This window comes from Styela clava, chromosome 7, assembly GCF_964204865.1.
Source record: "Styela clava chromosome 7, kaStyClav1.hap1.2, whole genome shotgun sequence".
Classification (NCBI taxonomy): domain Eukaryota; kingdom Metazoa; phylum Chordata; class Ascidiacea; order Stolidobranchia; family Styelidae; genus Styela; species Styela clava.
Window position 1 is genome coordinate 19,111,878 of NC_135256.1, and position 72,089 is coordinate 19,183,966.

The 72,089-nt window shown below is 35.0% G+C and overlaps 2 long non-coding RNA genes across 2 annotated transcripts; one reads left to right on the forward strand and one right to left on the reverse strand.

Moving 5' to 3' along the window:
• Window positions 1-5,556: 5,556 nt before the first annotated feature.
• Window positions 5,557-31,512, forward strand: LOC144425249 (uncharacterized). Its single transcript, XR_013477402.1, has 7 exons — window positions 5,557-5,713; window positions 6,705-6,766; window positions 7,838-7,956; window positions 11,668-11,705; window positions 12,333-12,453; window positions 23,246-23,349; window positions 30,525-31,512. It is a non-coding gene; the product is annotated as an uncharacterized LOC144425249 (long non-coding RNA).
• A 39,490-nt stretch (window positions 31,513-71,002) lies between these two features.
• Window positions 71,003-71,749, reverse strand: LOC144425203 (uncharacterized). The gene is made up of 3 exons (XR_013477379.1): window positions 71,634-71,749; window positions 71,256-71,326; window positions 71,003-71,103 (listed from the first exon to the last, which is right to left on the reverse strand). It is a non-coding gene; the product is annotated as an uncharacterized LOC144425203 (long non-coding RNA).
• Between the last annotated feature and the right edge of the window lie 340 nt (window positions 71,750-72,089).

Consider the following 72,089-nt stretch of genomic DNA (forward strand, 5'->3'; position numbering starts at 1 on the left):
CGAATTCTAAACCTTTGTTTACCGAATATGAGATATAATCTTCACAGCGGTTTGCAAGTTCACTAAATGTTTAGTTTCTGCACTTGTTTCAGTCCTATACATCATTCAAAAGAATATGAGACAAAATAAGCATATGGTTTGCCTTGAAGTGGTGGGAGTGACGGTGTCGTAGCAATTGTGTTCATTAGACAGTGGGTAAAAATTTATAATTGAGTACGCTGTGAACAATCAAATGGCGATAAACAAGAGAGTTATGCTCAAATTTATGAGCACATAGCGCAACATAGTGGCAAAATTGTGATGACGTCATATCACACGAAGAAACGAATCCCATACAGCACACCGGGATACTTGAAATAAATAAAAGTAATAGCGTTCTAGCGAAAAGTTTAGTTTCAAATTGATTAGTCCAGTAATCAAAGAGTTTTTTTCTGCTACAAAGAACAAGTACAACAACAACATAAAAACAAAACGATCGTTATGTCCACTAACGTGTCCAATAACGCAGAATGCAGCCAGCCTTGCACAATGGATATGACGGCAAAATAAATGACATGAAAGAGGAAACACTTAAAAGTTAGATATCAACCCTAGCGGTCTAGATTCACGTTGGATGGATCGTTTACAACGTAACGATTTGTATATGTGACGAATAAGAATGTAGTTATGATAAGTCTCCGCGGTCATTTTCTCACGGCGTTTCGTATTTCCACTCAGAACGAGGCTTCACGGAAACTGTAACTCTTACGTAAAACTCTGAAACTTGCGGCTTGGTAGGAATATACTGCTAGACCAAGCAGGTTTCGAACCTAAAATACTTAATTCACAACAGCCGTGTATAGAGGCAGGGTGTGTGGTAACTACATATGCGTGTTATTTGGGTTTTTAAAAAACTTCGAAGTCTTCTCAAGATCAACTGCATATTTTAATCCGTCTCCTGTTCATTTTAATCGGTTCATATATTACTCGATTCCACACTTTTACGCTTTAAATTGAGCAACTTGACATTCGAAATGTCTATCTTCATTATCTCCACGTTTTAGCAACGGATAAAATTACTTATCTAGAATTTAAAAAAAAGTCGGTGATTTGACAACTATTTTCATTTATAAGTTTACCGCAATACTTCCCACTGAAGTTAAACTTTAATTACTTATTGTATTTGAGATGTTTTTAACAACTGATTAATTTCAGCATTTCAACCAATTTTTCTTAAATGTGTGATAATTATGATAAAAATACATTTGGTTATTATCGATTGTTCGAGCAAATATTCATTTCATCTTAAAAGTATTTCGAGATATTGGGAGGAAGTAAAAATCTACCACGAAGGGTTAATTTATACTTTAAAAAGGATACCTAAGTTCATAATATGCACCATTTCTTACGGCGATGAACGAGATCCGTCAAAGATTTTAGGCTAGAGCGAAATGTTAACAGGAAAACATGTTTCTCACTTTGGAAGGACCGTTTGCAAACGCGATGACCACTACACTACGGAAAGACATCAGGGTCGGTTTCAAGCCGATTTCACGAACCACGGGTGTATATGTTTCCCTATATAAAAGTCTCCCAAGAGTATTGTTCATTTTAATATGACCCACCGGCGTATGCGTTTCTGTAGTGTAGTGGTCATCACGTTCGCTTTACACGCAAACGGTCCGCATCGTTTAAAAATTGGTATTTATCTAGTTAGTGTTAGGAATGAATTGAAAATTGGAATTTCTTGCGCAATCTTCTTTTTTTTTTAATTTTGAGTGGTAGCGAGTGTGTTTATTTTTTGCCCTAAGATCCGAAATTTTAAAACAAACGATTTCATGGCATTTAAAGTTAGACACAAAGTGGTAAGAACGTCTTTTTCAATACTATTTTGCTCTATTCTAGAGCTATTCACTGATATTTGGCCGTTTTGGGGCTTACTATCAGTTCATCCTCCAAAGACTTACGCTCAGCGGCACCTAGTCGCTACCCCTGCGCTACGGTGACTGACGAGGACACCACCGTCAAAATATTACTTATAGGCAGATTTTCCTCGAGGCAAATTCGGTAATTAACATGCTGCGTTTGTTCGTGCGGTTATATATGTTTATTGTATATTATTACTAAAAGTTTGTAAGAAAGGGATAGGATTTACATATTGGTCCGGTGTATGTATGTGTGTTTATTCGTCTCGTAAAAGCAATATAAAAGAATTAGTAATTATAAATACTGAATACGGTATGTATGCACAAGATCATACTGGCCTAAAACACGAATATGCGTCATACATCCCTTTTGATATGTATAAATTATATTACGGTACATCAAATACGTATAATATGGTCCTTTATACAGACAGTTGTGCAAAGAGGGTGGGTGGGTTTGGTAACAGAGGTAAGAGTGGAGTATCCAAAACTGTGTGTACAAAGGAGTTTGTATAACAAAACAACATCTATATATATAAATACAGACACAACACAACATGAAACACACTGCATGTAAATATAGTAATAGGATTAAGAATTTGGATGTAAGTACAATACCATTGAGTGATGATACCACATATATACTATAAAACGGGGAAATGGTCAAGTTTAAAGGGTGTGTACATATATGGTATGCACCACACAAGGGTGATAGTGTTGTGAGTGGTCTATGGCTGTTCTGGCAAAAATGTGACCCTACAAGTTTTGGTGCAATGTGATAATGTTATGTATCAAATAACTCACTCTTCTAAGGTATTTTCGATTTTTGGATTCTGCCAAAAGCGATGAAGTTTCAAAAAAAAAATATGAAATTTAATAAGAAGCATTTCCACACACAATCCGGTGGGGGTGATGAAAGCCGAAATGACTGCGTAATCAAACCTGAGTACCACGCCCTTTTGCCAGGTTACCAGTCCGTGTGGGTTATGCGATTAAAAATCGGTTATGCTGTCTAGTTAGTCAAGTTATCAAACATGGAATCATTTATTGATGCAACCCAGTGGTTTTGAAATTTTTTTTTTTTTGGTGAAGCATAATTCCAGTAGAACATTCAAGGGGCCCGAGGAATCCAATAGTGCGATAGTTCAGTTGTTTGAATAGTAGGCTACATATAGAAAATCTAATACTGGAGACACAAAATTATATTTATGCAAGTGTCGTAAGTTTTATAATATTGGCGAATCTAAATGGATTACGAGTTGGATTGCGCGAGACCAACCTACTGTACTTCCAACATGTGGTCGAGTATATCATGTATTTTTATAGTCTTTCTTGGCAGTTTAGTGTGTTGGCTTGTAACTTTGCTCAGATATCGGTATCCTGTATTTCAAATGATCAATGAAATTGTGCAAGATGATTAATGAAATCCATCAGTCGATGTTATGGTTGACACGAATCATCCAACTGAGCGAAGTCGGGCCAATTTTGCCAACCAGTAAAATTTAGGCTAGCCCTACTCGCGGCCAAAGTTAAGAAGTTGAGACGTTGAGCCCTAGTTTCGTGGAGCTGATGACTTTATGTAAATGTTTAATCTATGGCTGCAAAAATTATACATAATGAAATTTTTTCCTCCGGTAGTGGGAAAGCCTACAAGAAAACATCTTTTTTATATGGCGTTCGCTTAGGGCTAAATTGGTCGCCATGTCAATCACGTCATCGTAAAGTTGTCGCCCAACTAACGACTGTTGAATATCGCGTCACCGTCGGCCTAAAGCTGACAAACTTTTTGCGGGTGGTGGCATTTTCGTTAACCGTCGGCCTAGCTTTTTGATTGTCAAGTTCAATATCAAGTTTACAGCTTTTGGTTTTGCTCTAGGTAAACATGTATGCCTAAAGGATAATGGCAAAAGGTCAACTTTTCTTCCTCCACCTCTGCCTGGTTACACTTTAAAATGCGGAAAAAATTACTTATGTTTGCTAAACTCGATTTAGTGGATAAATAATAATAGATTGAGCAGATAAATAAAAGTACTTCATTGTTACGTAACATTAAAGGCACACACTACGTAATTAAAGTAATCGACATAGAAAGGTGAAAATAATTTATTAATCCATATACCCAGCATTTAAATTAAAAAACAAAACAAAAATATCCAATCATATTTTAGGTATTCGCGGCGCATTTAGCAACTCGCAGCATTGCATCATTTTTCTTTATCAATTTCATTTTTGGTGTTCCGCGAAGCGACCTAAAAAGTGCAAGTGTTCTGTGGCTTGGGGTAGGGGTGGCGGGAGGAAGCCGCCAGCAATCCTCTGGTACTAAATTATCCCCTACGGGATTTGAACCCGCGAATCTAAGCGGGGTAGTCTTAGGTTAGAAATGAAGCGCATTCCTAGGGCTTAGCACGATGCGCCACTCAACGCAAACGTAGTCAGCTGCAGTGCACTGGCTGACATAGATACTAAATACATTAAAATACGTGTATACCCTTCCCCTGGGTGTTGAAATCTCAGGAATGTTCTTTACGGCCTTATATACCTGTATCATGATCGTTCTTTACCAAGAGGTCTAATCTAGAGACAGACTCAAAGTGCTCCAAACGGACCTAAGGTCTCCGCGATCTATTCGTCTACTCAAAATGGCATTAATAAAATTTAAGCAGCAGCAAATACATCTGAGGTATTAAATAGAGTAATTTCAATTCACCCATCAATATTGATCGCTAAGTAACAAATTGTTTTTGTTACGTTCTTATTGTGGGGCTACGTCAACGTCAATAACAGTCCACCTCTTCACGAGCTCCATAACACCAAATATTTGAATGGTCTCGGATAGTTGATCTATAGATCATCAGTTGTTGTCGTCGGTATGCTCTTGTCTTGAGCAGTCAATTATTTACTTCACATAGAACCGTGATTCATCTCGTTGCTGATGTTATGTCTCCGCCGTTTGGTTTGGGCGAAGAAATTACTATATAGTAGGCATCGAACAACGTCACAATATGACCTCTCTTTTAACGACATCGCCCGCACGTTATAGTGAGAAAACTTAAAAGTATTCTTGGCTATGCGCCAGTTAATGAGCTAAGATTTGTACGCCAATGCAGAGAATGCATTGATATAACGCTGAACCTGTACACGCCGTTATTCTTTCATTGAGTTGTAGGATGGTTACATTTTTGATGGCATTCACGTGCGCGTTTACTCGACAAATGTAAACAGACAAATATAATGGAATTGCTGGATTCTTTGTACCAAGCTCTCGTCACTGATGCAAAAATGTGTGATCTGAGCTAAACACCCCTGTCAAGTTTTAAAATAAAAAATGAGTAATTATGCAGTTAGGGTTTTGGGTTAGAACGATTCGAAAATTTGAATTTCCGGCTGAATCTGCATCCCTCACCTTAACTGAATAAGTACTATTTTTATTTAATTCGAGCGTTGGCGGGGTGTTGTTTTGGGGCGGGGCTTGTTACAAAAGATCCTGAGAATATTACTGTGAACTAGGTATTATACTATGAATAAAGCAAATCCAACCGCCATTTGCATTCTGCAACTTTGAGATCACGCGTCAGAAGCATGATCGACTCGTAACGACAGCCTGGAGTAATTAAAGTAATCAGGTAAAAACATTTGATTACCAACAATCAGATAGCTTTTTTCGTCAGATATTTTTGCGCGGGAAGCCACAAGCGACATCGCTTTCAGTCAGTCACAAATGTTCGTGATAGGATAAGATTTGATTTTGTGTAGGATGTATGGATAGGCTGCCTGTTGGGTTAGGACAGCGAGTTCGAAACAATATTCAGGTGAGTTAAATGTTCTTTATACCCATTGTTTTCATTGCTATTATATTGCTTTCATTTTACTATTGTATAAGTGGTAAATTAGAGGTTTTCGGGCCTATACGACTTGGACTTATTAACTAATACAGAAGTCTAGATTGATGGATGATTCTCTTTTGCACCCAACTCACTAACAGCGGGTTCTATCGTTTTCTCACAAATAGGCCAAACTTAAAACCTATATGACAATAGATGAGCTTATCATGAAGAAACTTAAACGTAATACACTTACTTTCAAAACTTTCGCAAATGTAGCGTAAAATCCATGGTTTAATAGAGATTCGCCATAGCCTTTTTACTTTAATATATTATTGTGTATGGATTGGATCTTTGTACAAAGACCCTACCAACGTTCAAAACGAGAATATCGGTTGGAAACCGAAGACTTATCGATCGATAGTTAGGGGATCCCCAAAACAGAAACTGCAGTTTCGATTCATCCGCTCTTGTAACTTGCGCACTGCGCATCGCACACACACACTCGGGTTTCAAAATTCTCTCGCTTTACAAAAATCTAGATCACTATATCAATAATTGATTGATAACTCGCTAATTATACGACATAATTCGCCCAAAATCAATAGGCTTCTGGTCCGAGATAAGTTGCATGCACATGCAAAATCTGGAGCAGATTCAATCTCGCTTTCGTGAGATATCGCGTGCATCTAACAGACACACAGACAGACAAATACCTATCAATATACTTACCGATCTTAAGATCGATAAGTAATAAGAGAATTAGTAATTATCCAGTTTAAGTTAGGAATGCAGATTGCACTGGAAATTCAAATTTTTAAATCATTCCTAACCCCAAATGGATAATTACTAATATGTCATTTTAAAACGTGGCGGGAGCTTTGTGCAAAAGATCCGATAAATTCAGTCCCACTGTCCATTGATTATGCTAGCTACAGTTCTGCGACAATTTATTTATCAATATCTTAACTTTTTTCAGATGAAGAAATATTGAAGGTTAAAGATTCAAACACACGAACTAACGAACGAGGAATATTACGAGTGAATATTATTTGAACATTTTATTTGACGCCTATTGATTCCTGTATACCACTGTTTTTGTTTAAAATGCTAAAAAATTCGATGCGAGCGCACCGCGTCTCTGGTCTTGCGATCAGAGTCAGCATTGTTATGTCACTTATCTGATCATGTGTTTTCTCCCGAAATTGTAAGATTTATATAAAAAAGTCAGACCCACGTTCACGTTTAAAATGCTAAATAGTTCGATGCAAGCCAACATTGGGTGCTCCTGATGTATGCGCACCAAATGTTGCATAACCTGAATCCTAACCAGGTACACAACCCGAGTTCAGGTTGTGCGCCATTTTGGTGCGCATACTTCGGGAGGTCCGAACATTGTTATGCCGCTTTTTTGATCCTGTGCATTCTATCGAAATTGTAAGATTTAGATTTTGCACAAGCTTTCGAAGCAGAAGTCCAAAAAAGTACTATAAATATAGTATCTTATAGAACAATGTGATAATGCTACAAATTACTGATCAGAGGTAATTAATTAGTCATATACTCCATGAAAGAGTTAAATAAATTCATTGAGTATTTTATTGTTATTGTAATATTTGCAATTTGTGCAGTTTGAAGACTACACCTGATATGTTATAGAGTTTATATTTGAAATTTAATGTCAATCGCTGAATAAATTTTATTCGTCTATTCGTCTAAACTTTCTAAATTTTAAATTTTATGAAATTAAATATCGAAATTTACCCGTTACGTATTTTATTAAAACTTACGTATATTTTTATAAGAAAATATTCAGAAAAGAGTCTCACTTTAACAATACAAAATGAGGTACAATATGATACACTAACATATCATTTTAACTAAAGGATGTAAATTTGGTGAAATCAGCGACATAGTTGAAAATGACCTCAATTGAATTACATAGTTGGTTTTTTGTATCTTTAGCATAAGCATAGCTTTGTAGTGTCTCTGTCAAATAACATTTGTGTGAATCAACTACCAGAAAATGGCATAGTTGGCTCCATGAAATTTAGTTTAATTCAAATTTAGAATTGACTTACACAAAATCACGATTTATATATTGATTTTCAGCGTTTTAAAACACTGCTTGAAAGTCGACAGAGCAATTCATCATTGCGCCAAAAGAAATTCGTCAAGTGTCAGATTTTCATCACTGAGTGAGATGGAGGCCTATCAAGTCTGAAGAGCAAGTATGTAATCATATCATTTGAAATCTTTCAATTTACATGTCTATAAATAAATAATATGTTGTATTTTTTTTCGGGAAATCGACAGACAAATTATTGCTTTCAATATTTTGAGTATAATCGCGAAATTAACTATTCTGTACTACAAATTAACTGTAGCAATATCCGGTGAATAATGGCGTAGTCAGTATAGCGCTGCACGTTCAGGGGCTAACTGCTGTGTTGTCCCATCTGCTGTTGTTTCGTTTAATCGTCCAAACCGAAAGACCAATTACTATCTTGTAATGTCAGTTTAGGTAAAGTTCATTGGGTCAGCATAAATAAAAGGCGTTTCATCGCAATAGGGCGTCACGTTGTGATTACTACAAACAGTGAATTTTTTTAAAGTGATACTATAAGTTAATCCAGCAGTGTATATCTGCAGAGATACTGAAAGGATTTGAACTATGCCTCGTTAAGTGCAATTCGGTTAAAACACAACCCCAACTTAATAACCATGCAAATATTAAAACTTATTGTTTACCTTGTTTATCATGGGGTGCCTATATACACACTAATGTGCCTAATTTCCCTGAAATCGTAGTCCTGGCCTTTTTTATTAATCTGATGAGCGTTTTTGCCACAAATGATAATGGTAATCAGACTAATGTCCTAAATTTAACTGTAGCTCATCGTGGTAGTAAACGCTCTGGTAGTAAACAGTTGATAACCATGTCATTGATGTTCCCAACTATACTTCAAACTGAAATCGCCCCAAATTTCCAATAATGATATTATAAGAGTGAGTCATACTGAGTGTATTAGGATAGCCGTTAATCTTACACCTTAAAGAACTCGTGTCCCAACTAAAATTTTCAAAAACAATACTGTGTAAATTATATTCAACCAAGTGTAAACTTTTTTGGTCCATATCCCCTTGATAAAAGTGCTAAGTATTCATATGTTCAGGACTGTTTAAATCTAGAGACATGGAAATATATGTCATATTTTCCCTATTGTTGGTGCGGGTCACGTCGTGACTCAGGGATGGCCAATATCGAATAGTTCACTATTTCGAATACATTCGAAATTATTTTTTTCGAATATGAAATTTCGAATACTTCGCAAATAAAATCCACTAATTGAAGCTAATCTAAATGTATGTAGGAATTTCCATACAATAAGCAATGGAATAACTGCTATCTACAAGTTACAACCTATCTATATTACCAGGCATTTCATATTTGCAGATTATTGCAGTATATATTTTATATACCATGAGTCATGTTAACAGAATTAAATTAATACGACAATAGTGGTATCGATGATAGATTTGAATATTTGCGCAACACAAAATCACCCTAATAAAACGCCCATACTTTCACATACCAACCGTTATCCAAATTATTTGTCGAAAAGCGGGATAAAGTATGAGGTATTTTTCCGACTTGTGACAATTTTTTCTTGAGTACAAAAATACGAATCAAAAATTAATTATATTTGGGAACTTTACCACACATTTTGAGTCCGCAGATCGCCGTTGTATGTTTGAGTAATAATACTTTTATTATTTCATAAATATGAAAATAGGAATCAAAAACTATTTATAATCGGGTAGTTCACCACACATTCTAAGTTTACAGATCGCCGTTGTATTTTGTAAATACGAAAATAGGAATCAAAAATTAATATTAATCGCGAGTTTGCCACACAATTTATGTCCACAGATTGCCGTGATATTGTGCCGAATATAATTAGTTTTGATTCTTATTTTCGTACTCACAAGTCGGAAAAAGAATTTATATTTTATCCCGCTCTTGGGAACTTATTTGGATAATGGTTGCCATTGGTTTGCATTTAAAAGTATGGACTTTTTACTAGGATGATTTTGTACTGCGCAAAATATTCGAATCCATGTTTCCATGACCGATACCACTATTTAAAATGCCTTACCGTGTTAATTTAATTCTATTATCATAACTCAAATGTTGGTAAATTGGGCAGTTTACCACACATTTGAATGCCACAGATCGCCGTTGCAGTTTAGAATTATTAGTTTTATTATTTTGTAAACACAAATCCGAAATGAATTATAATTGGGCAGTTTACCACATATTTCATGTCCACAAATACCCGTTGTATTTGGCATTAATACTTTCATTATTTTATCAATATGAAAATAGGAATCAATATTTAATATTTATTAATATCGGTCAGTTTACCGCACATTTTATGTCCACAGATTGTCGATACAACCATGAGTTACGTTGAGCAGAATTAAATTAATACGGCATGACATTTTTTTTAAATGCCGGTAAATTATTTTGCGCAACAAAAAATCACCCTGGTAAAGGATCGATACTTTTAACTATCGTTATCAGAATTATTTGTCAGAAATTACTTTCTAATAAATCGACTTGTTTTTCCAACTAATAAGTCCACATGGCAAATAGGACGATGTCTATTTTTAGCACTCAAAAAAGGGGTTTTTCCATATAGGCCTCCAATAAGACGGGTAGAAAAAATCGCTAATAATTTTATATGTTTAGAACCAGATCATGTTAGTTTGGTAGAATCATACTCACTGAATTAACTATTTTTAACAATTGAGCTGTAAATTTAAGTTGTGAAGCGGCAATCATTTTGGACAACCTAATAACCGGAATGTTGAAATAATTTTGGAATGTGATAAGTGTACTTCCACTGTACGTCCACGGGTTATTTCACAGCTGTTTTTTCCTGTCCCTGTGGTGTTTTGCTGAATCGGCAAAACGAAAGGGTCACAAATCACTTTATCTTGGTGGCCGTGTTTCTCTTTAAAGTAACGATAACCAGCCTGCGATTAAATATCATGATTGGCAGACCCTAAGACCCAAATATAAGGTTACACAAATCATGCTTGAGAAGACTCATGCGAATAATAAGCTGGCCACATAGAAATAAAAAAACATACTTTCCCAATTTTTCGACGTAATGGAAATGAATTTGTAAATTAAAAGCCTCGTACACGAATGTCGGCAATGTCCACCAACGCAAACGTGCAAATATGTCGCAACACTATGCGACGTACAGTCGCACAGAATATAAACAATCAAAGTGCCGATTCTATTTCATCGTCATTACGTGAGACAGCGTAAAAAGTCGTTTAAAGATTCCCGTAAAACGAAACACCACGTTTACGGCGAAAAGTGGCTACTATTCGGAATTATTCGAAAATCAACCGAAAAGGTATTCGAATACTTTGATATTCGAATACATTCGAATATTCGATTCGTTTTGGACAACCCTGCGTCGTGTTATGCCTAATCACGTGTGAAGAGCTTGATTCATATAAACTCTCGTTTATAATCTCTACTGAATGGTGTTAGTTGGATCGTTTATACGGCACACGCCGTCAATATGAGATATAGTAGTTTCAAAACTCTGGAATTCTTACTTTTTTAATTAGATATTAGAAACTTGGGTGTCGCTGCTCGATAACCAGTTTAAAGATCACTATATACATGAGATCCCACCAAATTGTAAATCTACTATAGTCAGCCTATATATCCGTTGCTAGTAGTCTCAGTAATCAAAATGTCCCATGTTCATAAGTTTTCGAATCTGGAAATATAATTCTTATTTCCTTATCGTTTATTCCGTAGTAATAATCTGTCCTGTTCTTATTTATATATATATATAAATATATGTCTACAATGTCTGTGGCTGAAGTTATTTATTGACCTATATTTTCAGGAAGTTGCTGGGAGGGAAAGACTATAGAGAACTTGAAGGTAAAATATAACACACTAATAAACTATTAACTATTTAAGATTTAGATAATGAGATACAACATAGCACACTGACAGATCATTCAAAATAAGTAATATTTATAATATTGAAAATCTGCAAATAATATAGAATGAATGTAAATGGATATCAGTATGCTACAAGTTGTCGTCTTTGAATCTTCAGAATAAGCATAGCTTATCACAAGGGCGTGGACAATTTATTGAGGGGCGTAAAGGAAAAATTTGTTAGATTTTATCTTTCCCGCCTTATTTTCGATATTTTCCTTTCTTGAATATGTAGCCGTATTTTCAACGTGCTCTTCATGAATATAAATATATTTTATATGATGTGTTGCAATATTATACGTTGAAAAATCATTCCAAAGTAATATTTGTAATTTAGGGGGGAATCTGTGAATAATTTGTCAATGAACTGACAATTAATATTTTCATTTTTATGTATCTAAACTCTAAAGTATAAGCATAGTTTCTCTGTGCTCCTGTCAAATTACATTTTCTGTAACTTATAAACCTCAAACTTAATAATGACGTAGTTCGAACATCTATATATAATTCAAATCAATATCATACAAAATTTACCTACATTTCATTATCTCATATAAATTTCAGCTTTCTGAAACACATCTTGAAAGAGGGAAAGACAATTCATCATTATATCTAAAGACATGCGGGGTTATTCGTCCGATTATGCATCACTGAGAGAGGTGGCTGCCTCGAGTCTAAAGAGCAAGTATGTTATTAAAATCTTTTGAATCTTTCTAATTTACATTCATCACCACTATTCACGGATCCCCACTGTTGTGTTCTTAAGTTCCTTTTATTTGTCAGAAATACACGAGTATAGACGTCGTAGCAACACCCTTTATTGACCAACTCAAACCATCGACTGGCCGGGAACTCCGGCCAAGGACATAACGTGTTAAGTAAATCGCATGAGTAGTCATGCGATTTATGACGTAATAAATACACCACATCACCTCCCTCCTAAAACTAAGAATTGTTAGTAACATGATTTAAAGCTGACAATGATATAAAATGACGTAGTAACCACAAAGTTCTACATTAAAACAATTTAAAATTGAAATCTATCTGGTCTCCTTCTCTGCCGAAGTGGATAACGTCGTTCCATGTCAGTTGTCGACTTTGGAGTTGGTGTCGGATTCTGCGATTCGTCTGTTTCCGGTGTCTGATCGATGGGAGAGTTCGGTGGTGATAACTCTATGTTTGGAGACGGCACTGGACTTTTGGATACTGCACTGTCTGTTGCATCTAGATCCTTACTTGCAGGCTCGTCACGTTCAAAATGATCATCTTCAGATTCAAGCTGTTGCTCTTCATATCTATGTTCTTGCTCGATCTTCAAGTCAGATTTAATAATCTGGTCTATATGCCTCTTCCAACTAACATTTGGAGCAACACTGACCATATAAGTCAGTGGACCTATTATTTTTGTTATTTCACCACGTTTCCATTTCGAATTCCCACGGTAATCTCTAACGAGGACTGTTTCACCAACGCTAAATGATCGCAGAGTTTTGTTACTCTTCGTCCGCACTGTATATTGTTTTTTCTCAACACGATTACGAATGTTAGGTTTGATCAAGTCCAAAATAGTACGAAGACGTCGTTTACAGAATAATACAGACGGTGCCTCACCCGTTGTGCAATGAGGAGTATTTCGATGTCGAATTTGTTGGCATCATTAACTGAGCGCATAGCGCGCTTGAACGTTTGTACAAATCGCTCGGCAGCGCCGTTAGATGCTGGATGATAAGGTGCAGATTTCTTATGCTTGATGCCATTTGCTTTCAAAAAGTTCGCAAATTCATGTGAAGAAAATTGAGGCCCATTGTCACTCACAAGATATTCCGGTAAACCATATCTAGCAAAAAGACTTCTTATGACACGGATAGTACTATTGGCGTTAGTTGACGACATTTTAATAACTTCCGGCCATTTTGAATATGCATCTACTACTATTAAAAACATCGCCCCCTTGAATGGCCCGGCAAAATCTACATGGACTCGAATCCATGGTGCTTGGGGCCACTCCCAGTGGTGTAGAGGAGCTTTCGAAGGTTCATTTTGCTGCATTTGGCAGTCATTGCAATTTTTAATCATATTTTCTATGTCTTTGTCTAATCCTGGCCACCAGAAATAACTTCGAGCCAAAGATTTCATTTTCACAATTCCAACATGACCATCATGCAATTCTTTTAACAAACGTGATCTCAGAGAATTTGGTATGATTACTCTTGAACCCCACATCAAACAACCATCATGTGCCGTTATTTCACGTTTATGAAAATAGTAGGGCTTGATACTGGGTTTTTGTGACTGGAACAACGACCACCCTTTCATTACAGAGTCATATACTTCCATTAAATCAGCGTCACAACAAGTTTGATTTCTAACCTGTTTGCACGTTATCGGCAGAGAGTCACAAATGGCAAAGCTGTTTACTGTAGCATCGGTAATATCGTCTTCAGTTTCGTTCTCTTGTGCTTGAAGCGGCATTCTAGATAACCCATCTGCGTTACAGTGTTTTGCCGTTGGTTTAAATTCAATTTCATAGTCCAAACCTGCTAGAAACAAAGCATATCTTTGTAACCTTGCAGCTGTTGTAACAGGGATACCTTTGTTTGGATGGAAAATAGACGTTAGAGGACGGTGATCGGTAACTAGAGTAAATTTCCTTCCACATACGTAACAATAGAACTTTTTGACTCCCCAAATAATTGCAAGGGCCTCTTTCTATATTTGTGAATATTTCCTTTGTGTCTCGGTAAGCGATTTTGAAGCAAAAGCTATGGGACGTTCGGAACCATCTTTCATTACATGAAACATTACCGCCCCGAGACCATACTGTGAAGCATCACATGCCAGTTTTAAAGTTAATGAAGGATCATAATGAGTTAATACAGTGCTCGAGGTCATAAGCTTTTTGGCTTCGAGAAACGCTTTTTCGCAGTATTTAGTCCACTTCCATCTGCATTTTGCCCTGAGCAGACAATTTAAAGGATACAGTACAGATGACAAATTCGGAATAAATCTTTGATAGTAATTAACCATGCCAATAAACGATCTCACTTGACTGACATTTTCCGGCCTCGGTGCGTCACGAATCGCTTTAATTTTAGCATCCGTTTTGTGAAGCCCGTTACAATCAACTTTGTATCCACAGAATTCAACGCTGTTTTTAAAAAATTCAGTTTTGCTTTTATTTACTTTGAGATTATATTGTTGCAAACGCATAAGAAGTTTTTCAATATTGTCCAAATGTTCAATGTTATTATCACCCGTTGTTAACATGTCATCAAGAATACATTTGCTTCTTGGAACCCCGTTTAATATTTGTTCAATTGTTCTTTGCCAAATAGCCGGGGCGGATGCTATGCCAAATGGAAGCCTATTAAACCTATACAATCCCTTATGAGTATTAATTGTCAACAATTCCTTCGACTCCTCTTCAACCTCCATTTGTAAATATGCTTGTTTCAAATCTATTTTGCTAAACTTTTGTCCTCCTGCAAGAGATGTAAAAGGTCATCTATTGTTGGTAATGGATATTGATCTACACAAAGAACAGGATTTACAGTCACTTTAAAATCAGCGCAAAGTCGTATTTTACCGTCTTTCTTAAGAACTGGAACTATTGGAGTAGCCCACTCACTAAAAGTGACTTTGGTAATTATATCATCACGTTCAAGTCTTTCCAATTCCGCTTCAATTTTAGGCCGAAGTGCAAAAGGTACAGGCCTGGGAGGGAAGAATTTAGGTATGGCGCCCTTTTTCAAAACCAGTTTAGCTTTTGTCCCTTTTATACAGCCTACGTCATCAGAAAATACATCACTGTACTTTTTTAACAAATGTTTCAATCGAGTTTTGGTTTCGGGGGAACAGACTGGTTCCTTTGCCTCACGTATATTGAAAATCGTTCTCCAGTCCAATTGAATTTGATGTAACCAATCACGCCCAAACAAACTAGGACCGTTTGTGCTTGCCACGTACAATCTGGATTTACAACTTTGGCCATTAATTTCTATATCGACTTTAAGGACACCCAATGGATATATCTTTTCCCCGGAATAAGTCTTCAAGCAAATTTTTGTATTATTCAAACGAATATGAGACAAATGTGAATCGTAAACATTTTTAGAAATGATAGACACAGCCGATCCGGTATCTAGTTCCATTCTTAGTGTTTTCCCACTGATAATCGGAAAAAGCTTAATTGCACCATTTTTGTTTCTTAAGTACGCTATTTATACGTAAATTACCAACCTCTATAGACGACGAATCCGACGAATCCTCCAAGTTTGGACTATCACTGCTGTCGTTCTCCATAACATTTGCACTTCGTGCTTTATCATTATCGCGTCTGTCATTCCCCGTCCTTTCTCTGGACATCACTGGCTTACGTCGTGTGCAAACCTGTTGAATATGACCTCGGCGGCCGCAGTTAAAACACTGGAAGTTTTTATAACGACAATTTTTGAAATCGTGTGCAGTTTTACCACAGTGCTTACATTTTAAGGTATTAAACCGTTGCTTTCTAGAAAAATGTTGCTCCTTCACCATTGGCATAACACTGCCACTTGATATTTCGGCCACATCCCTGTTGGCCAATTCCATTGACGTTGCAATTTGAAATGCCCTTTGAAGATCTAATTTTTCCCCATCTTTTGCCATTAACCTTTTTCTAGTAGCCTCATCGAGTATACCAAAGATTTATCGATCGCGTATGAAATGGACAATGGACCGAATTTACACCCCTCAGACAATTTTCTTAGCTCTGCTGCATATTCACGAACCCCTTCAGAAAACTTCTGATCTCTTCTGTGAAATGCGAACCGTTCCACAAAAACGGAACGTTTCGGTTTTAAATGATCTTGCAAGGTTTTCTTTATAACATCATATGTTTTGGAACTAGGCAAGTCGGGTGCCAAAAGATTGTGTAGTATTTGGTAGGTTTTAGTAGGCAAGTTTGCAATTAACGTTGGTACCTTTTTTTCATCGGCAATATCATTTGCAATAAAATACTGTTCTAATTGCTCACAATAAAGTGGCCAATCACTCCCATCATATTGAATCATATTCTTAGCCATTTCTTTGATTTACAGGGAATTTGTTGCGCGGTCCCGCATATAAACAATAACAGTGTCTCACCAACGTCTTTGCACATATAAACAATAACAGTGTCTCACCAACGTCTTTGCACATATAAACAATAACAGTGTCTCACCAACGTCTTTGCAATCGCTCTAACTTTACGATTCATCAACCTGTGTGTATCACATCCTCGTCGCCAGTTTGTTGTGTTCTTAAGTTCCTTTTATTTGTCAGAAATACACGAGTATAGACGTCTAGCAACACCCTTTATTGACCAACTCAAACCATCGACTGGCCGGGAACTCCGGCCAGGGACATAACGTGTTAAGTAAATCGCATGAGTAGTCATGCGATTTATGACGTAATAAATACACCACACCCACAATCAATTTTAAAATTGGTATCTATTACTATTCCTAAATAAGTTAAAATTACTTAAATGCTAAACATTTTAATAGGCTTAATACCAGGTGAATTTGCAACCCAATTTCTTAATTGAAAACCGGCATTATAAAATATTAAAACTAAAATCTAAAACGGAAGATATCACCATAAGTTTTGTTCTAGCAGTCTCACAGCAGATTGAAAACGCTTTTCAGACATTGTAAATTTGTGTTATGTTAAGATTTCTTTAAAATGTATACCATATAGGAACTGAAATGGAAACATAGTAAATTGTTTGCGCGATGTACCTTTTGTCTATTTTGAAACATTTTTTTTTGCAATATTTTAAATTACAGTCGTTCGTATTTTGTCGATATCTTTAAAATAATTTTGAGTGCCGAAAAAACAAATCAAATTTGATTAACTTCAAATTACGATTCCAGTCTACTTATAGTTGGCAGTTTGGGACGTATTTCGTGCAATTTTCAAATAGTGATTTTTCATTTATTAAATAATCGTAAAAGTTTTCCCGACTAAAATTCGAGTAACGAAGAACACAAATAAATTACTATGACAAGATATTTTGAATGCTCGCACCGGCTATGAATTGAATATTTTACTCGAGAGACAACTTTTTATATCCGGCGATCTTACTTATATATAATGTCACATTTGAATTTGCGCTCGTTGTCATATTTCGACACTACTGATGTCAAATTTTATTAGTGTTATTACTTCTTTGGACAGTCACAAAATTGGACAAGTCAGTATTTTATTAAGTAATCGGAGCGCCTAAGTTTCTCCCACGGAGCACTTTGAGAACCTATGCCTTAGTAGACCAGGGAAGAAATTTTCGAAAAAGTGTTTGAAGTATCGTTGTACATGTTTAATAGCTGAGTTTTAGGCGGAATATTGTACAATTTTAGCATCTCTTTGAAAATTAGCTGTTTTCATCTAATAATTAAATATTCACTCCAGCTCACTATATTAAGATTTTGTGTCAACGCTTCCGAGTGGCCAAAAACTTAATATGGATACGCATTATCGCAAATTTACCTTATGTCCAGGCTTGTCCATGGGAAACGTGCCATGAGATGGGATGGGATAACACACCTTTGTATTTCCCATGGGACGCGTGGGACACGAAAACCATATGATTTTCAGGGAAATGATGGTAAAAATTTTCGTTATGGATTTCGTGTCCATATATTTGAGCATAGCTCTCTTGTTAGTTATAAATAGCAAAACATATTCAGCATTAACAATATACTTCGTGAAAGGGCTGATGGACACATATATAATAGTTATGAATAAAAAGTTAACTAAGTCCGTTTTTTCGGGAAACCTGCTGACAAAGTATTATTTTTATTATATTGAGTATAAGCTCAGCTTCGGTTTGTCTGTCAAATGGAATTTTTTTTGGTAAACCCCCCAAATACTTTATAATATCATGATTCGGACAACTATCGTTTTTTTGTGGCTAATGAGCGAATAAGCCAAGAATGAATTTTAGCAATAAAAAACCGTGTTTTTGTTATATTACCACCCAATATTTGGAATAAAACTTGCATTGCTTTGTTCCAAATTTTGTCAAATTTTCCGTCATTGTTGAGAAGGAACTTTTCCCCTTGTGTTTGTAGTAATACTGTTAGTTTAAGCACCAATGCGCGCTAATAATTTTATATGGCAAAGTCTTTAGAACCGGACCAGTGTTCATTTCTCAGTATCGTTGGCATGAAATTTAATAGTATCAGCAATTATTCACTGGGGCAATGGTTTTCAAAGGGTGGGGCGCGCTTTGCAAAAGAGGCGTAGACAATTTTTGAAAGGGCATGTAGCTAATTAAATCTATTTTTTGTTTGTTGGACTTAATCGTGCATTTTTTGGATATTTACATTCCATCCCCGTATTTTCAAGGTATTTTTGAATGAAACATAATATTTGTTATATGTAGCTTATTGCCAGCTAGTTATTTTTGAGTCGTTGCGAGCATTTTCATAACAAGAGTTACATTGTAATCACCACAATTCGTAAAAATATTTTCATAGCTATACTATACTTATGAAAAAAAATTATACTCAAGATATAAGTACCAGTACTTCTTTATCGATTTCTCCTTGAATCCTCCCTTGAAAACGTCTACCTAACTGCTAGAACAGCATTGTATCAATAATAATATAGAGAGGAAATCATTAATTCTAAAACATTGAAACTCATTTCTATGTATAATGAATTAAATTGAGTACACACTGAGTTTTGCGGATACAAGGATGACTATATACCCTGTGTCATATTTATATGTATATTGCCTTCTTTTATTGATAGCATAGTCATTATTTTCTTTCATAGAATTTATTGATTTAATTTTCTGGGCCAATCTGGCTAAACTTATATATGTAATTTGAAAGTATCATGGTCTATGACCATGGTAGTAACCAGTTAACCGTGTCATTCGTGTTTCAAGCTAGAATTACATTAGCTTTCCAATAACGATGTGATATAAGTAATTCCAACCGAGTGTATCAATGTGAATTCTATACCATTTGGCACTGGTTAACTACGCCATGCAAGCCCCGAACTAAAATATCGTTTCAAGTGGCGATACTGTAACGCAGTGGTTCTCAAACTTCTTCGTATTGTGACACCCTCCAAAAAATATGCTCAAGTTGCGACTTTTCATGGAAACCGTATTAAACCGTACCTTCCAATAAAGGACCTTTTTTGCAATGAGTTTTATTTAAACGATCAAAGTAAACTAAACCAAAGTCAGTGAAATTGCATTTAATGGAATGGGAATACTTGCGTCTTTTTACAACTGTTACTAAACCTTGGTAAGAATTGTGAGAGCCGCACGCATTTCTCTCTCAACATTTACTCGAGATCGATATTTTGTTCGTATTACGACCATGGTCGCAAATCTTGCTTCACATGAATACGAAATCGCAAAAGGGATCAGAGTGCGCAACGCTTTTTTTTTACCAATGAAGGATGATCCTTATTGAAGAAAATCCAAATTTCTTTTTACATCGATTTCGTTTAAAAACGACGAAGAAAAGCAGCAATGTTTTGTTGAAGCAAGATTTTGGCCAGTGAAACATGTTATCTAATAAGCCCAAACGGCATTTAGTATCATCGCATCCCCAGTTGCAACAAAAATCACGGAATTTTTCTACTTGAACGATCCAAAGTCATGTAGCCTACGTCGTACTTGCGTTTTTAGCCTTTTCTTGTTTAGTATCATTTTCACGCTTGTATTATTACTTTTTCTACGTGCCGCAAAAGAGATTCCGCAAAAAAAAAATTTACGACGCCCACTTTGAAAACCACTGCTGTAACGTATCAATATAGCCGTAAATCCTATTGGTAATAGTTCGTTCATGTTCATAACTGTCTGAATCTAGAAATATATTTCCTATTGGTAATAGTTCGTTCATGTTCATAACTTTTTGAATCTATAAATATATTTCCTATTGCTATATCGTTGATTGCAGGTACTAATATGTTAGGTTATTACGTGTATACATATATATAAATGATCCAATAGAATAAATACACGGATTTGTCTATATTTCTTATGTTTTATTTATATGGGTATTACTTTATTGATAACATGGTTCTTAATATTCTGTGTAGAATTCACTTGTTTTTTTCCACAAAATAGTATCATACTATATAAAAGAATCCGACTAAGCGCAGAAATGTATCTGTAAATTATCATGGCCTATATCAGTGGTTCCTAAACTTTTTATTCGCAGTAATATATACCCACCCAGTTTACAAAAACATTCGAGGTCAGAAACGAATATAATACAGAACAAATAAACAAGGTAAATCATAGTTTATAGTGTTTTTTTCAATGAGATATATAAGCTTATTGGTCTTCCAGAGAGTATTTTTTTTTAATTTTTGGTGACATTTTCGTCAGCCACAATCTCAACTCACCCCGTTTACTAATTGAATGGCGAGGTCGTAAATGAAAGAATCCAGGTTTCTGCCTTCTGTCTTTTTTGCATGGTTTGTCAAATTATGAGAGATTTTCATTAAAAAGATACATCTTTATAAAAATCACGTATCGATGCATTTCTCAAATATAACATATGGATTTTATTTCCTCATTTCATTGCATTTCAAGGAGCTCCATTTAAATTAAATATTTTCTGCGCTATTGAACCCCTGCCCATTGCAGCGTGTTCTCATTCGTCGTATTATATTTAAATTGTAGGCTCGTTAAACGATTAACTCTTCACTAAATTATCAGGTTATAATATAATTATAACCGCCCACTTTGGGAATCCCTGGTTTATACCACCTGGTAGTAAACAGTTAATACCTATGCCATTCATGTTCCAATCCAGAATCGCAATAAATTTTCAATACTGGTAATATTGGAGTGAGTCTAATCAAGTACATTAATATAACCGTGAATCTTACTACCTTCGATACTGGTTAACCATGTAATTTGTGTCCCAAACTGAAATTTTCAATAAGGATAATATATAAATTAGGCCAATTGTACACCCGACTTATACTTCCCTTGGTAGTCCTAGTAACCAACAACCATACAATTCATATTGATAAGTGTTCGAAGCAGGCAATCGATGGTAGTCCAAGTAACCATACGATTCATATTGATAAGTGTTCGAAGCTGGCATTCCTTGGTAGTCCAAGTAACCATACGGTTCATATTGGTAAGTGTTTGAAGCCGGCAATCCTTGGTAGTCCAAGTAACCATACGATTCATATTTATGAATGTTCGAAGTAGGTTGATAGGTGTTCGAAGCTGGCAATATTCCTAATGCGCTGTTATTAGGTGCGAGTATTCATATCTTATATTCATGCGTGTATGTAATATGTATGACGCTTTATTTATTATTGCAAATATTACGACTCTAAAATCGTTTATCATGAGGTACCAAAGCTAACATGTCCTTATCATTCTGCATACCATGAACCATTTTTTTTTTATCTTGAAACCCGTTTTCACCAGAGGGTATTAATGTAGTTGTTAATCCCCTCTCCCAAAATTCGTGTCCTAAAATTAAATTTCCTATGATATACTATAGCCGCAAATACCTTATAACCAGTATAGACCTTCATTGGTAGTGTTCCTAGAACCCATGCCCCTCATGTCCATAAGTTTTCAAATCTAGAACTATATTCCCTATTTCTTCATAGTTTATATTTCGAGTATTAATATGTTATGTTCTTATAATGAATGTAGAATGTCTACAATCCCTGTGGCTAATTTAGAGGACCTCAATATTAGGTGAATATAACGCACAATGCCTGTGGTACACAAACATTTTAAGCCGTTCAAGTTTGGAATATCTAGCGTCTCGTGTAAATTACTTGTATATCTATCAATAAATAATATCTGCAATTTTTTCGGGAAATCTGTTGACAAAGTATTATTTTTATTATATTGAGTATAAGCTCAGCTTTGGTTTGTCTGTCAAATGGAATTTATGTCCTGTATAATATCATGATTCGGACAACTATCGTTTTTTTCTGGCTAATAAGTAATTCCAACCGAGTGTATCAATGTGAATTCTATACGATTTGGCATTGGTTAACTACGCCATGCAAGCCCCAAAATAAAATATCGTTTCCAGTGGCGATACTGTAACGCAGCAAATCAGCAAATAATTTTATTGAAACGAAAAATTAATATTTTTATTTTTTTTAACTTCTAGTATAAGCTTAGCTACTCTGTGTCCATGTTAATTACAGCTCCAAAGATTGATAAGGACATAGTTTAAAAGACTATGTTTTTAACCAAATCTCTTTTCTGTATTTCTGTTAAATAGCATTTTTGTGATTTAAATACCTTGATAGTGTCTTAGGTCAACGAAATTTAGTTTCACCTAAAATTAGATGGACTCGGTATACACATTAACATAACATTGGATTGATTTTTTTTTATGTATTTTTAATATAAGTTTACCTTTGCTTTACCTCTGCCAAACAGCACTTTTTGTGATTTATAAATCCCAAACTTGATAATGAAACTATATATTTATTTTCAGTTTTCTAAAACACTGCTTGAAAGAGTCATTGCATCAAACAGAATCGACATTGTTAATAGTCTGGTGCATCATGGAGTGAGATTGACGCCTATATAGTCTAAAAAGTAAAGAGCAAGTATATATGTAATCTTATAATCTTTCAATTCATATTTTGTCACGTATAAACTGATATATATATCATGTTCAATCCCGCTAGTCAGGAAGAGCTGCAAATATTTCAATTATCGCACAAGATGTCCAAAATATTATCCATTGGGAACCACTCTATTAGACCGTTTTCCTTTATCAATTTTACCCTTTCATTTTTGTTTCGCGAGGCGAGATAAAAAGTGTAAAAGTTCCGTGGCCGAAAAAGTTTGGGAAACGCTGGTCTAGAACAGTAGTTTTTTTTTACCTGGGTTCAATCGAATTTTTGGTGTTCGTTGGAGCTGTTCCAGGGGTTCGACGAGGGTCCTTCAAATTAACACAGTTTTATATTATGGCACTTTTCTATCACATCGTCTACAAATTATGCAAATTTAGCTACAGTTCATCTCAGATATTAGAACTTACACGTTCAACAACTAATAAATTAGCGATCAGTAGAGGTTGCGCGAGACTAACTCCCAATCCTTTCTCTAGTGTTTCTCTGTTGTGTAAATGTGTTTAACATTTATCAATGTGTTCTAGGCTCAGATCTTGATAGCCAGGGTCCTTTTAATGTGATTCTTTTAAAGGCGTTGAATTCTTTTTAGTATTGCTTTTTAGTATTGCTCTTTTCTTGTGGTAGTTGTCGAGTCCGGAGTTTGGCAGGATCCATTCGGATACAGAAGTCACGCGAAAAGACTAATATAACGATCAGTAGAGGTTGCGCGAGACTAACTCCCAATCCTTCCTCTATGCCTTTGCGCTAGTGGATCCGCATGCATGTAATGCAAGGATGCTGTAGCAAGAATAAAATACCATACTATGCAATTCAAGAGTCTGTGCTGTGCACACCAACACAAATATATTTCTGTAACGTTTCGTCTGACCAAAATCAGACTTCCTCAAAAATCAGACAAGCAGTTTACAACAATGACAAGAAAAGAGCAATCATGCAGTTTAAATATGGCGATAAATAAATTTGTTTGAAATTAATTGTGACCAAACAATGAAAAAACGAGAATCGGTTGGAAACCGAAGACTTATCGATCGATAGTTAGGGGATCCCCCAAAACAGAAACTGCAGATTCATCCGCTCTTGTAACTTGCGCACTGCGCATCGCACATACACACTCGGCGGGTTTCAAAATTCTCTCGCTTTACAAAAATCTAGATCACTATATCAATAATTGATTGATAACTCGCTAATTATACGACATAATTCGCCCAAAATCAATAGGCTTCTGGTCCGAGATAAGATGAATGCACATGCAAAATCTGGAGCAGATTCAATCTCGCTTTCGTGAGATATCGCGTGCATCTAACAGACACACAGACAGACAGACATACAGACAAATACCTATCAATATACTTACCGATCTTAAGATCGATAAGTAACAATTATTGATATTCAGAAACAGATTGCGAAATAAAAAAATGCGATCGGTTCCCAGCATGGAATAATTGTTCCGCGGCGTGCTTGATTTCACAATAAGTTTTACTAGAACATTTATCAATGTGTTCTAGGCTCCGATCTTGATAGGATCTTGATCTTGATAGATCTTGATAGGAAAGGTCTGAGCCTAGAATGATTTTTCAATTCTGATTTTTTTTCGCCAAGTTAGATCGAAACAGCTAGCGAGTCCGATCGAACGCTAGAATACGCGTGTCTCAGCAGTCTTTGGAGTCTAAAAAGCGTTTCAAGGTACGGATGCTTGCCATCTATGATACAGAAAAATCTATTTTTTTTTCTTTTTAAAAGAAGGGAGGGTGGGTCGACCCGCAAAACCACCCCCGGGCTACGCCACTGTGCAGTGGTTAGTTCACGGGCAGGTGTGCAGTTTTAGCCGGTATGCAATAAATTTTTCTGCTTTGTTAATATTCCAATTCCAATATATCCAATTCATATCTAAATTATCAAATTACATTTTCTGTCATTCATAAACCTAAAACTTGAAATAGTTCATATAGTTCACATAATGACATAGTTCGAAAAATTATTAGTACATTCACATTTTTACCCCCCAGCCGAAATTAAATCAAAATAATTAATTATTTTTTTGAAATTAATCACATTGAGCCACCACAACTTTTTGTTGAATCAAGTTTTTTTATATTAGTGCTCGATTTAATGAAATATACAAATTTTCCCCCGCTATTGTGTTTCATTCTCAATTTCGTTTGCACTGTATATTAAATATTTAAGTATATTACCACAGTAGAATATGTTTCTTTGGAAAAATGAGATTTCGGAAAACACCACCGCTCGCTTTAAAATAACAAATTAATAGTTGTTCAGCTTGGGTTATATGGTTCGGGTTAGGAATGATTTGAAAATTTAAAATCTGCATTCGGGTGTTTTTTTTTTGAAGTTGATGCTTCCATTGGATTGAATTTAAATCTGCCATTAACTTAACTCAATCTACCCGCCCTCCATTTGAGCTAAATCTCATCGGAAAACTTGATTAGGGCGCTTTGTGCCAGACGCTTCCCGATACGCGTGTGCCTTTTGCTCAGCCGTGTCGCGTTGAAAATGAGAGAAATTTTTTATTTATTTATTTATTTTTTTTGGTTTGGTTTTGGTACCGCTCTGATAAATACAAGCGAAATCGACTCGACAACAAAGTCTCTCACGAAAGTAAAAATTACGTCACCGTTCTGGCAAGCCCAAACCTCGCTTTTGAAGCAAATTCAAGCAAATTCAAACAAATTCAAGCAAAAATATTCAATTAACAAAGGGCGCATGTTTTCGTGAGTAATTTCGAGCGAGCGCATATAATGTTTGTTATTATTGTGCGGGTAATGATTACTAGCTTATATACGCGCTGAAAACGATTGCTCGCTAGCTCAAATTACTTTCTTTCAAGTAATAACATATTCCTCTGTATATTTCTAACTTTGAAATACTTACAGACATAAAACTCGGAGAATTCAAAATATGATAAAGAGAAATTACGTGCTACCGTGGCCACAAACAATCGGACAAGCATATATCATGCTTGAAAACGACGCAAAAGTTTCTTATTGCTTTTGTTTTGATTTACTCTTTTGACTTAGTGCACGATGAGACGTATACGTAAAGGATATTAACTCTTCCTCAACAAACATATTAGGGTCACATTTTTATGAGCACCTAAGTGCTTTCCCGGCATAACAAATTAGTAGTTGTTCAGCTTGGGTTCGGGTTAGGAATGATTCAAAAATTTGAAATCTTATTCAGGGATGTGTTTTTTTTTTTCTGAAATTAATTCTTCCATTGAATTGAATTTAGATCTGTCGTAACTTAAATGCCCGACTCAGATTTGTGTTTGGTGAATTTGAATTTTTATTTAAATAGAAAAAAATTCTGATAAATAATAATTTATTTCTAAGTCATTGTCGCATGGATGTCTTAGCCGTACAAAAATACATTGGAAAATGCCCAATGATGTTTATTATTCTTACTTAAGTAAAACAGTAAAGATGGAAAGTATTAATGTTAAGCTAAATATTGGAGAAATGCTTGATCAGATGTTTGAAAGCCATGCACAACAACAGATTCATAAAAAAGCCCAATTTATTGGTGCAAATATTTGACTGAAAACATATTAATTGAAAGCGAAAGTTTTTCGGATTTTGTCTCCATTAGTAAATTCATTAGAACCGTTAAGTTTTAATGTCAGACACGACATAATTTTGGTGGTAAAAATGTGAATCAAACAGCTGGGGTGTACAAATTATAATACAGGAATAATAATACATACATTCATATAGTTTTTGATTGTTATCAAATTGTTGTGTTTGATTATTACTCGATCTGTTTATCCTGGGTTTGTGCGCTTGATATTCCAACGGTTGATGTTTTTGACTCCTTTTCAAAAGGTGCAGTCCGTCTGTCGGGTATCTAATGTAGCAAAGAAATGTGATTTCTTGTGATTGGTTGCTAAATCTTTTGAAGGCTACAATGTTGAATATTTGACGCTTACACTGGATATTCATATTTTTGAGCGCATAGAAAACTGTTCCAAACATGCTGGCAGGCCAGAAAATATCCAATTTAGACTGCACACATGCCGAGTCATATTAATTAAGCCCTCGCTTAATCGTTTGTTCTTCTATTTTAGCTGATCCTCTGCTAATAAGTGGACATTTAAAAACTTGTTTGGGTATACCAAGGACATGCCACTATAATGTCGTATTACCATACATTTCTTCAAATAGCCGCGTTTTCATTACTTTAACTTGTTTCTAATTTCAATGTTGGATAGTGTTAGATTAATTTTAGGTTAAAACACGTCCAACTAACTGTTAACTGAAGGCGCTTATATTCACCCAATATGCTGGATAATGCCTCTGCTACACTGGTTAAACTTGTGCGTGCACTGAAAAATATACACAAAAGGAAACTGATTCATAATTTAAAGCCGAGATAAAATAATGATTATGAGACGGAATGTGCTTGGGCGCTAAACTGTGTTTGGAAAGACTAAAGTTTTGGAGTTGGATAGTTTTAAATTTCGCCGACGGAAATGCTTTGCTTTTATTCATTCCGTATCACATTAATGAAATTTGAAGCGTCAAAAAATAAATAAAAATACGCTTGTTGCGTAAATGAACCTTGTTGGTTGTAATTGTGACAAAATTATACTACTTTGAGCATTTGAAAAAATAAAAATGCGGATTCTACTTGCTTTCATGCAGAGGAAAATATGGAATACATGTGAAGAAGAAAAATGTCTGTCCATTCCACATTTTGTTCTGTAGCTCCTTGCGTTTCAGACTTATTCATTTTTTGTTGTTGTCAAGATCGTTTTTGATTTTACAGTTTTTTTTCTCTTGGTTTTAAAAAGACCATTTATTGTGAATGTTTACACGCATTTTCTACTTGAGTCTCTTGCTTATCGTTTGTTCTCCTTTTCCCCCTAATAAGAGGTCATCTATGAACTTGTCCTGGAATCACGATGCCATGAAAATATAATGTAATTGTAACTTACGGGTCGTCTTCTGATAGTCTCGTTTTTATTACTTCAACTTGGTTCCAATTTTAATGCTCGATTCAAATTAGAATATTTTCAAGTTGAAACACGTCCAAATATTAACAGCTAAACTAACACGAGGGCAGCTAAACTAACACAAATTGCTAGGTTCATTTTGCAATAATATCGTCTGGCTTGAATATTAATTTTTTAACGAATGTTCATATAACTATCGTGTATTGTTTACTTGTTTTATTTCATTATTAATTGAGGTATATTGGCTTTTCATTAATTTCGATTTCGGGTTAGAGTGGTTAAATGAGTGTTCTACCTTCTGCTTAAAACAAACATCAATGTCGTTATACAGTCAGTGCTGGTCAAAACTAAATTGAAAGGCTTTCTGTAAAAGGTATCGGGCATCGGTGATAATATTTGGTATCGGTATTCGTATTGATATCGGCTAAATGTAGACTGATATTTCCACGATAAGTAACTTTTTGATCAATTCCAGAATGTTTTTAAAAAGTAGCTCGAAATACTGATATGAAAATTATTTTTTGCTTTTCACGGTATTAGCCTCGTTAAGTATGAGCAATGCTGTTTCCCAACCGCGCAAATAGAAACGGGAATAGGATTATGACCTGATTTTAGCCATTTATCAGCCCAACTAATTTGGCTATTTTTGCAGCCCATTTTTTATATTGACATTTTTAACATTACATGGAAATTATGAGGAAATATATCAAACGGGAATTTTTAGATTTGTAAAATACAAAATACGACGTTATAATGGCATAAAATTCTGCGCACGCAACTCGATGTATCAGTTAGATAGAGTGAGTAAACATTTATTTATTTTACCCCCCCCCCACAGTAGCCAAACCCGATGAGTTTTTTAACCGAACACCGATATTATTAGCGTCAGTGCGCAATGTATTTAAACCAAAAAACGTATCAGGATTCGAATAATAATTTCTTATTATCTGAAATATGTCTCTTTCAATCTGAAAAATTGTGTGGCATGAATAATGCTTGTAAACTGTTACTTCAACTAATTTGGACTGCACACTTGAAATAATAATTACATAGCATGTAAATGTCGGCAATTTCTGCTTTAAAATATTGATATCGGCGTTTTATCGTTGTTGTCGGATCGGTATCGGCGACAAGTGGTATCGGTACATCTCTCTTGTTGGAATCTCTAGTATAATGTAATGGACGTTAATGTTATGTTTAAAATAGACATCCATCCCATGCGTTATTGTATCAAATGATATGTTGTAAAACAATGTACTCTTTTACTGCAAACATTAAAAACTCGTATGAGATCGAATAGCATCCCTTATTATGCCACAATAGCATGTAATTGGTTACACATACTAATAGTAAGATTCATTTCCTCAGCTACAGACAAAGTTTAATTGTTTTATTCCGTATATATGTTTGATCCGAGGTTATTTTGAAAGTTATCGGCCATCGTACTTTTGGTGAATGACCGTTCATAGACTACTCCCTTTAAGGCAATTTAATCTCCTGTTCGTGGGACGAAAATAAACATGTTGACGTAAACAAAATCTTGTATCGTCTTGTCTTCTCATATTCTTGTTTGTTTATTATTACTTCGGTATTTCGGATCATTGCAAGTCGGCTATTTAAGAGTTAATGCTCGCATTAGAAGTTTGTCGTTTAAGTAGTGTTAATTTAATTGCCGTAATAAACGGATTGTTTGCTTGTTTTATATTTTGGTTAAATAGGTTCATTCATATTACATAAATTATTAATGTTGCTATTGTTTGCATCTTTTGAAATTAAGTATGTTGTCGACATACTTCGACGTCAGGTTGGACGTAAACTTTAGCAACCCTATACATCTACAATATGCGTTTCGACCTCTACAATAATCATTTTTATCACCACACTATTGTCGTATTTCATCTCATATTATTCGTCTCTCGTACATTGTTCATGTAGATTGGATATTTCATTGCCAGTAATGGACTACAATCATATTCAAAGTGGTGGAGTTGTTAATATTGTGAAACTAGAAGGTTATAAGTATGTGGGAGTTGATGACGCGCAGCGTCACCGCCCAACACGTTATAGGGGCCTTGTAGAGCCTCATCATACGTAATAAGTTTCTTATAATTTACTTCCTCCACTATAAAAAGGCATAATAACTAAATGTATATATATTATTACAGGATTACTCAATTATGAAACTTGACGACTCTTTCTGTTTTTCAAAAGAAAATGAAACTCAATTATTCAAATAGGAAGAAGAGTTTTATTGAAGATAACTAAGATGTGCTAGCCACCAAATGCGTTGAGTCCACACACAAGACTTTGATATAGAAAAATTGACTGTTGGTTTGAAACTGTATCCCATTGTCATACGTACTTTGCAATCGTATGCATGTGCACTGATTACCAATATGTGGTCGCAAACAAATGCACTGGGCAGTACACACGAATGTATTTATATCAAATAAGACTGTTGTTTAAAACTATACCAAAATGCCATACACACTGTAAAAGGATTATAAGCGGAAGTTCAACATGGCTCGACCCATGAAGAACTATTTATGTAATTTGAATAATTGCAAACAAATTCTTGATTATATATTCATTAATGAATTGAATAATAGCTCAGAAAACTAAATACAATTGTTATTTGTATTTTAACACCCTGTAATGCAATCGTTTATTTGATGTCCTGGTATGAAAAAATTTAAATATTTCTTTCGTTTTACGTTATACTTATATTTTTATTACTGTTATCGTATATTACTGATTTATTATTTATATTATTGTTTTTCACTGATATTGTATATTTTTTAATAAGCTTTTCTTGAAAATATGCTACTTCCGTGTTTGGCTATCTTATTTGTTATAATCATTATTTTCTATAGTATTTTTAGATATTTTTTAACAGGAAAACAAGATATCGTGAAGACAAAGGAAAAGTATTGACAGGGATTGCCATGGCTTTTTTTTTTAAATATTTGTTTCGTTATAGATAAATTTAGACCCATTCCCGCCATTAGGAAAAATAGGGTTTTTATTAGGCTTAGATATTTTTAATGTTATTTTAGCTTCTCAGACACAGAACTATGAAGGGACCTGGAAAAATTAAGAAAAGACGGATACAAGAAAAATCTACAAATTACATGTAAATATCTTTACTAATTTTATTAGGCTTAGATATTGTTAATATTATCTTAGCTTCTCAGGCACGGAATTTTGAAGGCACTGAAGAAAATGAAAAAAGAGGGAACCAGAGACAAATCTTAAATACCGGTAAATATGTTATTATTATTATTGAATATTTATTAATAAAGCTTTTTTTGATAATATGCTGTATCCATATTTATCTATTTTATTTGTCATAATCATTATTTTCTCTTCTATTTTAGAGATATTTTCAACAGGAAACAAGATAATGTGACACCGACAAAAGAAGAAAAGTATTAACAGGGATCGCCATGGCTTTTTTACCATAAACATTTTATTTGTTATAGATAGATTTAGACCCATTCCCGCCATTAGGAAAAATAGGGTTTTTATTGGGCTCAGATATTTTTAATGTTATTCTAGCTTCTCAGGCACAGAACTATGAAAGGACTGGAAAAATCGAGAAAAGACGGATACCAGGAAAATCTACAAATTACATGTAATTATTTTTACTAATTTTATTAGGCTTAGATATTGTTAATATTATCTTAGCTTCTCAGGCACAGAATTTTGAAGGCACTGAAGAAATTGAAAAAAGACGGAACCAGAGACAAATCTAAAATACCGGTAAATATGTTATTATTATTATTGAATATTTATTAATAAAGCTTTTTTTGATAATATGCTGTATCCATATTTGCCTATCTTATTTGTCATAATCATTATTTTCTCTTCTATTTTAGAGATATTTTCAACAGGAAACAAGATATTGTGACACCGACAGAAGAATAAAAGTATTAACAAGGCTTGCCATGCTTTTTGTTTTGTTTTCAATATTTTATTTGGTATAGATAGATTTAGACCCATTCCCGCCATTAGGAATAATAGAGTTTTTATTAGGCTTAGATATTTTTAATGTTATTCTAGCTTCTCAGGCACAGAACTATGAAGGGACTGGAAAAAACAAGAAAAGACGGATACAAGGAAAATCTACAAATTACATGTAAATATTTTTACTAATTTTATTAGGCTTAGATATTGTGAATATTATCTTAGCTTCTCAGGCACAGAATTTTGAAGGCACTGAAAAAATTGAAAAAAGAGGGAACCAGAGACAAATCTAAAATACCGGTAAATATGTTATTATTATTATTGAATATTTATTAATAAAGCTTTTTTCGATAATATGCTGTATCCATATTTGCCTATCTTATTTGTCATAATCATTATTTTCTCTTCTATTTTAGAAATATTTTCAACAGGAAACAAGATATTGTGACACCGACAAAAGAAGAAAAGTATTAACAGGGATCGCCATGGCTTTTTCACTGTTAATATTTTATTTGTTATAGATAGATTCAGACCCATTCCCGCCATTAGGAAAAATAGGGTTTTTATTAGGCTTAGATATTTTTAATGTTATTATAGCTTCTCAGGCACAGAACCATGAAAGGACTGGAAAACTTAAGAAAAGACGGATACAAGAAAAATCTACAATTTACATGTAAATATTTTTTACCAATTTTATTAGGCTTTGATATTGTAAATATTATCTTAGCTTCTCAGGCACAGAATTTTGAAGGCACTGAAGAAATTGAAAAAAGACGGAACCAGAGACAAATCTAAAATACCGGTAAATATGTTATTATTATTATTGAATATTTATTAATAAAGCTTTTTTTGATAATGTGCTGTATCCATATTTGCCTATCTTATTTGTCATAATCATTATTTTCTCTTCTATTTTAGAGGTATTTTAAACAGGAAACAAGATATTGTGACACCGACAAAAGAAGAAAAGTATTAACAGGAATCGCCATGGATTTTTCACTGTTAAAATTTTATTTGTTATAGATAGATTTAGACCCATTCCCGCCATTAGAAAACATAAGGTTTTCATTTGGCTTAGATATTTTTAGTGTTATTCTAGCTTCTCAGGCACAGAACTATGAAGGGACTGGAAAAATTAAGAAAAGACGGATACAAGGAAAATCTACAAATTAACTGTAAATATTTTTTACCAATTTTATTAGGCTTAGATAATGTTAATATTATCATAGCTTCTCAGGCACAGAATTTTGAAGGCACTGAAGAAATTGAAAAAGACGGAACCAGAGACAAATCTAAAATACCGGTAAATATGTTATTATTATTATTGAATATTTATTAATAAAGCTTTTTTTGATAATATGCTGTATCCATATTTGCCTATCTTATTTGTCATAATCAATATTTTCTCTTCTATTTTAGAGATATTTTCAACAGGAAACAAGATATTGTGACACCGACAAAAGAAGAAAAGTATTAACAGGGCTTGCCATGTTTTTTGTTTTGTTTTCAATATTTTATTTGGTATAGATAGATTTAGACCCATTCCCGCCATTAGGAATAATAGAGTTTTTATTAGGTTTAGATATTTTTAATGTTATTCTAGCTTTTCAGGCACAGAACTATGAGGGGACTGGAAAAATTAAGAAAAGACGGATACAAAGAAAATCTACAAATTACATGTAAATATTTTTGCTTATTTTATTAGGCTTAGATATTGTTAATATTATCTTAGCTTCTCAGGCACAGAATTTTGAAGGCACTGAAAAAATTGAAAAAAGACGGAACCAGAGACAAATCTAAAATACCGGTAAATATGTTATTATTATTATTGAATATTTATTAATAAAGCTATTTTTGATAATATGCTGTATCCATATTTGCCCAACTTATGTGTCATAATCATTATTTTCTCTTCTATTTTAAAGATATTTTCAACAGGAAACAAGATATTGTGACACCGACAAAAGAAGAAAAGTATTAACAGGGATCGCCATTGCTTTTTCACTATTAACATTTTATTTGTTATAGATAGATTTAGACCCATTCCCGCCATTAGGAAAAATAGGGTTTTTATTAGGCTTAGATATTTTTAATGTTATTCTAGCTTCTCAGGCACAGAACTATGAAGGGACTGGAAAAAATTAAGAAAAGACGGATACAAGGAAAATCTACAAATTACATGTAAATAATTTTGCCAATTTTATTAGGCTTAGATATTGTTAATATTATCTTAGCTTCTCAGGCACAGAATTTTGAAGGCACTGAAGAAATTGAAAAAAGACGGAACCTGAGACGAATCTAAAATACCGGTAAATATGTTATTATTATTATTATTGAATATTTATTAATAAAGCTTTTTTTGATAATATGCTGTATCCACATTTGCCTATCTTATTTGTCATAATCATTATTTTCTCTTCTATTTTAGAGTAATTTTCAATAGGAAACAAGATATTGTGACACCGACAGAAGAAGAAAAGTATTAACAAGGCTTGCCATGTTTTTTGTTTTGTTTTCAATATTTTATTTGGTATAGATAGATTTAGACCCATTCCCGCCATTAGGAATAATAAAGTTTTTATTAGGTTTAGATATTTTTAATGTTATTCTAGCTTCTCAGGCACAGAACTATGAAGAGACTGGAAAAATTAAGAAAAGACGGATACAAGGAAAATCTACAGATTACATGTAAATATTTTTACCAATTTTATTAGGCTTAGATATTGTAAATATTATCTTAGATTCTCAGGCATAAAATTTGGAAAGCACTGAAGAAATTGAAAAAAGACGAAACCTGAGACAAATCTAAAATACCGGTAAATATGTTATTATTATTATTGAATATTTATTAATAAAGCTTTTTTTGATAATATGCTGTATCCATATTTGCCTATCTTATTTGTCATAATCATTATTTTCTCTTCTATTTTAGAAATATTTTCAACAGGAAACAAGATATTGTGACACCGACAAAAGAAGAAAAGTATTAACAGGGATCGCCATGGCTTTTTCACTGTTAATTTTTTATTTGTTATAGATAGATTCAGACCCATTTCCCCCCATTAGGAAAAATAGGGTTTTTATTAGGCTTAGATATTTTTAATGTTATTATAGCTTCTCAGGCACAGAACCATGAAAGGACTGGAAAACTTAAGAAAAGACGGATACAAGAAAAATCTACAAATTACATGTAAATATTTTTTACCAATTTTATTAGGCTTTGATATTGTAAATATTATCTTAGCTTCTCAGGCACAGAATTTTGAAGGCACTGAAGAAATTGAAAAAAGACGGAACCAGAGACAAATCTAAAATACCGGTAAATATGTTATTATTATTATTGAATATTTATTAATAAAGCTTTTTTTTGATAATGTGCTGTATCCATATTTGCCTATCTTATTTGTCATAATCATTATTTTCTCTTCTATTTTAGAGGTATTTTAAACAGGAAACAAGATATTGTGACACCGACAAAAGAATTAAAGTATTAACAGGGATCGCCATGGATTTTTCACTGTTAAAATTTTATTTGTTATAGATAGAATTAGACCCATTCCCGCCATTAGAAAACATAAGGTTTTCATTTGGCTTAGATATTTTTAATGTTATTCTAGCTTCTCAGGCACAGAACTATGAAAGGACTGGAAAAATTAAGAAAAGACGGATACAAGGAAAATCTACAAATTACATGTAAATATTTTTTACCAATTTTATTAGGCTTAGATAATGTTAATATTATCTTAGCTTCTCAGGCACAGAATTTTGAAGGCACTGAAGAAATTGAAAAAGACGGAACCAGAGACAAATCTAAAATACCGGTAAATATGTTATTATTATTATTGAATATTTATTAATAAAGCTTTTTTTGATAATATGCTGTATCCATATTTCCCTATCTTATTTGTCATAATCAATAATTTCTCTTCTATTTTAGAGATATTTTCAACAGGAAACAAGATATTGTGACACCGACAAAAGAAGAAAAGTATTAACAGGGCTTGCCATGTTTTTTGTTTTGTTTTCAATATTTTATTTGGTATAGATAGATTTAAACCCATTCCCGCCATTAGGAATAATAGAGTTTTTATTAGGTTTAGATATTTTTAATGTTATTCTAGCTTTTCAGGCACAGAACTATGAGGGGACTGGAAAAATTAAGAAAAAACGGATACAAAGAAAATCTACAAATTACATGTAAATATTTTTGCTTATTTTATTAGGCTTAGATATTGTTAATATTATCTTAGCTTCTCAGGCACAGAATTTTGAAGGCACTGAAAAAATTGAAAAAAGACGGAACCAGAGACAAATCTAAAATACCGGTAAATATGTTATTATTATTATTGAATATTTATTAATAAAGCTTTTTTTGATAATATGCTGTATCCATATTTGCCTAACTTATTTGTCATAATCATTATTTTCTCTTCTATTTTAAAGATATTTTCAACAGGAAACAAGATATTGTGACACCGACAAAAGAAGAAAAGTATTAACAGGGATCGCCATTGCTTTTTCACTATTAACATTTTATTTGTTATAGATAGATTTAGACCCATTCCCGCCATTAGGAAAAATAGGGTTTTTATTAGGCTTAGATATTTTTAATGGTATTCTAGCTTCTCAGGCACAGAACTATGAAGGGACTGGAAAAAATTAAGAAAAGACGGATACAAGGAAAATCTACAAATTACATGTAAATATTTTTACCAATTTTATTAGGCTTAGATATTGTTAATATTATCTTAGCTTCTCAGGCACAGAATTTTGAAGGCACTGAAGAAATTGAAAAAAGACGGAACCTGAGACGAATCTAAAATACCGGTAAATATGTTATTATTATTATTATTGAATATTTATTAATAAAGCTTTTTTTGATAATATGCTGTATCCACATTTGCCTATCTTATTTGTCATAATCATTATTTTCTCTTCTATTTTAGAGATATTTTCAACAGGAAACAAGATATTGTGACACCGACAGAAGAAGAAAAGTATTAACAAGGCATGCCATGTTTTTTGTTTTGTTTTCAATATTTTATTTGGTATAGATAGATTTAGACCCATTCCCGCCATTAGGAATAATAAAGTTTTTATTAGGTTTAGATATTTTTAATGTTATTCTAGCTTCTCAGGCACAGAACTATGAAGAGACTGGAAAAATTAAGAAAAGACGGATACAAGGAAAATCTACAGATTACATGTAAATATTTTTACCAATTTTATTAGGCTTAGATATTGTAAATATTATCTTAGATTCTCAGGCATAGAATTTTGAAAGCACTGAAGAAATTGAAAAAGACGAAACCTGAGACAAATCTAAAATACCGGTAAATATGTTATTATTATTATTGAATATTTATTAATGAAGCTTTTTTTGATAATATGCTGTATCCATATTTGCCTATCTTATTTGTCATAATCATTATTTTCTCTTCTATTTTAGAGATATTATCAACAGGAAACAAGATATTGTGAAACCCACAAAAGAAGAAAAGTATTAACAGGGATCGCCATGGCTTTTTCACTATTAATATTTTATTTGTTATAGATAGATTTAGACCCATTCCCGCCATTAGGGAAAATAGGGTTTTTATCAGGCTTAGATAATTTTAATGTTATTCTAGCTTCTCAGGCACAGAACCATGAAAGGACTGGAAAACTTAAGAGAAGAAGGATACAAGAAAAATCTACAAATTACGTGTAAATATTTTTACCAATTTTATTAGGCTTAGATATTGTAAATATTATCTTAGATTCTCAGGCATAGAATTTTGAAAGCACTGAAGAAATTGAAAAAAGACGAAACCTGAGACAAATCTAAAATACCGGTAAATATGTTATTATTATTATTGAATATTTATTAATAAAGCTTTTTTTGATAATATGCTGTATCCATATTTGCCTATCTTATTCGTCATAATCATTATTTTCTCTTCTATTTTAGAGATATTTTAAACAGGAAACAAGATATTGTGACACCGACAAAAGAAGAAAAGTATTAACAGGGATCGCCATGGATTTTTCACTGTTAAAATTTTATTTGTTATAGATAGATTTAGACCCATTCCCGCCATTAGGAAAAATAAGGTTTTTATTAGGCTTAGATATTTTTAATGTTATTCTAGCTTCTCAGGCACAGAACTATGGAGGGACTGGGAAAATTAAGAAAAGACGGATAGAAGGAAAATCTACAAATTACATGTAAATATTTTTTACCAATTTTATTAGACTTAGATATTGTTAATATTATCTTAGCTTCTCAGGCACAGAATTTTGAAGGCACTGAAGAAATTAAAAAAAGACGGAACCAGAGACAAATCTAAAATACCGGTAAATATGTTATTATTATTATTGAATATTTTTTAATAAAGCTTTTTTTGATAATATTCTGAATCCATATTTGCCTATCTTATTTGTCATAATCAATATTTTCTCTTCTATTTTAGAGATATTTTCAACAGGAAACAAGATATTGTGACACCGACAAAAGAAGAAAAGTATTAACAGGGCTTGCCATGTTTTTTGTTTTGTTTTCAATATTTTACTTGGTATAGATAGATTTAGACCCATTCCTGCCATTAGGAATAATAGATTTTTTATTAGGTTTAGATATTTTTAATGTTATTCTAGCTTCTCAGGCACAGAACTATGAGGGACTGAAAAAATTAAGAAAAGACGGATACAAGGAAAATCTACAAATTACATGTAAATATTTTTACTAATTTTATTAGGCTTAGATATTGTTAATATTATCTTAGCTTCTCAGGCACAGAATTTTGAAGGCATTGAAAAAATTGAAAAAAGACGGAACCAGAGACAAATCTAAAATACCGGTAAATATGTTATTATTATTATTGAATATTTATTAATAAAGCTTTTTTTGATAATATGCTGTATCCATATTTGCCTAACTTATTTGTCATAATCATTATTTTCTCTTCTATTTTAGAGATATTTTCAACAGGGAACAAGATATTGTGACACCGACAGAAGAAGAAAAGTATTAACAGGGCTTGCCATGTTTTTTGTTTTGTTTTCAATATTTTATTTGGTATAGATAGATTTAGACCCATTCCCGCCATTAGGAATAATAGAGTTTTTATTAGGCTTAGATATTTTTAATGTTATTCTAGCTTCTCAGGCACAGAACTATGAAGGGACTGGAAAAATTAAGAAAAGACGGATACAAGGAAAATCTACAAATTACATGTAAATATTTTTACTAATTTTATTAGGCTTAGATATTGTTAATATTATCTTAGCTTCTCAGGCACAGAATTTTGAAGGCACTGAAAAAACTGATAAAAGACGGAACCAGAGACAAATCTAAAATACCGGTAAATATGTTATTATTATTATTGAATATTTATTAATAAAGCTTTTTTTGATAATATGCTGTATCCATATTTGCCTATCTTATTTGTCATAATCATTATTTTCTCTTCTATTTTAGAGATATTTTCAACAGGAAACAAGATATTGTGACACCGACAAAAGAAGAAAAGTATTAACAGGGATCGCCATGGCTTTTTCACTATTAACATTTTATTTGTTATAGATAGATTTAGACCCATTCCCGCCATTAGGAAAAATAGGGTTTTTATTAGGCTTAGATATTTTTAATGTTATTCTAGCTTCTCAGGCACAGAACTATGAAGGGACTGAAAAAATTAAGAAAAGACGGATACAAGGAAAATCTACAAATTACATGTAAATATTTTTACCAATTTTATTAGGCTTAAATATGGTTAATATTATCTTAGCTTCTCAGGCACAGAATTTTGAAGGCACTGAAGAAATTGAAAAAAGACGGAACCTGAGACAAATCTAAAATACCGAAAAATATGTTATTATTATTGTTGAAGATTTATTATTAAAGCTTTTTTAGTAATATGCTGTATCCATATTTGCCTATCTTATTTGTCATAATAATTATTTTCTCTTCTATTTTAGAGATATTTTCAACAGGAAACAAGATATTGTGACACCGACAAAAGAAGAAAAGTATTAACAGGGCTCGCCATGGCTTTTTTACTATAAACATTTTCTTTGTTATAGATAGATTTAGACCCATTCCCGCCATTAGGAAAAATAGGGTTTATATTAGGCTTAGATATTTTTAATGTTATTCTAGCTTCTCAGGCACAGAACTATGAAGGGACTGGAAAAATTAGGAAAAGACGAATACAAGGAAAATCTACAAATTACATGTAAATATTTTTACCAAATTTATTAGGCTTAGATATTTTTTATGATAAGATGTTCAATTAGGTGAATTTTATTAATAAGTTCGATTTTATTGAATATTTTATTGAATGATATTTTTTTCAGAAGATTACTTACCAAGAAATAGAAGAAGCCGAACAATATCTGTGAAGACAATCACGATAAGGTATAATATAAAGCTTTAATGACTGGGTTTTTATAATATTGGTGAAGTCTTGTTTCCCAAATTAGTTAATTCGTTTGGAATTTAAATATGGGCATAGGGCGTTTCAGATTTTTCTGGAGCGCGATAGGACCCCATCAACAAGTCCTAACGAGTGGGAAAACCGACACCTCTTGGGTCCACATGGAAGATCGGTATTTTATTTTGACAATTTAGAAAATACTTTTTTATTTTAATTATTAAAAAATACAATGTTACTATTTGCAACGAATATATATTACCTAATATTTCATTAAATATGTGACTACTGCACTTACTTTGCAATATGTTTTAGTTGTATTTTGCATATATATAATAAATGAAGAAATAGATCTGTTTAATAAAATAACGATTTTGACTGTTTTGTTCTATTCCGCATCGAAATGGCAGATCTAGTCGGGCTATTGAATTATATAAATCTACCCAGCAATTGTCTGTATTAGACAAATATTATAAGTTCGCAATTGATGAGGGTTCCCGAAAGACTACAAAAAGATATGCATTGAAAGGTCTCCAAGAAAATGGGTGAATTTTACTTTGCAACTTCATGCATGGGTGGTGAGCATAGTCAGTGTTACTTTGAAACGTGGGTGAGCATAGTTAGTTTTACTTTGCAACTTCATGCATAGCAGTTTTGCAACTTCATGAATGGGTGAGAGTTTTACTATGTAACTTCATGCATGAGTGAACATCACTCCATGCATAGATGAATGTAGTCAGATTTACTTTATAACTTCCGTCAATTTTACTTTGTAACATATAGTGAGCGTAGTCAGTTTTACTATGTAACGTCATGCATGAGTGCATGGGTGAGCATAGCCATTTTTACTTTGTAACGTCATGAATAGCTGAGCGTAGTCAGTTTTACAATGTTATGTCATTCATGGGTGAGCGTAGCCGGTTCTACTTTGTAACTTCATGCATGAGTGAGCGTAGTCAGTTTTTCTTTATAGCGTCATGCGCGAGTCAGCGTAGTCAGTTTTACTTTGTAACGTCATGCATGAGTAAGTAAGCGTATTAGGTTCAATCAGTTTTACTTTGTAACTTCATGCATAAGTGAGCGTAGTCAGTTTTACTTTGTAACTTCTTGCATGGGCGAGCGTAGTCAGTTTCACTTCGTAACTTCATGCATGAGTGAGCATAGTCAGTTTTACTTTGTAACTTAATGCATGGGTGAGCATAGTCAGTTTTACTAAGTAACTTCATGCATGGGTCAGCGAATCAGTTTTACTTAGCAACTTCATGCATGAGTGAGCATAGTCAGTTTTACTTTGTAACTTCATGCATGGGTCAGCGAATCAGTTTTACTTAGTAACTTCATGCATGAGTGAGCATAGTCAGTTTTACTTAGTAACTTCATACATGGGTCAGCGAATCAGTTTTACTTAGCAACTTCATGCATGAGTGAGCATAGTCAGTTTTACTTTGTAATTTCATGCATGGGTCAGCGAATCAGTTTTACTTAGTAACTTCATGCATGAGTGAGCATAGTCAGTTTTACTTTGTAACTTCATGCATGAGTGAGCATAGTCAGTTTTACTTTGTAACTTCATGCATGGATGAGCATAGTCAGTTTTACTTAGTAACTTTATGCATGGGTCAGCGAATCAGTTTTACTTAGTAACTTCATGCATGAGTGAGCATAGTCAGTTTTACTTTGTAACTTCATGCATGGGTCAGCAAATCAGTTTTACTTAGTAGCTTCATGCATGAGTGAGCATAGTCAGTTTCACTTTGTAACTTCATGCATGAGTGAGCATAGTCAGTTTACTTTGTAACTTCATGCTTGGGAGGGCGTAGTCAGTTTTACTTTGGAACTTCATGCATGGGAGAGCGTAGTCAGATTTACTTTTTAACTTCGTGCATGGGAGAGCGTAGTCAGTTTTACTTTGGAACTTCATGCATGAGTGAGCATATTCAGTTTTACTTTGTAACTTCATGCATGAGTGAGCATAGTCAGTTTTACTTTGTAACTTCATGCATGGGTGAGCGTGGTCAGTTTTACTTTGTAACTTCATGCATGAGTGAGAATAGTCAGTTTTACCTTGTAACTTCACGCATTTTGTAACTTCATGCATGAGTGAGAGTAGTCAGTTTCACTTTGGAACTTCATGCATGAGTGAGCAAAGTCAGTTTTACTTTGGAACTTCATACATGGGGTTGACTTTGTAACTTCATGCATGGGGTGAGCGTACTTTGTAGCTTTATGCGTGGGTGAGCATAGTCAGTTATACTTTGTAACATCATGTATGAGTGAGCGTAGTCAGTTTTACCTTGTAACATACTCAGTTTTAATATAAAACTTCATGCATTGGTGAGTTTTGCTTTGTAACGTCATTCATGCATGAGTGAGCTTAGTCAGTTCACATTTTTAACGTCATGCATGAGGGAGCGTAGTCAGTTTTACTTTCTAATGTCATGCATGAGTGCACTAAGTCAGTTTACTTTGTAACGTCATGCATAAGTGAGCATGGTCAGTTTTACTTTGTAACGCCATGCATGAGTGAGTGTAGTCAGTTTTACTTTGTAACTTCATGCATGGGTGAACGTAGATACACCAAAGAAATTGCTGACTAGCATGACAGAGTATAGCAAGTTAAAACCATAAAGGGGGGATTCGTTTTTCGTGCTTGGGAAGAATCAGATAAAATAAATATTTGACGAGAGAGTCGTGCTTGAGGACCCCCAATAAAATTTATATTTGACAAAAGAGAGACACCACCATAAGTATATCTCATTCTGAATGTACACTTGTGTAAGTGATCATTTCTATAGAAAATTTTCTTTCTAGGGTCACTTTGGCGACGATCTCCATGTTTAAACTAGAAACGTGACAATTTATAACAACCAATTTCGACACGCAGTTTTGTACATATATGTTGAGCAATACAACAGAGTGTGTCAATATGATAAGTAGGGTATAAGCGACTTAGTACTTATGATGAGGATCTACATTCTACAAGAAGCCTATAATGTGTTGGGCGGTGATATTTTGCGCTATTAACTTCCTTTGATGTATAACCTGCCAGATTTTTCGATAATTAAAAACTCCACCACATTGAATATGATTGAAATATATTGCATTCGATGAAATACCGACAAGTAAATGCGATGAATGAAACAACAAAATTGTGTGGTGATAAAAACAAATGATTCCAGTATAGTAGATATAGACGTGTAAATAATTTTTGCAATATAGATGGCCCAATAAATGGATATAGTAATGTTGAGGGTTGCTAAAGTTTACGACCAACCCAACAGGCAGGTTAAAACATACTTTATTCTAAAATATGCAAACAATAGCAACATTAAATTATGCAAAATAAATCAAACTCCTAACACTAAATAAATAGTAAACAGCCGACTGGCAATGATTCAAAATAATGAATAAACGAGAATATTGGTCGGAGACCTAAGACTTATCGATCTTAGATTGGTAATTAGTTAATAACTCGCTAATTATACGACATAATTGACCCAAAATCTATAGGCTTCTGGTCCGAGGTAAGATGCATGCACATGCAAAATTTGGAGCAGATTCAACCACGCGTTCGCGAGATATCGCGTTCATCTAACAGACACACACACAGACATACATACAGACAAATACCTATCAATATACTTACCGATCTTAAGATCGATAAGTAACAAGAATGAGAGAAAAAGAAAAGATCTATAAAGGGTTTTGTTTACGCCGACAGGCCTATTCCTGCCCACAAACAGATGGTGAAATTGTTTCAAAAAAGGAGTAATTTATGAGCGGTCAACCAAATAACAAAGCTCAATGACCGATATCTTGAAATAAACCCTGTCAAATATATACAAAATAAAACAAAGAAACTTTGTCTGTAACATGCTACGTCGAGATGGTAATCAATTAATTTTAGTCTCTGCTTAAGATAGTTATTTAACCCAATGTCAGGCATTCAAACTTGCACAAGGTTTTAAAATGCCAGATCAAGCCCCATAAACGGCGCTCCAGAAGTGTGTGTACAAATATGGAGGTAACTAATTTTGTTGGGCCACTTTACATCAAGGACAAAAACCTATGTCAAGGAGTATATTTACTTGGCCAACACAGGCAGCCCGATATAAAATATAACTAAAATAAGGAAAATCTGAATGAAGGTATGGCTTAACCCAGTTCACATACTACGGAAATATATAACTTATAAACTTATGGCATTGTGTAAAATATGAACCAGCTTGCAATTTTATTTACAATTACCAGAATAATGATGAACGTGAAAGACTTCTAACATTTTCCCCCCATGCTTGTTTTTTGTCACAATATTCAAAAATAGGTGAAGCAAGTATCTGCCTGAAGCAGAGGGCTAAGACTTTTTGCAATCTTGTAATTTCCATGTCATACGATGCATCTGTTATTGAAGCTGACGTTTGCTATCTGTGCCCAAATCGTACGGTGGCCTACTTTCAGTTGATTAATTTTTGCTGGCATAGTTTCGGAAGAATCACAAAGTTGCAAAATAATCGCAATAACGTTTGTAAATTAGATTGTAGTCTATTATTTATAGGTCAAGAGCAGTGGAATGAAACGTAATGAAGACTTGGATAATGCTGTCAGAAGAAAGAAACATATATAGTCCAGTACCGACAGGCTGTGGCTGCTAGGACGTGTTACCGTAAATGATTGGGAACCACTGAATTAAGTAATAGAATCAGGTGCTTCTGGCAATAATGAAAATGGGCACCACAGAAATATCTGCACTTTAGTAATTTCCATAGACGATTTTTCAATAGGCTCAGTGTTTAGAATTAGACTAATTGGCAGATTCGAATCAGTCAAACGACATATACCTCGATATTGGCCGGTTGAAATAAAATACTCAAATAATAACTTGAATCTGTTTGTGAAGGATGAAAAAGCTGACTGAACGTAAGAAATTTGGTTCGCGGATTCACTTCTCAAATTATCTTACGCATCTTTTCGCAATTACGCATTTTTATCGAAAAAACTAAAATGATCAAGAGCTAAAATGAGATATCATTTTATTTCCACGAATACTGTAAAAGTGTAAAGCAAACGCAAACGATAGTTTCAGATGAACGACTTCCATTCAGCTATAACAACACTTCCTTTAAAACAATCCAGTATGTGTATTGTAATTTTTGAGAGTTAATTAGCCTAGTCGTGGGTTGTCATGCGTGACGTTATTGAATAAGCTAGATTCTGATACACCAGGGCAGGGCAGGATCAGCACAAGATACAGGTGGTCGTGGTAAAAAAGGGAGGGCATGAAAGCAGGCCAAGAAACATAAAAATGGTGGTGGTAGAAACCTGGGTAGAGAATAGAAATTAGCGAGTGCGGTCCCGCGGAGGAAAATAATAAAAACGAGCAAGCAAATCGTCAGTCGATAAATAATACAATACAAGTAAAATGAAATATGGCAAACTCGGCGACCACATACACCACATAACGTTTGCACCTAATATATGACTAAGTATTCGACTTCGGTACTCCCGAAGTATGTAAACCAATATGGCGGGCACCGGGAAGAATTATGTGTATCAGGTTAGGGTTAGACCATAATTTTATTCCAATTTTCCTTATTTTGTTTTATTTCAAGTTAGGGGACTAGCCAAGATACTCTCGTAGTATTTGTAAATTATGGTCTAACCCCAACGTGGTACATATACTACTTTCCGGTGTCCGCCATCTTGTTACGCATACTTAATAAGCACCGGCTATCGTGTCCATCTATTTGAGTATCGTTCTTTTATTATTTCAAATATAGTCTGATGGTGAAGATGAATAGAAGGAGGTACAGAAATTGCTGACGTGTAAGTATGTCCACGGTGCAATATACTGCAAGGAAGTATTGGCTGAAGCAATGAGGTAGCTAGTGGCACATTCTAGAGCGCATATGCTGTAGGCAATATGCTTTGTTCTTGAAAAAAGTGCAAAGCGAAATAAAGATCGCAGAAAATCGACTTTCAAAGTATACAATGCAGTAAATTTCTACTAGACTCCGTATAGCGAGCGACTCATACGTTGAGTAAGTCTGTTGGCGCTTTTCTAATTTGGTGTTGGCATAATATAATTTGGTGACGTTTCAATGCAGACAAACTTAATCAAGGAATAATGATATGGTAAGAAAGCTGGCGTATAATGAAAAATATTATCACAGGGTAAAATCAAATCTAGAAACACATTTTTTTATAGAAGTTTGACATTCCTCAAACTCTCGTATTTGTTCATGTGTCGCAATTCTAAAAATATTCTTTTCCTTTGATGTGTCTGAATAGCTGAGTCAATTAACTGGCCAAGTTTAATTTGAGTCGCCAATCCGAATCAATAAAAAAAGATAGTTCCCAGGTTATTCGTTCCTAATGCGAAGTCTTGAATAATTAGAAAAGCCATAAGCATCTCGAACAGTGATTATCAAAATTTTAATATATATCGTAATTTCTACAGTCTGTACGGCAAAGTATATTATATTTCCAAACCGCGTAACTATATGACCAGGCTCATTGACTAGATTCGAGCATTGAATTTCCAACTTTTTCGCGGAATATAATGATTCAAGGCATGATGATTCAATGATTAAACAAAAATCGTTTAATTTTAGAAAGTTAGATAAGTCTTTGGCAATATTTAATTAAGCAAATTCACAAGAGGGTAATTTACCCTGTACAAAGATCTGCATAATGAATTTCAACACTTGTGACAGGAGCCGTTGTAAGTTAGGTAGAAGTTGTCTATTTTCGTATATAATTTTTGATAAAATTAAAACGCACTATAATGTTTTTGTTTCTAATAAATACGTGCATCCCGCCCTTTCTTTACCTCATATATATTTTGACATTTCAGTTGTGTAATGCGAGAATTATCCTCCTTTACTTTTAAGTTGACCTGATATGACTCAACACGGTATGTAACTATGATTTTTACAATATAATATATATTTCCCATTATTTGTTCTTTCAGGGAAAAAATGGGCTTGAAAAATATTCGCAAATTGTTGGAGATATCGTTCAACTCTTCTTATCATATAACGAGATATTAAAAAAGCTATTGTGGACATTCCAACATCTTGTTCAATATTTGTATCATTGCGGTTGACATACAGACAAAACGAAATTAATCAAAATTACATGAAGAATGTATTACAGGAACAAAACAAAACAGCACCATTTGTTTTGTGAATTATTGAGGAGCTTTAAAAAAATCATCCAATTAGTTTTTGATTTTCAAAAGAATTCTTTACGGCTTTATGCTTAGCAAGAGTTATTTGCAAACTTCAGAATGTGAAATTCAGCTACAGAGCAACAACATTAAAAAATTTAGTTAGATAGCAAGATTTAATTTTAGGTAAATAATGATGCATCATTCACTATAACAGATATTACTAAAGTTGTAGGAGCAATTTACAAGATAAGGAAAATATTACATTTGGGATATTGTCGTTGAATAGCCATAAATTTGACTTGATAAATTCATAAAAAATATTTTTTTGTTATTATTTTCTATACACTATCAAATACATCTATTTTGAATCATTTTTAGTTTGAATTGTGTTTCAATTTGAAAAACAAACAAAAAAATGAAAATTTCTTCTGTTTTTCAGAATATAATCTTATATTACACAAAATGGGTCAGTAAAACAGTTGAAAACTCCGGTCTGTGTTGTATTGTGTTCGAGCATTTTCTGGAAAAGGGCGAATGCCGCTTAATCTACGTTGTAATTGTTTGCACCAAAATTGTTCAGGGAAGAAATATTGTTGGCGGTGAAAATCTCTTGAACTTGTCCCATCCAATTTGTTTTCAATCATTTCAAAAATTATATAATGCTATCAGTGTTCATCAACCCTGTTAAAGATGCTAATGACGTTATTTTCCAGAATTCGTATGACCCAGCCGATGAGGAATATATCATAAATGAATTCCTTCGGCGAGTCAATGAGGCAGCAAATACAAATATTGAATAGAAGTTGATTTTTCGTCGGGAATATATGCTACCAAAGCCGGCTTCATAGAAAACTAAAATCGAATCAGGAATCTATTAGCGTTGGTTGGCTATGCCTGATAACTAAATATTAATGAAAATAAAGCTTACCAATTGAGACAGACAATCTTAAACGGGAACTTTCACAGTTATGAGTTTGAAATCTTACACTAAATGTAGATATAATGAGATTTTTGTACGTTTTAGTGAGTTTGTTGGTAGTTTTTGCATGTTTTAGCTTGATAAATGACAAATAACGATCAATGTGTTTGGACAATATTCTATACAAATATTGAATAGAAGCTGATTTTTCGTCGGGAATATATGCTAACAAAGCAGGCTTCATAGAAAACTAAATTCGAATGCGGAATCTATTAGCCTTGGTTGGCTATGCCTGATAACTAAATATTAATGAAAATAAAGCTGACCAATTGAAACAGACAATCTAAAACGAAAACTTTCTCAGTTATAAGTGTGAAATCTTACACTAAATGTAGATATAGTGAGATTTTTGTACGTTTTAGTGAGTTTTTTGGTAGTTTTTGTATGTTTTAGCTTGATAAATGACAAATAACGATCAATGTGTTTGGACAATAAAAGTGCTTGTTTTGTATTGCACTGTTTACCTATACTTGACACTATTGTGGCCCGCAAACAATACAAAAATATTTGTGGGGCCCGCGTGTACCCAGTGTATATAGAATACGTCAGCGTCGGAAAGTTCTCAACAACTTTTATCATTTTTTTGCTGTTCCGGTGAAGAAATCCGGTCAATATTTTTTGTTAAGTCACTTTCATATTTCTTCCTATCTCTATTCATGAATCGATATTTTTTTCCGTCTACGTAATCAGAATGTAGAAGAAACGTTTTAAAACTGCTTTTTTCGATATTGTAATCGTACAAATGTGATGATACTCCACGTTCGGTTGATTTATAGTCGATGTTTACAGCACATCCTGCGATACTGACGATCGTTATGTTAGTATTTAGAACATTGAACCATTCTCCGTTTGATATGTCTCTGTTCAGCTGATGCGCCGAATCATGTCCCTGAACACTTTACTCATTGCTGCCATACGTTACAGTTAAAAATATGAGAACATGAAGCCAAAACATAAAATGTTCCTTCCCATCTTCACCAACCAACAATAAAATTATTCGGGTACAGTTGTTTGCCAGGGCAACCTGTGAAAACTCAATGCTGCTGGATGCAAGAGAATAACATGTCGTTTTGCTTTATGTGTTTTTCCATTCCGATTGTAATGATATTGAAGACGTACTTAAGGGTAAACAGTACATCTCGCTTTTTATGTGCGATTCAAGCATGGATGAAACTTTTTCAAGCAAGGAATGTATATCGATATACTGTGAATTCACACGACCATCTGATGTATGTTTTCTAGGCATATATATGATAGAACCAATTTTGGGCATATCTTGAATGCATATTTCAAACGTATTTTGCGTATATTATGTAGTTTCTATAATCAGTATAAATAAATCTATATCTTATCTTAGAAAAAGTTTCGACAAGTTCTTTTTCAATATCTCGTTGTTTTGGTAAAATTGCAACTATACCGCCTTCAAAGCCAATTTCCATTTTTTCTAAATTTCTATTTATCAACCGATATTTTCCGTCATCTATATATTTATAATAAAGGAATTTTTCTGTATTTTTTCGTTCGATGTTGTGCCAATCGTATCAGCAAATCCTCCGCGCTTGGGTGATTTGTAATTGCCCATTGCCATACATACTTGTATCCTCAGTAATGCAGGTGACAGGGGTACCACCCAGACAAATGCAAAGGATAAATTGTAATAATACGTTTGTATTATTTTATTTATTCAAATTAAGATACATCAGTTTTACACAATCAAACGATAACAGTTCAACATAGAAGCACATTGACTAAGTTAGTGACAGACAATGACAGCTAAGCGACCAACAAGAATCAAGAACTAAAAGCTTTTATATGTCTATCGACTTGTAGTGTGTGATTGGCCTAAACATAAATACGTCACACACACGTGGACTCACAAAGCAGCCAATCAGAGCATTGTCTACTTGACACGTTATAAAATCACAACACATGACATCCCCCTTTTTCCGAAACGAGCATATCAAAATGAAACAGTCTACTAATATTGATCACAGTATCTTTCAGGTGGACGTCGAATTCTTGTAGATCTTCGTATTTGCGGTTGTTCAATTTTCATAGCTGCATCATGAGAAGTATGCAACTGGCTTGAAGATACTTCTGCAGTCTTTGAATCGCTAGGAGGTTTATGAACTTCAGGACATATATCAGTACCAACGTATGGTGGATATTGTTCTTTTGTTGTAACCAAATGATGCTGATTTCGCCTGAGCGTTCTGCCATCTGGAGTTAGAATATTGAATGATCGCGGTGCATCATGCTTGGAAACGACTACAGCTGGATGCCACTCTTTTCCCTCTCGAAATCGAATTGAGTCAATGAGCTTTATTGCTTTTCTTGGTAATGTTGCTCGATCGTAGAATCTCTTCTGGTCTTGTTGTCTTCTATATAAAGACTTCTTGATATCAGCGGAGATTCTTGGTTGCAGAGAATTGTTTCCTGTTGGAATTCTGCTTCTAAGTTTTCTGCTCATTAGAAGCTCTGCTGGAGACTCATTCATTCCAGTGATAGGAGTATTTCGAAACTCTAAAACGGCAAGAAAAAATCTTGATTAGAAAATTTGGCCTTTTTTAATAAATTTTTCATTGTTTGAACATTTCGCTCTGCTAAACCATTAGAACGAGGATATCTTGGACTAGATGTGACCAAATTAATTTCCCAATTTCGACAAAATTGATGAAAATTCTTGCTATTGAAAGGCATATTGTCTGCAACAAGTTTTTCTGGAATACCATGTCTTGCAAAAATATTCTTCATACCTCTTATTACGGATGAACTAGTTTTGTCGACAAGTTTGTCTACTTCAGGATATTTCGAATAATAATCAACGACAAGCAAATAGTCTTTGCCGTCAAAGTAAAAAATGTCTGCTCCAACAACAGCCCATGGCCTGCTAGGGACTTTGTGTGGAATTAATGGTTGTTTGCGATTATTTCTCTGGTATCTCAAACATGTAGTACAGTTGGATACAGTTTTCTCGATATCAGAATTTATACCAGGCAGCAGCAAACTTGTGAATGATTTATCTATTTTCATCTTTAGCAACCAACGTTAAATTGTTGAATCCTTGCGTCTGTCGCTACGACAAGAATGGCATAATCATGATATGTTCCTTGTTTGCGCGATTTATTGATTGCAAAAGAAACGTGAAATGATTTGTCGGCAACATTTTTTCGTACAGGGTCTGTAATCTCAAAAAACATACACTATCATCGCATAATTTTGTATGTAGCTAATCGATTGACACGCAGCCCCTGCTCCCAGCAACTATAGGGTAATCTATGTCATCCATGCAAACCACGGGAATTTGCACTCCAAATATAAATTTTTATTCTGAAATCTGAACGAATCTAATTAGTGCACACACTCTCAATCTTGAGAAATGGATTGGAAGAGGCATCATGGATTTTGCATTACTGGATGCATTACAAAACGATTACAAGCGCGAAGGATTTGCGTATGAGGTTGACTATAACATCGAAAAAGAAAAATACAAAAAGTTTAAGTTCATTACAAATATATAGACGCCGGAAAATATCGGATTATACATAAAAATTTGGAGAAATTGAAAACAGGCTTTGAAGGTGACATTGATGTAATCTTACCAAAACAACGTAAAATTGAAGAAGAACTTGTCGAAAATTATTCAAAGATAAGATATAGATTTATCTATACTGATTATAAAAATTACATAATGAATGCAAAATATATTGACAAAAACATCGAAGGAAACTCGAGAGGGGTTGGGTAGGCATGCGCAATCGATATCCGACTGCAGAAGATTTTTTGCGAGTCTTCAACAAAATGATTGAAATAGGAAATGGATGGAATGCCGTATAATATTGTATTTTTAAATTTGTATATGTAGAAAACCAAGTCAACTTTTATCTTTGATGAGTAGTTAAATACTTGATATATATATTATACAGGGTGCCTCAAAGTAAGTAAGGGAAGGTGGGCCACGGGGCACAACAGAAAATCAACTCTCACACTTATACTATACCCGAAATCAGGTCTGCGGTTCAATTTTTGAATCCGCCCTTCGTTGAGTTACAACGTCCTCGCAAACGGACAACGGCTGTGAGCGACGTAAGTTATGGGATAAAATTTGTTTGGAGGGTTGAAACTAAAATTTTAGCATTGAAGTTTTATTGTTTTTCTACCATAGCCTTTCCAACATGACAAACCAACGTCTGATATTATTCAGCTTCAGTCCGCTGTAAAACATTCAAAACGTTGGCGTTTCGATGTGCATTCCTAATCTCGACGTGGGGTAGTGAAAATATTTGTTCCCTGTGGGGAACAATGGACTGGGGTTTAGTGGGACATGCTCCACTGGGCACAATTCGACAGTTTTTGATTCATCAAGTGCTTGGAAGTCTAGAAATGCGTTATGTTTTGAGCACTATTAGGTTACCTTTTGACCCATAGCTCAATATGAAATGTAAACCAGATTCAATTTTTTTTGATGCAGGTTCGAAAAAGTAAATAACTTGCCTTTGGCCGGAATTAGAAATTTTGCTTGGTAATATATAAATGCCGGTTTTATTTTAAATATTACATCATTGTTTTTTGTTCTTTTTGAATGTCCCCAGGGCCTGTCCGAATGTGTCCCACAAGTGGAACACTTGACAGGCGTTTTTAAAAGCATTTTGGTGAAAATATGTGTGTCGCTAGGGAATTTCTTAGTTAATAATACTTTGCCTTCCTAATTTATATGCTTCTTGCCAAACAGCAATTTTTCACCTCATTTCTTGGGTCAATCTCCTTGTCATTCTGTGGGTTGATGAAAAATGCAAACAATATCTAAATTTTACTTTTAGGATGTTTCCTGATGAAATGAACGCTCTATGATGAGTACCTGAAAAGAAAATCATAATTAAAAGTGTATACTTACTTTTGAGACACCCTGTATATATATATGCTTTATATTTAGGCTTACGTCCCGTTTTAAGCGGGACATTCCCACTTTTCACGTCTTGTCCCGGCGTCCCGACCGTTCAGCCAAAAGTTCCGGTTTGGCGTTAAGTCAGCATAATACACGAACATTACCAATTAGCATGTTCTTGGTACTGTTGTTGCTGTGTAGCGTGCCGGAAGCCTATACTTACTGAAGGGGGTTTTGTTTGTTCCGTTGTTTTCCGCTAACATTGTTGGCGGTTCATTGGTACAATTTGTTACGTGTAAGCCTTGTACGTTGCTAGAGAGGTTGCTAGTCATCAGGACGTAAAAGTCGTACGCAAGAATGTAACATCGAACAACGTCTTTTTAAAAAGGTGTTATCTACAGAACAATATGGTTGGGCGAATAAGTAAATTATCATTGCTTGAAAGCGTACATAAAAAATTCTAAATTCGAATTATTTTGTATCGTTAGTAAACAGTAATATAGAGTATAATAAGTAAATTCTCATTGCTTAAAAGCGGCAGGCAATTTTATTATTCTTTTTCTTTTTGCTGTACATAAAAAATATCTAAATTCAAATTATTTTGTATCGTTAAAGTCAATTCCTTGCTATTTTCGAACTGAACCCGATATTTAGACAGAGAATATGCGCATGAACTCCCGTTTACAATATGGTCAATGAAGACTGCCGGGATGGCTTTAAATGTAGGCTTATGTGGTAAAATCGGAAAATGTGAAGTCAAAAAAATCACAGCTAACGGGTCTTGGTCTTTGGAGGTTCTTGGTCCCGCTTTGAAGTCATTAAAATATGGTAACTCTATATATATTCCATGTGAATGTAATGAAACGGATATAAGTAAATCACAGCTATTTGCTCGAATTCGGGGATAGTTGTTCTTGAAGTAACACAGGGCTTTGTATTTTTTTTTGTAAGAAAAGCAACGTGTGGCAATGAGGAAAGTGTTCAGGGACATGATACTGCGTATCAGATAAACTGGGGCAGATTGGACGGTAAATGGTTCATTCGATGTTCTGAATGCTAACCTAAGGATCGACAGCATCTCAGGGTGTGTTGCAGCAACCGAATATAAATCAACCGAACGTGGTAGATTCTTTTATCAGTTAGATTACAATATCACAAAGATAAGATTTAAAAAGATTCCCCTAATCTCTGATTATATAGGAGACGACAGATATCGAATTATGGATGGTGATCGGAACAGGTTTGAAAGTGAATTAACAAAAGACATCGACGCATCTTCGTCGGAACAGCAAACAACTGATGAAAAAGTCGCAGAGGATTTTCCGACGCTGATGTGTTCTATGCATAATGATTACGAAAATTATATAATATACACGGGAAATCTTATTAACAATGATATCGAAGCAAGCTCGAGAAGTGTTTGGTTACAAATGCGCAATCGGCACCTGACAGCAGAAGATTTGTTGCGAGTCTTCAACAAAATGATTGAAATAGGGAATGGATGGGGAATTGTGAAATTGCATTTTTCCAAATGTGTTTATGTTGATAACTTAGATAATTATACCAAAGAATTAAATTGATGGCTAATATTACCCTCTCGAATATATTCATTATCTGGAGCGTTAAAATATATTCAAATCATGAATACAACGTTTATACTCTGGTGCAGTTTAAAACTCAAAATATGTATATATTAGTATGCTATGTATTTCCAATTAAATGTAATAAAATTAGTATAGATAAAAACACAGATATTAGCTCAAATTCTGGTTTGAGTTTGTATTGAAGTAACACGTTGAATCATAAGTCGCAGTCGCATGTTGAGAGATTTAGTTTTATGTTTTTGATAATACTAAAGATATTTCGCGCGATACAACCACAAGTTTAAACAAGCAATTGCCGACTTCTTGAACATGAACCGACTGTAAACAACATAAAAACACATATCTTTGAAGTTTGATGAATATGCGCCATATAGCAAAATATTTGTGGATGAAGATGATTTTGTGTACGATCATCTTGATTTTAGGCGTTTTTTGGTAAGTCTGATAAACGGTATTCTTGCTACTAAATGGTCTCTTTCTAACCTTGTACTGGCCAAATTCGAGAGAGACTGGTGCAGATTGGTGCGGTATATTAACTCCCTGAACTCTGAATCCCAAGAACGACGCTACTCTCTCATCCTGACATGCCACGGCGTCTATTCAATTCGACGCGTTAAAAATTTGTAATATCCCTAATTTTAAATCAATGTAACTTCTAAACCATTAGATATCAGATGGTATGTAATATGTCTTATAAAAGCTAATCTATTCTTTTATTTATAACTGGCATCATTTCTTACGAGATTTTTTAATGAGATGTGTAAGCCTATTTTTAGCCCCATCTACTAATTTTTTGTATTTTGGTGAGATTTGACAACTTTTTTAGAAATGTGTCATCAATTTATATAAAATTTTGAAAAGTATACTCAATTACCTATCAGGAGATATACGGATGACTTTCTTAAATTACGCATAACTCATTTTGTTGCAGAATTTGTGCTATCGATTCCAATGGTTTGTGAACAAAATTGATCAACTATTTTGACGCCAAGTTTGCGTAACAACGCAAAGGGCGACGACGACATTGTCGTGATAACGTTCACGCGACGTTTCGTGCGTAACGCTTTGCGTAAGGTAGATTGCGCAATTGCGCATTTGGTTGTTCACAGCCTGAGTTCAGATTGTGCCATTATTGCATCAGTAAAATATCTTCGGACGCAGATGAAACCTCTATATTCAGACGAATCTTGATCGAACATAGATAAAATTGCTTAATATTTAAAGGCCATTCTATATATGTTTATGATCTGAATATGGGACGCAAATGAATGGCCAAAGTGAAATATTTGATTCTCATGCATGTATAAGGTTTCGCCGGAAACACCAAGGCTAATTCTTCACCTTTGGATATCATGAAAATTGAAAAAAAAATGCGAACGTGAAAGACATGGTGGCACCAGTAGCTCACCTGGTCAGTGTTTTACATTTTGCGGCCTCATTCGATTTTCGAAATTTATATTCATGAATCCGTTCATTGTGGGCATCGTCTATTATAGGATAAAATTCGCCTCATAGCTATTTGACATGAATACAAATAACTCGTGTCTGTTTATATAGGCGCTAATTATGAGGACCTAATTATCTAAGGTAATTTACTTTTGTTATTTTGTCAACTTCTTTGCACATTCTGTCGCATCAACCCATAATCTTACCGAAGCATTGAATGAAAATCACTAAATGTATGCAGGTTTTCAAATTGAGTTGGCTTGTCTGACAATATTTCTCTTATGGAATATTTTTTATCTTTGCTTCAAGTAAAGTTATGATGTTTGACGACTATATCTAGATAAGTATAAATCACTATTTGTTTATTAGGTTATCAGTAAACAATGTATGAACAGAAAGTATATGGTGAATAACGAGTACCAATAAATATATATACAAAAAGAAATGCATAATGCTACTGATAATCCACTATGCGCTCCCAAGTTTTTGGATAGCGTTCCAGTTTAGACAAAGACTGATATATAAATGAGCATTGTGATAAATAAATGTTTGACACAATTTTGCAATATCAATAATTGCAAATTACTTTAAATTTGTGTCATTAGTCGGTTTTCTTGTGTCTTAATGACCGAAGTGGTAGATCTTGATTTGGCAAGGTATTAGGCCTGTGTGAAGTTATTCGTGGCTATTCGTGTAGACCAGGGTTGTTATAAGGTTGAAGCCTGGATAGCGCTCTAGGTCAGGGATGGCGAACCACTGACCAGCGGGTCACAAAGTGACCCACCGTGTTTTATTCGTGACCCGCCAAGGCACGAATAAAATAAGAAAAATGCTAACATATCAGTGATAAAAAATATTAAAATCGGCCTTAAATTAATCTAACAATACCTAAACTATTATAATGTACCGTCAGTTGGGCAGTCAGGGCTGCGATCGCTTATATTCAAATTGTTAATTTCCGTTATGATAATATTCAAAACCCCCAATCTTGGACGCATGTCTGCACCGTTGTGTGCCGTTATTCAGCTATTGGCTCTGACATCGTTTATGACATAACAATCGGATTGATATTCATTTCTCGCAACGTCTTGTCTCTTCAGAAGTGCATCTGCAGACTGTTTTAGGGGTTGTACGAGAACTAGATGCCACTTTGCATTTTATTAGTTCTCGCCTACAATGCCGTTGAGAATACAAAATCTTTCAGACTTGAAATAAAAACCTAGAAATCTGGAATAACAATGGGGCAGTATAAAAGTGCTTTTAATATGGTTAAAGCTGATATTAAAATATAGCACTATCAGAGTGGAATTCCCTTCAAACTCTTTGGAACCGTAAAATAATTTGCCGCATCATCCTCAACGTAATTCATATGTGTGTTTTCGTACCCTTAATCGAGTGCCATAAAAAGTTCCTGATAAAGTGCTGTAAAGTAAAGCACTAAACTACACCAACATTAACAGAACCGTTGTATTATGATTTGTTTCAGATGTTTCTTATAGATACAAACATTGATTAAATATCTGTGACCCACTCTCTTCTGTTCCGCGATAAAAATATGATTTTTGACCCATTCATTGAAAAAGGTTCGCCATCTCTGCTCTAGGTCATGGTGATTCAAGGTTGTCGGCTCCGCGGGCCACAAATTTATTTTTTTATTGTTTGCGGGCCACAATAGTGCCAAGAATAGGTAAACAGTGCAATACAAAACAAACGCTTTTTTTATTGTGCAAACGCATAGTTATCAGACATAGCCATCCCAGGCTAATAGAATCCGCATTTGATTTTCAGTTTTCTATGATGCCTATATTGTTAGCATATATTCCCGACCAAAAAGATAGAAAGCCAGATAATAATTTAGACTGCCAAGCACATCATTCAATTTCGCCAATTGCCTCAGCTAGCCATAACACTATAGTCAATTCAATGACATTAGTGTCAAATATATGTATCATTAATATGTAACAATATGTTTTTCTGATTAATTTGATTACAAAACAACTCGAAATGCGATTTATTGATTACTCTCCGAATGTGACGCGGGCCACAGATAATGAAGCGGCGGCGGGGCTGGGTTTGGACCACCCTGCTCTAGGTAGTTTCTTATAGTTTAAAGATGTTGGTGTCATCGGGGACTCAGTTGTTGGTTTCTGCGGGTGGTTGGGTTTGCTCTCTGGTGTTTATTCTTCTGAAGTACGGATTTTTGCTTCATCATCAGGTGGTATTGTTCGTGACCGGTCAACGCTTTTGGACGTGCGGCCATGTTGAATTTGTGGCATGTATGGGGATGCCATATTTTGAAAGAGGTCGATAATTGGGCTCCTAGGATACATTGGTACATATCGCCTAAGAAAGTTTCTGTTCCTCATGATAATTCGACCAGATCCGTCAACTTTAACCATGTATTGGTCAAACTGTTTCACCTCTATGATAATTCCAGTCTTATCCCATTTATTCGGATGTGTGCCAGTTCGATTTTGGATTCGGATATGATTTCCAAGGCAGGGAGTTGTCGCATGTGTTCAGTCCAGCGTTCCGCAGCCTTCATGTGACGATTCCTCAAGGCTTCCTCTCTGGCTGTTCTTGTTTCTCGCCATGTCTGTTGAGGTACGTATTTTCCGGGTGGAATAGGAATAAAGTCCCGAATTGGCCTACCAAATACCTGCATGGCCGGAGACATTTTAGTATCCTGATCTGAGATGTTGCAATATTGTAGCATCGCTCGCTGGAATGCATCCGTGTTTAATTCTCAATTTTTGAATATCTGTCGACTATGACAGAGTAGTTAAACACTTTATAGTGAAAATAGTCTGCACATATAAACTGGAATGGATATACTGGTTGGATTGTGGGCGTAGGTGGGTTGCTTGGCTGAGATGGTGCCATACGATTGCAGTGCTTGCATCTTGTCCTCGCAGCTGTGATACCATTTGGGATGCCTGGCCTGAAAACGGATGTCTCTGCTCGTGATGTCATGACATAGAAGATACCCTTGATGGGCAGAATGAGTGGATTTTAGAATGCGTTCCCTGAGGTACGGTGGAACCACAATCCGGTTCTTGTAGAGCAGGGTGGGCCTTTTTCGGCTCGGGTGCCAAAATCGGCTAAATTTAACGACATAATTCTTCCGCGTGCCTACCAATATAGAAACAATGCTTTGCTACTGTCAAAACAAAAAACTTTTTAAACATGTACAGACAGATCCACTATTCGGTAAAATATCAGTCCGGCAAATAGATTTGATTACTTTTCTTATACTATATCAGTGAGCCTTCTGCTGCTGCATTACCGCTGATGGAGATTTTACATTGGTTTTATATTTGGTAACTTTCAAAAAAATAGACAAACTACTCGTTTCATCTTTTGGGATACTCCTGTTACAAGACTTAATAAAGTTCATAACTGAGAACAGAGATTCACAAGCATATGTAAATGAAAACATACATGAGTAATGCAGTTGCAAAGTTTTTAAGACACGAAATATTTTTGGCAATGGCATTCCAATCATGCAATAATTCGTTTTCTGCACTTCTCTCTTGTATTCCCTTCCCTAATCGCTTATAGTTCTTTCGAAATCAATTTATAACAGTAAGGTAGCAAATAGGAACTCTAACCAACATGAGCTATACTTCATAAATCAGGCAGAAATGAAGAAAAAGGGCAGCACAGACGAACTATATTACGTAAGAATGTAGCCAAATGAATGCTGCGGTCTTCTCGACAAAATTTCTCGGGACCTCACTCTTTTGTTCCGTCATAATATAATTCTTTGTAGTCAATTTTGGCACGCGTGCCAAGGGTTGCCCACCCCTGTGGTAGAGTATTATCCCGTCGTAAGTGTGGAGGTCGTTACGAAATCTATGATTTTCGCGTAGTTCCACGGGGAGTTCATACGGAATTCTGGGATGCCATCTTTGATCATAGTCATGAGTTTTGACCTGCCTGGGTCGCTATTAGTGGCTACTTTTACGTCGTCCCATGTAACCGAATTGTAGGCTGTTGAGAGCATGGATTGTGGTGGCATTTTCGCAGGATGTGAGAAACTTCTCTGATTCATTAGATATGCAGATGTTAGCAATAAAAGAGCCAGGTAGAAAGGGTATCGAATTATGATCATTAGAATGCTCGATTGCGTTATCTAATGCAGATATGTCATCAATCAATGTCATCTTTGTTACTTTACCAACTGGATGTCTTGACATGCTGTCAGCCGCTAGGTTTTTTAGGCCTGGAACGTGTATCATTTTGAAATGGTAGCGTAGCAACTTTTCTTTTAAGTTCATTAGGTGAGGGTTCGAAATGTTCTCCAGTGATCTGTCTCCAAATATTTTCAAGAGTGGTTTGTGATCAACAGCAACTGTAGGGTTCTCGCACCCAAGAACAAAATATCGCGCTCTCTCAAGGGCGTCAACAACAGCTAGGGCCTCGCCTTCTACTGACGCATAGCGTGATACCGACAAGTGTTATTTTCCATCCTGATTTGCAGCAGAATGGGTTTTGTTGGGGACATGAACAGTGTTTTTGAAGAAGCCGGAATCCTCTCCCGGTTTTGCTCCAATCAGTGGTTAGGCATGTGGGTCTATCTTTGTCATAGACTTCGATTCAATTTCTCTGATGATTGTTTTTTTGGATTCCTCAAAGAGCTGGTTGAGTTCTTCCGTCCAGACAAATTTGGTCGACGGCTGGAGCTATTGGCGGAATGATAACATCTTTTCATCTGATGCAAAAGCGTATGATACCTGGTTCACCATGCCAAACCAGGACCGGGCATCGGTTAAGCTCGAGCCACTGAACAGCTTGGAAAAATGCTTTTTCAATGCTGTCCGACCATAATAATGTGTCATCGATACACTTCGTTTGGTTAGAAATATCAGAGGCGATTTCGTCAAAACGTCTGCTGTAGCCATCGCCAGATGCAATATATTCCTGTGGGGCTGTTTTGTAACGGTATCTGCCCCAAGGTGTGATGAAACTTGTTAGATGGCGGTCATCTTTGTGTAGGGGTAGGCTATGGTAGCCGCTCCAAGCATCGAAAACTGTCTTCTTTGTGATACGAGGTACCTGGTGAGCTTGGTAGAAAGGTGATAAAGTGTGATGTGTTTCGCGAGTAGCAAACTTGTCCAGGGGCTGTAGATCAACAGTTCGTCGAGGCTTACCATTTTTCTTTGCGCATATAACCATTTCGTGGCACCATGTGATCGATAGGGACAGGTTCGATTACTCCTAGTTGAGTGTTTAGGGAACAAATGAGTATTTGCTATTGTTTTTGTATTTGCGGTTGTTTCTGGGTATTTCTGTTGCTCTCTGATCTGATCTTATGAAGACTTACTCCTGGTTCCGAATACATGTATTGCAATTGTATATTTACAAATACAAAGATCAGTTCAAGTCATGACTGTTAAATCTAAGTTTCACTGCAAGCCCGAGTTCGTTAATTACTTGTCTATCGTTATCCCCTTTTTCTCTCCTAACGAATGGTTGCTTTTACGCTGGTTTTGGTATCCTTAGGGCATGACGCATTATTGTCATCGTACCCTACAGCAAGGGTCCGCAACTACATTTTAGCGCGACCAAAAAAAATTTCAACTTCTCGCGACCCAAGCATTTGGTAAACATGTAATTAGTTATCGATTTTAAGACTATTGTCGACACTAGCATTTTTCTTGCACATAATTATATGAAACTCATCACATAAAATTGTGAATAATAGCGTTTATTATAACTAATGCAAATTATAAGCTTTGTGTATAATACACAACATATCAAATCGAGGTTTAATTTGGGAGACAGCAACTCGAAGATATTTTTCTACCTCTAGCCTACCTATGAAAACGCTGATAGGCGGGAAAATGTATTGGTTTTTTAATGAATTTTGGATGCTTTGCTGTAAGATACACGTGGAACCAATCTTTATACAATATTCGCTGTTATTCCGCTTATATTTAGGGTTTGAGTGATGTATTTCTATCCGATGAGGGTAAAAAGATGAGTTATTTGTCGGGCGTTGATCCCAACTGTTATAAGTGCTCCCTACGGAGCCTCAGGGCTCCGCGAGCTATTCTTTCACTTGGAAAACTGACTTGGTTAATTTTGTATCTGTGAAGAAGCATTACCATCACTAATAAAATTTGACGACGGTGGTTTTAAAATGTGGTAGTGATTCAAATATAACATTATCTATAACTACGGGCGCAGCAGCCATGGTTTTCTATAAGCAGGGTTGCCATCTACCCAGAGCCAAAAATAGGCATGAAATCATACACGAGTCTCCCACTTTTTATCATTAGAAGTCGCTTCGAACATGGTTGTACCGTAAATATATACTACTACGTTGTACGCAGCTCTAAAATTGCAAAAAGCTATGGAAAGAGACGAAGTCACTGCCACACGCAATCTCTAAGACAAGGGTCGGCAACTTTTGTCGCTCCCGAGCCAAAGCCAAGTGTTACGAATCTTGGCGGGCCGCACATATTTTTTCAAGAAAGTTTAAAACTGAACGGGTGGCTGATGAACCACATTATTCATACAGATTAGAAATTCAAATTTCGGACTTTAATAGCGAGCGACAACTCGTTGACTCAAGTCGTCTTATTATACAAAATATTTACAAATAATATTTAATGCGACACTAGGTGACACACTAGATAAAATCAAAATTTTCTAAATGTCTATCACAAATCCTAGTTCTTTGCAAGGAAAATTTCATTTTGGTTGAGTAATTGAAAACAAAAGCGATTTTTTTTCATAAAGATTGGAAAACGAATTATTAATGAAGAACAAGAATAACATAACAACGATCCGTAGGTTTAAGTGAGCACTCTGGGCCGGATTATTTTACTCCGTGCGGCGGATATGGCCCGCTGGCGGCCGACCTCTAACCTAAAGTCCTCATACTTTGGTTTCCCACAATGCTTCTTGTGTTTTTATGGCAGTATTGTGGGCACCGATTACTGTTTTCCACCTTTCTCGATGTCGCAATAGCAGTAGTTGATAAAAAAAAAAATTTTCATGTTCGAAACAGAACTCATGGTTACGCTTACTCTAAATTGCAGTTTGTCCCTAAAAACAGTATTCCTAAAAAATAGCAGCAACTATTGTGTGTGTCACAGTTTGCCTGGAAATACCGCAAACCCCATTGTTGACAGAAAAAGTTCGTCCATCGTTTCCACGCAAGCTTTGTACGCAAAACAAGTATTGGTCATCCACGTTTCTAAGACCATATAAGCACGCGACTCAAAAATAAGCACTTTACTTAGAAATAAGCACATCGTTACTTTATAAGACGCGGGCTAGAAAATAAGCAAAAATCTTAGAAATAAGCACGGTATTGCAACCCTGTCTATAAGGGAGGGGGTTCAGAATAGAAAATTCCCGAGCAACACTCATCGCTCAATCCATGGCCGACCCGTGAATTTAAAATGTCTTGTCATATCAATTCAATTGTGTTCATCGTTGCTCGCCTTTGAGTTGACTAATATACTACACTACGGCAACCATGGAATACTTTTTTAACCGTCTACTAGCAAGGAATGGATTGAAATCGTATTTTTGAGTTGCTCTTTCAGCACTTAGGATTATCGCAATGTTTCGTTGTTAAGGCAGAGTTTGCAGTTATGAAGCCAATTATATTTGATACTTTCATATCGAATTCGGTCTATGCATAAATGTATCAGTGATTTCTAGATGCAGCGATGAGACAAATATCGACCGACACAGTAAAATGATCAAACTTTCATTGGAGGGTTTAAATATGGGGTCGGCAAACCACATTCGGATTCGGCCCGCGACGCTTCACTGAATTATATTACCAAAACAGCTTTATTGACGAATATATTCTTTACGTGTCAAAATTTGTTTTGAGAAACTAAATTATACTATAACCTAACAAGTATATAATTCACATTCACTCGTTTATTGAGCCTATAATTGATTATAATCAGAGAAATGGCAACAGAACGTAAAAAAGTTGATGCTGAGCCCAAATGGTTTAATGACGCTGAAAATATTCAAATAATCAGTCTTCGCGCACTGCTTGAAATTTCTGGGTGAAAAAATGTGATTCATTGGTCATTCCTTTGGTTTTTAACTTTCTAAAATACGTGCGGCCCGCCAATGACTTGCAACCTTTATTTTGGCCCGCGAACGACAGAAGATTGCCGACCTCTGATTTAGACTTTAGAGCCAGTGAAGTTATACAGTCATTCCAACTCAAATCCTCGACCCACTGCCCTATCTCCCTCCACTGTCCTATCCTCGATCAGCTGCCATGTCTCCCTCGCCTCGGCCAACTGCTCCACTTCCCTCAACCTTCCTATCCTCGACGCACCGCCCAATCTCCCTTAACCTTCTTATCCTCGACCCACTTTCCTATTTCCCCAATCTTCCTATCCCCTCCGACTTTTTTATCCTCGACCCATTGCCCTATCTCCCTCAACTTTTCTACCCTCAATCCCCTGCACTATCTGCCTCAAACTTCCCACCCTCGACCCACTGTCCGACCTCCCTCAACCTACTTATCTTTGACCCACGACGCTATACCACTGAGTACCTAACCTAACGGCGCTAAAATTACGACTCGACCGTCAAAATGAACTTTACCACCTTGCGACCAACTCCCATGTGTTATACTGGTCGAGTATGCCAATGAGATGATTCAATCGTACGTCGACAAAACATGATTGACGGCATTCGTAAAAGTAGGCTGGAATCTCAATTGGTAATCAATAACCATAATTAGTGGATTAAAAATGTGCTACTAATTAGGCTACTGATGGCATCGGGCTTGGAGTCACGGTTTTTAAAATTTTAACAGGCCTTTCGATATCGAAATATCTGAGTTCCTTTTCAGAAACTCATTTAATGTCGCCTGTATTTCCGTGCAGGGCAAAACGACGAGGAAGTAATCGAATATTTGCACGCTTAGTCTTTTTCAACGAATGTTCTGCCATATCCTTGTTGTATATATAAATTTTTTTTACGTGGCTGAGGAGGCTGAATAGTCAAAAACAGTAAAAAATATAAGCCGCTTAGTGAGTGTAATTCCTTCCAAACTATTTTTAAGACATGAAATGTTTTGTCGTAGCTAGCGTTGCCAACTGCCCTCCAATCCAGCGTGTAGTCCCAAAATTAAGCTTATCTTATCTGAAACTTATGAAGCTGCAAAGGACGCAGCTTTTACTATAAAACGTCAAAGAAAAATACTTTATACGAACAGGAGCACTATTGCTCATTTCGGATCGGCATCATATTGTCACAAGACTCACGACATGGCCAATTATTAAGGGCATAAAACGGCTTGTTAAAATTTAGAAAACTGTCATTCCCAGCAAGAAACCATCAGTAGCCCAATTAGTAACACATTTTTAAACTGTCAATTATGGTTATTGGTTACCATTTGAGATTTCAGCCTACATATTATACGAATGCCGTCAATCCTGTTTTGTCGACGTACGATTGAATCATCTCATTGGCATACACGACCAGTTTAACCCATGGAAGTTGGTCGCAAGATAGTAAAGTTCAGTGTGGCGATCGGGTAGTAAATAATAGTACTGAATAGCATAGCACCGTAGGTCAAAGATAGGTAGGTTGTAGCAGATAGGGCAGTGGGTCGAGGATAGGTAGGTTGAGGGAGATAGGGTAGTAGGTCGAGAGGGGAAAGGTTCAGGGAGATAGAGTGGTGGTTCGGGGATGCGAAGGTGGGGGGATGGGGCAGTGGGTCGTGGATAGGAAGGTTGAGGGAGATGGGGCAGTGGGTTGAGGATAGGAAAGTTGAGGAAGGTCGGGCAGTGGGTCGAGGATAGATAAGTAGATTGATGTAGGGCAGTGGGTCGAGGACAGTTTTCAAGTGAACGAATAGCTCGCGGAGGTCTAAGTGTCTTTAACGGAGTCCTGAGGGTGCGTACGGAGCATTTTGAAAAAGTCGACGTAGTAGGATGTAACAATGCGAACAACTAAGTAACGAATGTTTCCTCGACTTTTGATCTCTTAAATTCTTCCTCTTGGATCTACACTCTACCATTGCAAAATTATTGGTTCTTATTTCAAGAATTAGGACTTAGTTATTTGATTAGGACGTATATTTACCAAAACACAACTAAAAACTAACAAACAACACGCGAAAATTGCCAAAACGAGATAATATCCACAACCACGAAAGACTGTCTGAATGGAAAAAGTATCTGAGCGCTTCTGAAACGTTTATTGTTACTTCATTTTTGCAATTATGCTGATTGGCCAATGTTACGACAGTAAATAAGGAAGTGTATACTCGGGGAAACATTCATAATTATAATCAGTGATTTATAAAGTTGTTATACATAAATACGCTACACAGACGCAATGCTCATATTTATGGAAAATTTAAATTGTTTCGCGATCCAGAGCGGGGGGTTTCGCGTCCCAAATTTGGGTCGCGACCCCGTAGTTGCGGACCCCTGCCCTACAGTACGTCTAATTGTTACGTATTTTATGACTAAGATATTACTTCTAATTTTAAGATTAGAGTGACTAAGTTGAAACACGTAATCTATTAACCAAAAGCAGATAGTTTACCCAATATCCTATAGTCCTATAAGTGTCCCTGTCTAGGCCGGCTTTTACCTCTTCTTACTGGTACTGGTGTGTGATGAACGACAGGCTTTGCTTCAGGGTCTATCATACGTTTTTTTGGCGGCCCGTCCATCATATAGGGAGCGGTTGGTGTTCGCAGGTGTTGAAAGTGCTAGATTTGTATTATTGGACACGAAGTGGACATAACGATCGTTTCAATATTATGTTGTTGTTGTTCTTTGACACGTTTTTAAAAAGTCGCTTTTCTCTTCGAATACTGGACCAATTGCTTTGAAATTTTCAGTGGTTGAAGATAAAATTTTTCTCCAGAAGGCTATTACTTTTTTTTTTCGCTATGACGTCATCAAAATTATTGCCATTGGGTGGCGCTACGTGTCCATATATTTAAGCATAGCTCTCTTGTTCGATTAGATACTCCTGTAGCTTCTGTCGGTTTTCCCCATTCGGCGAGTATGGTAACGACGTTGGGATTGGTGGGGGAAGTTTGCGGCGGGGACATGTGCATCTTTATATGTCACCATTTTTAGTCCCTGTCAAAGTTTTGTCCGTCATGTTAATTGATGTCATTTCCCTGTTGACTCCGCCAATCTTTGAAAAATTAAACAAGTTCAATGCATGCTTTCCTGCTCAAGAACAGCTTGTCCGAGCTGTCGGTAATGTAAATGATCTGACGGGAACGAACTATTTTCCCGTTATCAGTTGTTCCTGAAAATCTTGCAACTAGGGCGCCAAGGATATGTATCCATTTGTTATTGGTCGCAGTCATTGTTGTTGGGGTTTGAAATTCTTTTTAAACCCCAATTTAGCAAAGTCAGATGTCAGTATGTCGATCATAATATCAAAAAATAGCTGTGGATCTGACTTGCGTTTTTCCCATCTTTGGCACATATTGGTGGTGGTCCAGAGCCATTCCGTTGGATGAATTCTTGTAAACTGAGCGTAATGAATTGGACATAGAGTTGTCCATGTCATCAGGTTCCTGTGATGGTTTGACCATTTTTGACGATGTTTTGCCTCTACAAACTGATTCAAAATGGTGTAGTTTCAAGCAGTGGTAGCAAGTCTGATTGAAAGCAGGACAGGAACGTTATTTGATTCTCAGTAGAGAACTTTTGCCGTGTCCTGTTTCTCCGCAGTAAGTACATGTGGCTTGCATCTTATCGGATGTGGGCTTGACTTGAATGCGCCCCTTTCGATATGAGCTGATGGCGTCTGTGGACTGGGAATCTGTCGCTTGGCCACGAATGCGGGCGCCAAAGTTTCTAACTGGTTCATCTCTGTCTTGTTTCATGTTGGCGAGCTTGACTCTGGCGATCATGGCATTTTCCTTTGATAGCGTTCAGTATGTCTTGTTCTGATATTCCTGTAAGATTAGGTGAGGTGCGAGTTAGATCTTTGCGCAGTGGATCGTCACAGCATTCCAATAGTTGGAAAACTATGTCTTGGCCAAATATTTTTGTGGCAGCATTGTAGTCTGTCCATCTTGATTCAAAATATGTCCATTCTTCAGTTGAGCTAGCAGATGTGATGGTTGGACGTTTTACTTTCTCAACTTGGGTTGTGGGTTGTTGAGTTTTTTGTGCGCTGTGGGTGGTAGCGTGTAAATTCAGCAATGCAGCAACAATAGAGGCCTCATCCTCTGTTTCAAATTCACATTCGTTGATTGGGCATCTGATCTTTGGCATCTTGATGTCACAAGGTATCCCACATAGGGTAAATCATAGATAATTATATATCACTATTTGTTTATTAGGCTATCAGTAAATAATAATTCACCCACTATATGAAAAGAAAGTATATGGTGAATAACGAATACCAATAAATATATAAACATAAAGAAATGCACAATGCTACTGATAACCTACTAATAACTTTGTCATTTTTTAGCTCTCATTCTAAAAATAGGTTGGCTCTGGTTTTACTTGCGAAATTCTGTTGACAAGCTGCTATATATAATTGTGATGGATTATGGCTAAGGCAAAGTGCTAAATTTGTTTTCGATTGATATTCATGCTAAAATTTAAAACAAAATGATATTTTGTAATGTGGTTTAATATTTTGATAAAATCATATTTAAGCAGGATCAAAAAAACGCCGCTCCCGAAGTATGTGCACCAAGATGGCGCACAACCTGAACCATAACCTGGTACAAATACTATGTTCAGGATGTGCGCTATCTTGGTGCATATACTTCTGGAGCTCTGAAAAAAAAAACGGAGGTTGGCAACAGCAAGCGGATGTACTTGATGAACATCCAGCTTGTCAAGTTGAAAATAGTACGACAAATTGACATGTAAAAATAGGAATGATTTAAAACAGAGGAATAAGACTCGGAAGCATGAAAATGTTTTGTGAAACCGTACGTATATGCATAAGCTGCCGGGAGACCATTATGAACGTAGAGGATAAGAGCATGTATATATACTGGAATGAATTTTCTCGAATCATTGACTATACTCTATCGACCGTAAAAAAGATTTTTAATTTTCAAAACTATTAGTATATTTTGCAATAGAAACGTGAATAAAAAGAGAAGTGAGAATCTGTGAATGGCTTGTGTGTAAATCTTGCCAATCCTTCTGACCATTACTTTTTACCGACGGCGTCTATATTAAGAAACGTATAGCAGTCACATCGCATGAACTAAACCGACAACACAATCTTGTCCCAAGCCAAGCTAATTCGTGGCGAGTTCGCTTTACGTAATATCAATACTTTTCGAAATTCTCAAAATACCCAAATCAAAACCTAATTAACAATAAATTTGGTCATAGTAATTATATTTAACGTATTTTTTAGCATTTTTTTTATCAATGGCTAAATTGTCAAATAGTGATATTATCTTACAGGTTACGAGTTAGTCATTATTTTCATTCATATACGGGTGTGATAAAATATATTTAGATAATTATAAAACAACGTAATCAGCGTTATTTTTTAAAATACAATATTCTGAATAATAGCAAACATCGAGGACTGTTGATGAAATTAGTATATATATATATAGATATGTAACTAACATTGATAAATAATAGTTGGTTAGCTCAAATAATGACTTCAGTCAGTTTCTGGACATGTTGAAGGAGAAAATTTTGCAGATATTGCGACATCATGCAAGACGTTAATGAAGGCTGCAACCTGTCACAAAGTTGGATTTGGACTTGGAAAAAATCCACGAATCACCTGATGATCTGAACAAAGTAAAGCACACAAGTTTTTTCGATAAGATTCGGATATCACCAGACCTTGCATATATATATAGCTAAGGCAAAACGAGACTGCTGTTCATGTCCACAATGGGTAGAGAACAAACGTTTGAACTCAATGGAAGGAGTATTTATATTCCGGTATTTGTACTAGTTCATGATGCAACAACAAATACTTCGACTTGGTAATTTAATTTACAATATCTTCCAGTACTTAAAAAGTTTGATATAAGTTTTCATACCTTTGTCGAGTGGACATAACAAAGCCGCAAAATAATTTTCATAGTCAGAAAGAAAAACTATAGCTGCATTGTCTAAATGGTTGTCTGATTAAAACAAATATAATTAAATGAGTTTAACTGCAGACCAACGAAAGAATAATAATTTATCTATATATCGAATATTATATTATATATGTACATGTATTAGTAATTTTACCCATATTTGTTACCGCTTCATTCGCAAGTCCGTTCATTTCCTCTCCGTGCTCGAGGTGAATAAATTCTGCAAACGTTCAATTTGTGTCAAAAAATTAACAAATGTCTTAAATTAGAAGGAAAATAATAAAAGAGTTTACTAGTACTTTTCATTGTTATGCTAATCAATAACTCTCCACGAAGCAATCAATTGGGATACATTTTGTGTACACAACATACCATCGTCTGATTTCCTAATATGATAAGTTCCATCTCCTTCATAGTCAACATGAAATTCAAATTCAACATATCTGGCAAATAAAACGGTGTTGAAAAAATTGTCCTTCTATGCAACCTGTTATCTAATTTTATAATTGTGTTTTCGGGAATTCATTGGAAAGCATTATTAATTAGTATGCTATCAGATCCGAGGAAATAGACTCGTAACTCTTGGACGAGTTCTCAGGTAGATTTGGTAATTTAAACAACATATGAAAATGTAGAAGAATCACTATAGGTAAATAATTTATTTTTAATTTTAGCTATTTTCAACAATATTTTACTTATTGTAAGACATTTATACTCTGTAGATTTTGCTTTTTGTTTTCATATATTTACCTGGACCCATTTTCCTTTGAAACAGCTTGGAATCCAGTTTCTGTAGACGTGATATTAGTGAATCTGACACAAGAGACCATAGACGTTATTTCATCAGTCCAGAATACCACGTAGTTTTTGATAACTACAAAATGGGAAAAACCCAAATTACGGTGTTTCCCCGAAAATAAGTCCTATAGCCTGAAAATAGGACCTAGCTCAAATTTAAAAATGATTTTAATCCAATCTACCCTTAAAATAAGATCTAGCCGATAGCGTGAAATTTGTTTTGACCTAATCGAAGGCAAGAAAACTCTCTTACACGTTTCAAATGGTTAAACTAAAACGCGTGAGAAAGGAAAAGGTTCAATGAGTAAAATCTTCATTGGAATTTATGAATCTAGTGACTGGCATGACATTCCAGAGGATGATGATATGGTCAATTTTGAATAATGGCAGTTTTTTGTTTAATAAAAA